We start from the raw sequence: 60,727 nt of genomic DNA, 5'->3' as shown, positions 1-60,727 counted from the left end.
TGACTATTGAGGCATATGCAAGGTAATATCCTTTCAATTTACTCAAACCCTAAACATTTTTAGCTTTTAACAATATATAGTTATTTTTTATTTAACAAATTTGATATATCCATTTTGGACTCTAGTCTTCTAGTACGAGTTGACAAATATCATTTTATTCTTTAAATATTTTTTTTTAAAAAAAAGGAATTATATTGGGATGAAATTTTAATTGCAAAGAAGATAAATATTGCTCTAAATAATGTTTTTGCTTAATTAAAAAAAAAAAAAACAAGGAGATTATTGTAAGAAAATATTGAGTATTTGAGAGGACCGGGGTCAATATCCGACTATATAGTAGTGGGACCAATGTATGCTTGTTATTTTTCTTAATGATAAGATGTAGAATACCAATACTCTAGCTGACCACGTTAACCTATTTATTGAGCTGAAGCAATCAAAGCCCACTGTAAAGCTTATTAGTTATTACCCATGTTTGGCATTTCAAAGCATCAAAGATCTTAATTGTTTCAGCTCGGCATAACTAACGAGTTAAGAGGGTTACGCCTTCAAATCAACTCTTTGAGAAATAATCGATGATGGGATTATTGCATTATTCATGCTCTTAAATAACATGAACAATACATGTCTCGATATGTGCTTTAATTATATATCATATCATATTGGACGTAACCCTTTATGATCTAAACCAGAATGCAGTTCAATCAAGAAATTAAATTGGGATAATTACACTTACTTCCTTTGTAGATTATCTAAATAATACACCATTCTTTCGAATTTTAAATATAACATTGACCTCCCATCTAGTCCTAATATGATACGAGTAACATTAATTTTCATGTCATAAAATTTGACCTCTTATCTACTAATGTCATACTCAATATTTTACTTAAAAAAATTCGAAAATACCCTTTTAAAAGACTGTTTTACGTATAAAGGAACATACATTTTATATTTTAAAAAGGCATATAACAGTTATTAAACACATTCGATACAAGTCAACATTTACAAGTAATATTTTACGAAGGTAAAAGTAATTATTCTAATTAATTACACGAATGGATAATTTTTTTGTTGTTTGACTTGTGTGAAGCTTAAGCACACTCTTATCATGGACAAAGTTATGTTAAAATCAGTAGTAGATTTTAAATTTAAAGGAATCAAATGTGACTAAATTTTATTCCAAATTGGCATCAATTTTGTTGGGACCAAAATTTATTCTTAATTGGAATCAATTTGGTCCGATGGAAGCAAGTAAAAGATTTATCTGGACAAAGTTTGGCAACTTATTAATTGAACCAAGACAACACAAAAATCCAAATGCAGGGTCGACTATGACAGACCAATTATTTTTGTCCTCTGTGTAAGTTATAGGCATGTGATCTTCATTTGTAGCACTGGTGAGTCACCTATACAAAGTCGGTGGTATAGACTAATAGGTCACTGTATCAAATCTATCGTAACAATAGTAAGATGACAATGAAAATTTTTAGGAGAAAGGGGTCATTTTCTTTTTTTAAATATATAACAAAATATGTTCCTAGTGACAAAAGGCTATGATATATAAATTATATAATATTATGTTAAGAAAATTGCTACTAAACATGTTGGTATTTCTCTAATATTATTATTATTATTATTATTATTTTATATATATATATATATATATATATATATAAATAACACAGAGATTCACATAAGTACATAAAAATAAGGACGGAGCCAACATGTGCCCAAAACCATGGCCCCATTAATATATTTAAAAAAAAAAAAAAAACTTAGCAATATAATTTATAAAGTTTTTAAATTATTCTTTTCTAGAAACTTCTCTAATCCTCTTGTTCTTTTCAATCTTACTCTTCGTCTTATTGTATTTCAATTTTTTTTCTTATTTGTTTCAAAACATTTGCATTCTCTTTATTCAATTTAACTTTTTTTTTTTTTTTTTACAAAGTTCTCTCATATATTTTTTTCTTCACTTGTTTTTATTATTGAAACTGAACAATTATAATGAGAAATTTTTTCAAAAAAAAATCAAAATAATGTAAATCCCCTTTTTTTAAAAAATCATTTTTTTTTTCTTATGAAACATTGTGCAACAAATTTTAGTAACCAACAAGAATATTTCGAAGAATAATGTTTTTTGAAAATACTTTAAAATTTGTTAAAATAATAAGGGTAAAATTGAGATCTCACATTTTGTGCTTCCTCTACTTTCTTATGAACTAAAATGCTATTTGAATTATTTTCTACTTACCTTGAAAGAACCGAAAAGACAAGGAAGGGGAGGAGAGAGAAAGAGAAAGAGATGGAGATGGTGTGTTTGGTAAGGTTGATTTGGAGGGACAGGAAAAAAAAAAAAAAAAAAAGAAAAGAAAAAGAAAAAGAATAACGTAAATTTGTGTTTGGGTAAGTTAAGTGGAGGAATAGGGAGTGATAGATATCCCTCTTTATCTCTTATTTGCTTTTTCTTCAATTTTGAGAAGATAGGGAGAGAAAGCATAGTGATTTTAACTGGTATTTTGATAATATCAAAATTAGTCTTCACAAATCAATATACAGATTTATTATTCCAGTTCTATGGTTATGAAAAGGTAAAAAAGTAATTTGTCTATTATCCTTTCTTTTCTTTTCTCCCCTATCTATCCAAACACAAATAGAAATTATTACTACCCTTTCTTTTCTTTTCTTTTCTTTTATAACTAATACTATCATTTCTTTTCTTTTCTCCCCAATCTATCCAAACACACACTTAGTGACGCTATTGACGATGAAGCACGCACGCTATTAAATTGACAAATAAAATTCACATGTTCAACTTGTGGACTTCATAAATCAGCATTGAATTTGCACAATAATGGACCTAGATAGCATAGTTATACTAAAACAAATAAATCATTGTGGACAAGGTTGACCATATAATAATTTAATTATTTTCTTCATTAGTGCTATGTCAACTTAATTATTTCTAAATTCAATTATACCACTATTCTGAAACATTTTTAAATTTGACGACATAGATTGATCTTTAACTCCCAAAATAGGGTCCACAAAAATCAAACATGTTTAACCTACATAAATTTTTTTATTTTTAACCCAATATAGTTACAATAACACGTACCAACATAAAACATTTTTGGATAACAACTTTTGATTATTTTGATAAATATGATTCAAATTTCACACAACTTATTAAATTTGGAGTTAACTCAAACCCCCTTCCTTTTCTTGATGAGTTTGAACAGTCCAAAATCCATTTGGATTGAATTTGAATTGTGGTACCGGACTCGATCTAAACCAAAAGATAGTGGAAGATGACAGTATATTTATTTTGAAGTTTTTTAAATCTTATGTGTATATATACTGTAAAGCTTTCATACGGTCCAAAACAACGGCTTGCATTTATTTAATTTCTTTTATGTGATTTTTATTTTGTCTTTCATAAAAATGCTATGGTATGTCATTTTATGTTTTATGAATTAAATTTGCTTTCATTTATATAACTGCTTTGTTTTTCTTAATTTATGTTGGGTGCCTCTTAATATTAGGTAGACTTGGGGTCGTCATACATGGAGTTTTTGTGTGTTTAGAGTTGTTAGTGGAGAAAAATGAAATTACATCAAAGTTTCTTATTATTAGTGGTGAAGATGGTGGCTTCGATGGATGTAGATATGGTAATGGTTGAGATTGCAAAAAAGATGGAAGAGATTAAGGAAGAAAGAGATTGAATAAATGCATTGATTAATTATGATAAATTAACTATTATTAACTATGATTAAGTTCGATAAAGATTAATTGAATTTTGGTTCGTTGAAAAATTTATTATTTTGGATGGCATAAAAACCTTATTGTGTAATGTGTGTGTGTGTGTATATATATATATTTTTTGAAGCAAATTTTAAATCTTTACAGATTGACTGAATGTTGCAAGGTTGGACTGTGCGGGGCCCATGCCCTCTAACAGTGCATTTGGACATTCAGCAAACAATTTCACTTCTTTGAATAAAGGGTATATTTATAACTTCAAAGTATGAGAAAGAAAAACAATTAGTAATAAATTTGACATTTCAAAAATAAAATTATATTTCATTAAACAAAAATGATATTCAACAATTCGTTACTCTTAAACCCCACTTGCTCCTTTTAGGAGTGAAAAAGCTCAAAAAATAAAATAAAAAAATAAAAAAATACAGTCATATTCAACCTTTGATTCATGTCATATTTTGTCAAGACAAAAATTAGTTGAATCATATTCAAAATTACGATTTGATGGATGGAAAATTGTTCGAATGCCGAATGTATACAATTTTAAAATATAAAGACAGATTGAAACTCTATTTTCAAATTAATCTTCACCTTTGACTTCCATCTCTGTTTTATTCAGTTAAGCAAATTTTTTTATTTGCTTCCTCCATATTTTTAAATCTATATATCCCATCATCCTTCCTGGTGAACGGTTAAAATGCATTATAACAAATTATTAAGATTTACTTTATAACTGAATGTATGTAAATTTTAGAGAGGGTTGACTTTCTTTCTCTATATTCTTAAATCCCATCTATGTATAGGCATCCTCCAGATGAGACGGTTAGCATGCATTACAATCAAAGGTTAAAATTTATTTTTTGGGAATTTTCCACCTAAATGTATACATGTTTACAAACTCTTTACTCTTCTCCAATCTATCCATTTCAACTGATTTCTTTAATATTCTAGAATCCTCGTCTTTCTACACTTCCTTCATACTACCTATTTTATATATCATATTATATAAAAATAAATAGTACTAGTAATATATATATATATATATATAGGAAGGCTCTCGTGCTCATGCCGTCCAAAATAACGGACTTTTCAACTGACCAAAAGTCAATTTGGAAAATTACACCTTATTACTTTATCAGACCTAATCATAATTAATTTACCATAATTAGTCAATACCTGGAGTTCCAGAAAATCCAAATTTAGACACCTTTTATTGTTTATATGGCAGGATTAATCAATATATGTTTTCTGTTTGAGACTCTATTATTGGAGGTTGTGCTTATTCACGAACCCTAAAAAATTGGTATTTTTTGGAGGTTATTTTGGACGGCATGAGAGCCTTCATGTATATATATATATATATATATATATATATATATATATATTATTGAAATGAAAATATGAGTCATAAGATTAGGTCAAATTTTTGAAAAAAAAAAGGTATTATATCGGAACATATATATTTTTCTTTTTCATTTTTTATGCCAGATTTATTTAACATTTTTTAACATATCCAACCTATTTCCTCTTCTGAAAGCGGAACAGTGGGACTTCTTACTGGGAGCCATGAAGGTCCCAGTAATTTAATCACACATACAGAATTAAAAAAAATATCATTTTCATTTGTCATTTGACTCAAAAATTTGAGTTAGATGATATTTCTCATTCATTTTTAAAATTCATAATCTATCCCATCTCAATTGATGTGGAATAAGAATCCATGACAATAGCCTTATTTTCATTTTATTGTGATGTTGCTTAATCCACTAATATTATGATTATTAATTTTAAATTGATTCACTTAAACTAAATAATTTAGTGAATGAAACAAAATATATGAATGAACATGGAATTAAATAATAAGAATGTGAGAACTAAAAGACAGCATTATTTTGAAGCATCTTAATTACATTTATAAGAACAACCTAGTGAGAAATTCCAATTTTTTTAAATTGGAAAAAATAATGTATCTTTCCTTAATTTTTTTTTTTTAGAAAAAAATTATTGTATTTAATGACCAGTTTTTCCACAATATTAAAAGAGAAATTGTTATTCCTTATATAAATGAAGGTTCTATCATTATAGGGCAATTCAGTTTAGGAGGTCACGTGATATCTTAAAATGATCAAATGTACATAGTCTTTTCTCTTACTAATATACTTTATCTATAAAATGAATGAAGTATGAATAAAAATCAAGATAGGTGTCTAAAAAAAATCATATGAGAGCTCATATGAGATATTGGTCATTCTGATTAAGGAGTCAAAACCAATTCTTTCACACACCTATTTCTATCCTTAACCATTTTTTTTTTTTTTCTTCTTCGAGCACGTATATTGATCTCACAATACACGCATCATTTAAGTTAGAAGTACGGTTCGAAAGTGAGATATCAAGAACTTATCTTCCGAATCTCTATCAACGCCGCTATGTCCTGGAAGACCATTTAATTAAACAATGACTATAAATATGTGATTATATTCCTATGTTATTTTTATTATTAATTGATAATGATCATAGTTTTTGTTACACTACTTAGCATTCCGTACAACATCAATTTGATAATTTATTTTATACTAAAATAAAGTCATTCTTTAAACCATGACTACAAATTCTAAATTTCACAGTTTTCAAAGAATACATTTAATTTGGGGCAGGGAGAATAAAAAATAAAAATGAAACAAAATTTTTAAGAAAACATCATGCATGATGTCAATTGCCATCCAAGGGTATTATTGTCAGAAAAAAGTCAAATCACCAATTTAGTGGGAAGGAAAGCCAAAAAAAAAAAAAAAGAACCATGAAGAGAGAGAAACCTTAATGGAGACATGAATTGGTGTCAATGTGATTGGGGCACTATTCCAACAGAACCCATCACTGTCATACCAAAAGAAGTAATGATAAGAAAATTAAATCTGGACCGTCCAATCCTCGTCCCTTTACATAAAAGGTCACATGTGATTGGAAACAACATGCTTGGCCAGATATGTGCTCAGAAATCAGCCATATGTAATTTACAATTTCAAATAATTATTAATTTGTTTTGGTAAGACATCTTGTCAAGTTGTGATGCAATTTGTGGATGTAGACCTATAATATATTTTTTAAATTGTGGATGTGAAATATATATATATATATATATATATATTTTAAAATAGTAGTCCAAAAAATCTACAAATGTCAGTGTGACCAATGCGCAAGAATCTGCATGCCCTCCCAGGTAGAACATTTCCGCTTATGGTGAACCTTAAAAATCAGTTACCAGACAAAAACTAATCCATGTCCAATTAATTAGTAAATCTTGTCTCAAAATACTTCTATTATTTGAAAAAATAAAATAAATGTATATATATATATTTTTTTCCAAATAACTATATTATCTCCTACGACACAGGATCGATTACACAAAATTTTACATTAGTTATAAAACAATTTCAAATCGCTTATATAATAATTATCTTGAATATTTTATACAATAATTTCGAAATATGAATATTAGGATTTTAGATTAAATTGTTACATAATTACATTTGATAAATCAAGTTTTGACGTTGATTAAATTAGACATTTTCTTTGTATTTCTCGAGTTTTTTTCTTTTTTCTTTTCTTGAACTCAACCTCTTATTGGGAGTGTTAGTACATTTTTTAAGTAATGCTTTTATTAATCTAGGTCAAACAAAAACTTTCTTTTTATAAACTAATAAAAATTAGAAAATAATTTAAAATTGGTGCCCGAAAACCATTCTTCTAAAACAAAGTTAGAAAAGACCCCATTCACTTCTTTAAAACTATTTTCTTTAAATTGATTTCTAAGAAATAATAAGTACGCAGACCCTTATTTATGCTTAAGAATGAGTAATTTATAAATTGTTTATACTATTTTCTTGGAATAAATAAAATTATAACTATTCATCAAAAAATTTATTAGTGTTTATATATATATATATATTTTAGACGAGTAACCTGACAAGAAATGAGTGAGTTGGCTAAAATGGAACCGGCTCAATTCGAACAGTGACTGGGTTTGCCAAATCAAAACTGGGGAATTGATATCGAATACTGACTCGTTACCATCACAGTTGAGTTATGTGGGACCCAAGTGCTAGTGTAACACAATATCTCAACTCCATCCTTATCTTGCCAATCATCAAATGCCACGTGGTTCCTCGGCAAAGAGCAATAAGAGAAAGCTTAGATGTATATATATTTTTAATTGCATAAGGAATGATTTTCAAATTATAAAACTCTTTTATCTATTTATTTAATTTTTTATTAATGGAAACCATCTAGAGAAGACGGACAAAACACCTTAACTTTTTTTATCCCATTTCAGTTAGGAATTCTAATACTATATTTGGGAGCATTGAATTGCCGACCTTAGATTTGAAATTGTAAGAATTTTTATTTATTTATTTTATCTAATTACAGATAAAAAGTGCCCATGCGATGTTTTTAAAATTGAAAAATATAATTTTTCTTTAAACATCTAACTCAAAATAAATAATTCAATTTTTTTTTTTCTTTTTAAAGCTTACATCCCGAAACTCAATTGAAGCTATACCTCATGCCCTAAGTCACACCGAGAGGATACAAGAGTGTAAAAATGACGAAATATAGGTTATGCATAGTAAATTCGAGAGCAAGAACATTTACAAAATGAAAAATAAAAAAACAACGAACAAAAAATAAAGACACCACTTATTTAAAATAATAATGTGACTTAATTTCCGAGAAAGAATATAAAATGAAACGACCAAAAGTTGTTAGTCGTGAAGGATTTTATGTCATAAAATAAAGCAATGAGCTACGTGGTTGAATCTAGACTGTCCAAAAAAGTAATAATACTCTATTGCATCGGATTCTGACTTCACCAAACAAACATAATTTATGTTATATACTAACATTATTTAAAGAACTCCTATCTCCCAAAAGTGACTTGGACATTATTTATATTATTATTTTAATATACTCCTATGAGATATGAAAAGCATATGACCATGAAGATATGCGGTTTCTAATAAAAGTTGGGTTCTGCCCTCTCTGCAAGTGGGCTAATGATTAAGGAGTTATATATTATTATACTACTATTATTTATATTAATATTAGATACTACTATTACATTATATTTATATATTAATGAGCTTAAAAGGTTAACGATTTGAAGTTTAAAAATCGAATAATTTTGACTAACTTATGTAAATAAAGATTGACAATATTATAACATTCTTTGGTTCGAAAATCGAACAATTCTAACTGATTTATTTGAGTTAGGACCATTGGCGAATCTAGACTCTAGTAGGCTTGAGTAGTTGAGAAAAAGACTGAAGTAATTTTACCACAGTTTAAAAAAAAAAAAAAAAAAAAATAGTAATATTAGCTGATTTCAAAATAGACTAGCCCACCTTGTCATGCATTTTTAGATCTGTCTGGTAAAAACTTACATTATCATGATATCATTAATATCCATAATCTATTGATGACATTATGATGTGCCCTATTGTCAGTCATATCAATAATATGAGTCCTTACTCTAATAAAATGAATCGATGCGCCTGATTCCCTATCATTGTTCTATGCAAAATTAAAATATTATGTTGACTTGTCGGTAGGGGTACGAGGTTTTGATGCCTCTAATTGTACTGAGACAGGTGGTTAATTCATCTCACTTCGCGCCAAAAACCATTTCTTTACTTTCCTTTTGTTTTAGTCCCACTTTTTGATTAATTGACCAAAATATCCCTTCTTCATTTCATCAGCGCCTCAATACACCAAATATGATATATGGACCTTATATTCTTCTACCCTGCAGAGACTATTGTAGCACTTTCTTGTTGGGCCTTAATTTATTTAGTCACTTATGGTTTGATCCAGTTCTATAGACCGGTAAATCCAACTATATGGTTTGATCCAGTTCTATAAAGAAATGGTTCTGTTAAAGAATTGTTGATTAGGTTCGATTCCAATTTGAAATTCAAAAAGAGCGAATTTACGATTCCACTACTTCAAATGGAATTGAGTTCAACCTTATGCTTCGTTTGGTTGGAAGGATGGAAAAATAGATGGAAGAGATAGGAGGAAGGATGGATGAGATATCCCTAGGAAAGAGAGGGTGTCTTTCCCATTTTATGTTTGGTTGAATGTAATGGATAATAGAAAGGATGAATGGAGTGATACTTTTTTCTTATTTGGTTGGAAGGAAGGGAAGGAGAGTTCTTATATTATTTTTACCAATATACCCTTTTATATAAAATTATAAAAGGTAGATATTTATTTCAAAATTTTTGAAAAGGTTAAAATTGTAAATTACCAATTCATAGGTAGTTATGCCTTCTTTCTCTCATTCCTTCCCCCCAAAAGTGGGCGGATAGAAAAACATAAAGGAAGGAGGGATGAATGTTTCCTCCTTCTCTTCCCTTCCCTCCAACCAAACACGAAAATATTTATCCATCCCTCCTCTCATCCATCCCCCCTCAATCCTTCCCTCCAACCAAACATAGCAGTATTTTTAGGACTGTTATGAAGGTTTTAATTCTGATCTCAGAACCAACCAAACCGAATTCTGTGGACTCCTATTAGTTTTTATTATTGTTATTTATTTGTTACAATATATAGTCAAGAAAATACTTTTAAAGATAAATAAATAAAATGTCACAACTATTAGTTTTGTTCTATCAGTAATTTGTCCATGTTTGTAATATTACTAATATATATATATATATATATATATATATATATATATATATATAATGAGTGAGCATGAATCATGTGGAGTAAAGTGAAGATGTTCCAAAATGCTTGGATGACACACTTAGTATAGAATAAAGCGATGTTAATCATTTACATCCGAGATAAAAAAAATTGGGTCCTACATATGTACCTCTTGTGGCACACACTATATTCCTATCTGCATACAAATTCATATATTTGTTTTGCTTACACTCGCACCTTTGGAGAACCAAATTCTTACTCAAATTATTCTCTCAACTTCATCCACATTATTTTCACAACATAGTTATTTTCATACTCCAACCAGTAGGCACCCAACAGAATCGGCACCTTAAAATTGAAATTGTCCGGTGACAGTCCGCCATCTTCAGTGTCGGGAGCAGTCCCCCGTCTCACATGCACTCAGTCCCCCATCTTCAGCGTCAGGTGCAGTCCTGGACAATTACCCGAATATTCCCTTGGGGTCACACCATCTCACATGCACAGGACAAGTACCGGAATATTCCCTAGGGGTGGCCCCAAGGGATTCATGCTACTGAAGATGGCGGTTAGACTCATTAATTTCAAATAATAGCTTGTGAGAATCAGATTCTCTATTCCTTTATTCATTAACCTGGTAGGCTGGGCCTATAATTTTCTGTCGTATCAAACCCTGTAACTTCTATTTCCAAGCAAAACAGTTTCACAACTCACAAGCACGCACTTCACATAAAATTCGCATACTTTCTTCATATATTGACAAAATATACATTGGTGTAGATTGATTCACGGAGTTCAAGACCTGAAAAAATTTAGGACCCCATACATCTCTGAAATTCCCCACTACATAGCTCAATATATGTATATATATATATATATATAACAACCCTTCTCTGTCTTCATTTTCCAAATTCCTACACCGCCATAGCAACAGATCAACTTGAATTCTAAGCTTACTAATATATCATGAAAGAGAAGGAAAAAAAAAGGTCAGTATTCGGCTCCTTTTCTCCACACCATCAGAGGTTCATAACATTTTGCGACCAACTTTGTGTATATAGCATGGATCTTGATCAATCTTGTATTGGGTTGAAGAGTGAGGGCGAGCTTAGGGGCAGATGGCATCTCTCTAGCTTTGGCAAGTTAATGATATTACTTTTATCTTCTCCTGCTATTATAAAGTCCACCACTCGAATAATACTGATGACGGTGACGTGATCCAGCAGTTCTCCCACCATGTCCGTCCCATGTGTGGCCCCGATTGGCGACTCTGCTGCTACCACTTTGTGTCCAGCCTGTTGGCTGGGTACCCAACCCATTAAGCTCCTCCTCTTCTCTATCGTTATACTCCAACACCAGTCTTTTGATGTCTTGCTTCTCTTCAAGCTCAGCTGCTTCCTTCAGTTTTGTGCTCTGCACAAGTGAGCAATCCCTAGGAATGTACATCTGCTTTGTTTGTTGCTTGTTCCCACGCTTCACAAGAACTTTCACCTGAACCTCCTTGCTTCCTCCAGCCTCTTCATCCAGTGTCTCGTCGCCACTCTCCCCATCAATCCCCCTTCCATGATGATCCTTGGTAGGACCCTCAAACACATTCATTGGTATCATCATGTTTAATGTTGGGCGGGAACGCAATTCCAGCTTTCTTGAATCCAAGCTCTCCTGCACTCATAGTTTAAACAATAGGGCATTAATCCAGTTGTAACCCTCAAACATCATTGCATATAGAAAGAATTACAATTTTAACAATGTTTATGTGGGGAAAAAAGAAATACAACTTTAACAACGATTGTTAACAGAGTTACTGTAGAGACCAAATCCTGTTGTACACTAAGCATGGAAAGGGAAGTTAAAAAATATGAGATCCGGCCAACAAATCTAAACTCTTCTTTTTCCTTGCTCATTAGAAACATCTAAGTGACTGCATTCAGCATGTAATAAGAATAAATTTTTGATAGATACACCAGAAGTTTAAAACTTGCCTGCATTAGAGCCCTAAGTTCTCGGTCAAAGTCAGCTTCCTCCTGTGGATCCACCTGTGTCACCTTCTGCCTGACGTGGACTTCATCATCATCATCAGAAGCAGGTCCACCCCCATCATCGTAATCATCCTCACTGTCGGACCCATCATCACGATTATCTTCATCTAACTCTTCTTCATCATCGTGACCATCTGGGTCAATGGTGCCACTACCAGAGTCACTGTCACTGTCCCTGTCCACTATGACCTCATGCACACCACCATTTTCCTCAATACCATTTGCAAGGTTTTGTCCATTGATAGAGATGCTGCCAGAAGTACTCCTGCTTGGAGGTTTTTCTGTGTCTGAGTGCTTCTCACTGTTGGCCTTATCAGTTGAAACTGTCCGTTCATGCTCCTCAAGTTCAATTAGAGCCATATTAACTTCTTCAATGGACGAATACCGTGCCATGTTGGGTCGTAAATCTGCAAATAAGTCCTGCACATGTTTCAATTTATAAGAATACTATATTACACAAAGATGGATGACAAACAAAAATAAAAAAATGGAGATGATCCTTCAATTTCTAAATGTGAAGAATAAAGACTGGTTCTTGAAAAAAATAAATAAAGAAACAAAGAAACAAAGCCAGCAAAAGGAAAAGGAAAAAGAAAGTAAATCATCTCTTTTAACAACTCAAGCTCAACTTCTCTAGCAATCCAATAAGATTTGGAAAACCAACAATTTGAACTAGTTAGAACAATTCCAAGTTTCCTAGAAAATCATGGAAGTTCAATTTGATTACTGAATAATTTCAGTGTCATCTTCCTTCCAGAATTTTTTTATTTATTTATTTTCTTTCAAAGCTAAGACACACTCCTATACCCACTTTATCACATTGGGACTTGAACCCTTGACCCCTTCGGGAGCCGGAGAAGAGTCCATACAAAGCTTGATGGTCATCCTAAGCAACATCACCGTCACCCTTGCCTTAATCCCATATTAATGAAGTCGGTGACATGAATCCTCTTTTTCCATTTTTTTCTATTACAAGCTTGACGGTCATCCTTGAAGATAATTCACAACAAATAATAACAATAATCATAATAAATAAATAAAATCCAAAGCAAATTCATGGGAAAATGTAGCTGAGGCAAGCAGAAGAATTATTTGACTGCATATTCGCATTTGGTGAACAAATTGCCTCACGAGGATTTGATGGAAATCATAATAGAATGGGAACTCAAACTCTACAACTAAGTTATAAAATGATAGCATCAAGTTTGACCCATATTTCTACTTGTGCTTGGATTCAATCTGGCAATGACTGATATAGGAGAGGCCATGCTATAATTTATGTATATAGTGGTTTCCTAATATACTTTATAAGTCTAGACTTTACAAGGTCTGTAATGCATCTTCATCATCATTCTTGTGTTATTCCAAATGAAGGCTGTAATGCATCACATTTTTCAATCTGTTTTTCTTCTCTCTTTTTTCTTTTTGTTCAAAGAGTTCTCTACTCAATTGAGTCCAACTTTTACATTCGTTTTCCAACTTTTACTTTAATAAATATGAAGGCCCAATTTCCTTGTCAATCTCTTGTGTATATATCTTACCGATATGCACACACGCAGGAAGCAGCTTCGTGTGTTTACATGCACCTATAAGCAGGTTCATGTGCATCCCTGTGGATCACATGTGTGCACATGGCATTTGTGAATAAATTTCAGCTGAAGGCCCACAAACATAGGTCTGTAGGAAATCGGCTGCAAAGGCTGCCAAAAATAGAGCAAGGGGAGAATCTATTACAACCATATTTATATGTTTATAATATAGATACGGTTATATTATAAATGCAGCCCATTTTTTAAAAAAGTTGCAGAACACCCACACCATTCTGAAATATGCAGCTAATCTTTTGCATGGCTAGCACGCTCTAAACACACAATCCTTTCCCAAACTTGGTTCCACATAATTTTTGAATTTTCTTTTTATTTTTGTAGTCTATATAATATACATATATATACACATACATATATGCATGCATGTACATAGAGCGCATACGAGAGAGGCTAGAGACCTATAAAGATTTCCAAAAAACACATCCCTGTTATCCGCCTCAAAGGAAAGATTCAGCTTCCATGATGTCTAAGCAAGAGACTCAAGAATAGCTCTAGAATCTATGAGTAGGCTCTCCTCCAAAAGACAGTATTCCACTCCCTCCAAATGTAGCCCATTAAAAAACAAAATGGGGTAGAGAGATGGTAATCTCTTACCAGTAACCTCCACTCCAGAAAGGAACTGGACCACCAAGTTGCAGAACACCCATACCACCCAAACAAATGCAACAGCATCAAAAGCCATCTAATCACTCCAAAGAAGATGAGAAGGTAATTTACTGACTCCACTGCCCGTTCGCATATGCAACACCAACTAGGAATAAAATTATTCCCTTCTGACTAGGTTATCAATTATAAAGATCTTCCCCAGAGCTGCGGACCATGTAAAAAAGCCTCGCCGGAAACTCTTAATTCAGAAGTATCCTCCCTAAAGCTTGTAGCAACCCTGTAACAAGATTTGAAATCAAACTTTCCAAATGTTGATGTAGCCACCCCACCTTTTCTAACTCTACCCTCAAGCCGACGACTCCATATAGAACACCTTCATTATCATAATCCGCCTCCTAAAAGAGATGTCCCTCCAACCTCCACCCTCAATCCCACTATAGCCTTGATGTCCTCCTCACCAACCTGTCTCCTAAAATCAATGTCCCAAGACACAACACCTTGAATCCCTAAGGGACCTTGTCATGCCAAAGGTCCTGCAAGAACCTCCATCTGTCACCATGTCCCACCATAAGTTGGATGTATCCTACTATTCCTCTCATCCTGAATGGCCAGTTCCCCAAGTACCAACATCGTGTAGGCTATTCACCTCCACTGTACGCAGTCCCATCTTAGACATTTCCTATTCCAGGAAATGTCACCCTAAGGAAGATCTCTATAACCACATCCCTGATAGAATGTGATTTAATTCCTTAAATATCCTAGACTCTGCTGGCAAGAGTAAAATCTGTCTTTCACTCAACTAGATTATATTTGGACTCATCTCCCAAACCTCCCCAGAAGAAATCCTTCTGCAACTTCTCCAACTGTCTTGAAATGGACACAAGAATAGTGAATACAGAAATGAAGCATGTAGTCTACAAAAATCATTTCTGGTAAAAATGACCCCCTACCTTTAAAAAAATACCTTGACAGCCTCCTTTCAGAACTCTCCATTACCAACTGATTCAGCTCCAATGGATGATCGCAATAAAGCCCAAGAAAGAAGGGCGGGGGGAAACTACTCCATTTTTTGCACTAGAATACACAATTTACATTATTGTATAGCTAATTTTTCTTATATTTTCAGTAGTTTTCCCATCGATTAATGTCAAATCTGTTACGTAAAAATCTCAAAGAACATTAGAATGACGTCATCAATCTATCAACTTGATTTTCAATTATGAACAAATTAGCAAAAGATGTAGTAGTAGTTCTTAATTGACCTCCAACATCCTGACCAAAATTTCAAGCACAATTATCAATAGGGAAGTAAGTTTTACCCATCAACATCTTTTATTACATTATACAAGATCTAAGTTGCAAAGCGTGGCCTCTTACATTTATTCAAGATCTTCAATATTTAAAATAAATATAAAAAGAAAGAGACAAAGATCTGGGAGAACTCACCTGCAAGTCAAATTCAATATCCAGAGGTAATGGACTTTTGCTGAGTATGTACCTCTGGAAATGAATCAGAAATCGGTTGAGCTTCCTCTTTGAAGAACCTCGATCAAAATAGTGCCCACAGGTTTCAAGAAGTGTGGTAACCATCCTGATGCGGAAACAATCTTCTGGTGGATCCAACGTATCTTGCTAACAACATGAAAGCCAAAAATGCATCACAAGGGGAATCAGCAAGCCCACAAAAGTTGGTAAACAGTCATGCACAACCCATACTAAAAAAATGAAATGTCGCTAAAAATCTATGTTACATGTACTCGAGTATGAGTCAGGTTCAGGTATGTGTCCATGCATTGGACTTTTCATTTTCTGAAAAACAAGGACTTAGATACATGGCTCGATATAAATATGTTTAATCTTCTCCTTTCAATTTCAAGGGTAATATCATATCTTCCATTGCAAAGAAGTGTTCAACATAGTCCCTTCACTCAATTTGATGCCAAACTGCAACCGAATAAACATACAAATATGGTTCTTAATATTAGGTGCATTACCGAACAAATGTATTGGGCACATATCCCGTATCCATGTCCATATGTCATATCTAAAACATGGGTAATTATGCATTTCTGAGAGTTCATCCAACATGGCTAGAAATCCAGTTACATGGTACAAAATAAAAGATTTTTTCTCATGGGCAATAAAGTCTGAACCCGAGTTTTTGCTCAATAGTAGCTCTTAAATTACTAGTTACCACTAGGTCAAGACACCAGTTAAAATACATAAATATAATTAAATAAATGCACCTTAAAACTAATTGTGTGATTTTATATTCATATGATTTTCCAATTGCCCCATAACAAAGTGAAATTTAGTTTTCAAGCAAAAATGTACCATTGAAGCTCATTATTTAATGACCAAGAACACTGAAGTAGATATTAAATATCACTTGGTTTTCATTTCAAAGGTTCCTAATAAGCAACTTCTTGCATGCATGATGTAGTAACAAAACATCAGAACAGTGGCAGAGCTCAAAAAAATTTCAAGTGAGGGCAGATGATTTTTGAAAAATGATAAGATAATAAAAAATTCAATTGAGGGCCGAACATTAATGTACTCAAAGGACCCACAAAACTTCATTAAAACCAATAAAGGTGCATTTTCTACCATTCCTATGGTGGTTTCAAGCATAAAAAACTTCATGATATGCTGCAATAGACTTAAGGGGCAGTTCAATAATAGCCACCATAGTCTGCATACCTCGCCAAACCATTTTCTGCACTAGACCTACCACTGCTATTTTCAGATCACAGAAATACAGCTCGTTGCTCAGATTCCAGTTAGGCAAACCTGCCTAACTGATCCAATTTCACTTTTAGCAACTATTGTACAATTATTGCTTGAATACAAGGTTGTATCAAAAGGAAGAAGTTCTGAAGTACCACCAGGAGCAGTATCTGGTGAGGAATTCAAGGCGTTTGAAGAAGTTCAAAGGAAATATGATTTTCAATGGGTTTCTTTTATTTGACAAGAGTAAAAACCAGTGGTAACCAAAATGTTATCAACTGGATCACTGTTGACAGGATCCTGATTAGGGCATTTCTGTATTAAAAAAACTGGGACTCGCTAATGATGGCTATAAAGTGCAGAATTAGCAATCCATCTACAACAACATTTTTGAAATGTCATATTTGCAAAAGTTAAGCTCTAGACAAAGTTTTAATAATTTAACACAGCAGATAAGTAGTCCAAATTACTTATTCCCAAGACTCCACCAAATATTGATCCCAGTTCCTTACCGAATATATATATATATATAACGATCCAAGTTCTCTTTGAGTTCAAAATTGATAGTTGCATTTCTTTGACATAAATGCATGATGACTTATTTTCTGCAGAACTTGAAATTCAAAATGTGATGTCCATAGTTCAGTCTGTCATGAGCTTAATTTTAGATTTTCACAACTAGGTATGAAAGAATTCCACAAGTCAAAACTCAAGGTACATTAATCTCCCTTCTTGAATTCTTGTATGTATCAATAATTGGATAGATATATGTGATCGAACGAAATTGACAAAGAAATTGTAGCACGTGGTGAAATGTTCAACATGGCAGATAAAAGGGAATGATAGTTTAGGTTCAATTCTTATCATTGTAAATCAGAAAACGTGATCAAACCATATTTAAAAATACATTTGAAACCCGGATACCATCTAAGAGACCAGGACATGCTTGCATAATGAGTTTTGATCTATCTAGGAAACACGTGCTGACTATACGTTCAAGATCATATAAAAGATACAAATCCATACCTCCGCTGTCCCATGGCCAAAAAGGAGTACTAAATAGAGTGTATCAAAAATAACAGATGAATCCACATGTTCATAGTTGTATAGCTCCCCTAAGAACCGCATGTGGGCAATGCGTCGTTGCTGCATCCCATAGTCATTCAATTCTAATCCCAGCCTAATTTCCTCCAAAACCTGAAAGTAAACAACATATCTTGTTGTAGTTTCACCAAACTCATCTAGAGACCATCAAAATGAATGCCAGTTGCAAACTTCTGAAATGTGAAATAAGGCGCAAGCATTATAACTGAGGAACAAAAAGCATAACATTTTGAACACCTTTACAAACAAAATCAATAAAAATTGATTTAAGTCTGAAACTCAGATAGGGTTTACATTTATTTAAATGAGTTCACTACCATATTTCCATGAATTAAGGCACAATCACAAGATCCAACGGCTAAAGTTCAAAGGATATACAAGACAATTACAGCACTAGGTTATTACAGCCAGATTGCCCCATGCCATGATCATGCTAGCCCAATTTGGGTAAAAGGTAAAGCTTCCAAACACGTCCATGAATAACTGACTGGAATGGTGGTGCCAGCTTGCCTCGTGGTAGGCATTCATATTACTAACTATTCATGAAACTAAAATTTGCAGAGCCTAAGAAATGGCAATCACACCACTTAGCAGAATGCTTTAGAAAGAACGATATCATTCTCATTTTCTACTATCAAAATCATGTTTATCAGGAATCAACTAATATGATTGATACTGAAGAAGGGGGGAGGGAGAAGGAAAGAAAGAAACCAACCTCGTCAACAACAGCTACTGCAAATTCATCATGATAGCGACTCAGACCAGTTGTAAGTGAAGCAAGCAGATGAATCTGACCATATTTTCCTCTGTGAACTTTCAGAAAGCATTTTAAAAGGTAGGGCTCACATTCACTCCATGGCAGTTTACGAAGTTGTCTCAGCACATGCTCAATGGAAGACTTATCAAGATCTGAGAAAAGTAGTTTTCTAATATACTGCAGGATTCATCAAAGAGAAAGCTGATTATTCACATAAATCAAATGAGACAGTAAATTTATTCAACCAGAACAAGATCAACACCTGATCAACCAGAACAAGATCAATACCTGATGCAATGGAGGACGGACTTTCGAGACTCGTGCAGATTTTTCTGGTGGTTTACACAGGTAATAAGCATTTTCTACAAGGGTACTATGACGAGGATCCAAATTTTTTACATTTTTTAAGCGCATCAATATCTCCAGCATGTTGGCCATGCGCACAGTAGTTTCAGGAGACCGGTAAAGGAAACGGCCGCAAGTCTCAAGAAGATTGCAAGCTACGTCAATGTTATGATGAGTAAAATCATCTAAACAAGCCTGATAAAAGGAGAATACAGTACTATAAGTAAAGAGAGTACACTAAAGGTAAATTTCTCTATCAAATTTCAATGAACCGCATGAACATTCATATTGATTTTAAAATGAACTTCAGTCAATCAGATAGCAAGCTTAAGTGAAATAAATACGTAAAATAAGTAGATCTTATAGTTGAAAACAAACAAAAATATCACAAAATTTGCTCTTTTACTAGCACAAATGTGCAGTGTGGGTCAAATAAATGTTGCTCTGGTCCGGGAAAACAAAAAGAGATAGAGAGATAAATAGGCAATGCATCCATAAATTTGTTTAACAGTCGTTCAAAATTCAAAGATAAAATACCACCCAATTAAGCAACAGTACCAGAAAATCATTTATTGATAGACTACTCTCCATCATACCTTCAGACAACTGAAAACAAGGCCAGCAGGTGCAACTTTAAACTTGCAGAGTTCTCCAATAAATCGAATATTTCTGATCTTTGTTTCAATGTTCATTTGATCCTGCAACAAAAGGTACAGTTGTCTGTGAATGTCACATCAATTTAGCCGCATAACAATTTAAAATATAATACAAAGTTGAAAAGCAGTCAATTCATATTTTCACAGCAACAGAAATTGAGATGTTATTTAGACCTTCTTATTTATTAAAAAGTTGAACTCCTCCTCCAGCAGCTGTAAGAGCATGGAAGAAACATCCTTCATACAAGTTGACAGTGTAGCAACCATGCGTGAGTAGTATGCCAAAAGTTCTAGAGATGTCCTGGGAACATTAAACAATGCCCTCACAAGCTTTTTCCGGCTGGACTTTGAATTTAAATAACAAAATTCTACCTGGAATAAAGATAATATATTAATAAAAGATGATAAGATCTTCACTGGAGAAGCACAATACATTAATTAAAAGAAATATAGTATAGAAAATTAAAGCTTAGGCAAGAAAAAGTGTGATTACAGTCAACTGATCAATCAGGTCACGGCTCACAGAACCCGGAAGCCTTTGCAGTAAAGCATCTAGATTAGTTCCCTCAAGACCTTTAAGTTTCTCCTTCTCACTTTCAGCTTTTCTATCAGCATCCTTTTCTTTTCCTTTCTCTTTGTCTGGATCTTTGAGCTTCTCTTTATCTTTTTCATCTTTATCCTTCCCTTTCTCATTTTTTCCATCCTTCAAAGCTCCAGAATCTGCAGAAACTTCTGCAGTATCTTGAGTACCCACCTGAACTTGGTCTGATTCAGGTGACAAATCCTTTGTACAGAAGATGCCCACAATAAGTAAATAGAAAGAAAAAGTTCAGTAAGAACTTAATGAATTCAAGATCATATACTTAAATATACAACTTTCATGATATATGTTCTATAGTTATACGGATACTGAGCACCTCATATCATCCTGTGCCATAATTGTAAGGATGGCCCTAGGAGGTTGGTAAATAGGAGAAACATAGATAACATCCTAGAAGTATTCAGAAGTGATTTGTAACGATTCGTAACAAATAAGCAAATAGTTTTCAAAATAAAAAAATAAATAAATAAAACCAGCAATTTATTGTAGAAAGTCACAAGTGCCTAAACAAAAGTTTTAACCCTATAATGAAAACAGTAAACTAATCCCTTACAGTTGATTGCTCTTGTGTCTTTGGAGATTGATCGTTCACCTTGGGTTCTGCTTCTCCCAGTAATACTGCAGGAACAAATGCTCTGGAAAAAAGAGAGCATATAAACATGGGAGAACTGCATGTTAAGTGACCACGACCTAGAAGACTATTTGATCAACAAACATGCTCTCATGTTGAACATATGCAATTATCCCTTATCTAAATAGTTCCAATCAAACGAACCTGAGATCTGGTAAGCATTCATAAAAAGCCCTCGTATCTTCATCATCCCACATGGCTTCAAGAACAGAAGAATCTTTTCCTGCACCAGTAGACGTTGCATCCTCCCCAGTTGTGATCCTCGTTGTGTGACCATCCTCTGGCATCACAGGAGGTTGCATATCAAGTGCTTCTGCTAAACTGCCATATAAAGAATTCAAAAGAATTAGAGTAATAAAAAAAAACAAGTTATAAAAAAAGAATCATAAGGTAAATACACAAGATAAGATAGCAGCAGATAGAAAAGAAGAAACAGAAGATATTCAAGAAACATGATCACAAATGCGAGTAACACTGAAGAAGTAAAAACGATATATGACACGGGAAATGCACCACTTTTGTATAAGGGATGCGTTCCCCTTTTGAAAGCCTTTTATTAAATTATTACTTATCAAAAAAATGCAACCTAGAAAAAAAATGGGGAAACCGAGAAAGGAAAATCTCCATGCAAACTAATCAGAAACCTAATGTCAAACAGAGTGGGTCAGGACACAACAACATTAAACAACCCAAAAGGAGAAAAGGTTAAATGAAAATTCAAATGCAGAACATGCAGATTATTCCTATAAACAATATGTTGAATAGTCTCTAAAGATTATTGGACACCATCACTGAAAACCTCTCCATACATAAAAGAACTCCTGTAAATCAAGAACTTCCTAAATAATAAGACTCAAGCCATTCCAGACAAGATAATAGAAAACATGATCAAACAATATAATCCCTATACAGATGGAACATTCCATATTTGTCCATATCCAGGGAAGCCAGAGCTAAGTTATGTAGAGTTCTCCAAATACATGAAGTATCCGTGTCAGCACATGGTAAGGATATGGGCATTGGATATGTGTCTAACATGTCTAGTAACTCAAGATTATTACTTAATTGTACCCCAAAAAAAAAAAAAAGATGAATTTATTTTATTACATTATTGCTACAAACAAGTGAAGTTCCATATTAAACATTCTATACCATTATTGATTTTTATGTTAATTTATAAAAATTTGACAACTACCAAAGGTATCTCCTCTACCACCCAAAGTGGAAGGTGAGGGTTCAGGTACCCATAGGGACAAATGGCGTCAAAGTTTCTTGCCAAGGAAATAATAATGATAATAATAGCAACATGAGAACCTGAAAAAATTCTGTGAAGACAATTTTAAATTAACTTACGTTGATACACCACGGTACAGTTGGTCGTAGGATTTTCGCAGCTTTTCATACGAAGAAGCATTTTCTTCGCTGAGCTCACCTTTAGCATTTAGAATCTTTGCATTTTCATGCTCCATTTGACGAAGTGACTTTGGTTCAGGAAAAACCAGTTTCGTCAGTTAAAACAATTCAGAAATACAATAACATAAACGGAAAGAGAACAGATTCTTCATCCAAAAAAGGATGGGTTCATGACGTAAGATTGATCAACAAAGCTTTAAAATCTGCACCTGACATGAAAGCAAACTTTTGTAAAGGTAGCTTAATCTTACATTATATTCTGACTGAAGTAGTTCTGCAGCTGCATCATGATATGTATGAAATGCCTTTTTGAAGAATTTCTTCTGATCTGCTGTGATATTAAGGCCCTTAAAAAGCTGTAACATATGGCAGCTCAATCAGTTACTTTAGAAAAGGAGGGAAAAAATGGCAAGACATTTGTTCCCACTTTGTTAGTAAGTTTTAAAGAGATAAGAAAACAAAAGAGACAACAGTTCTTATCCTTTAAGTGGAGAAAAGAAATGAAGAGAAGGTGACAATTTGTCCCTTCATTTGGGAGTTTTAGGAAAGGAAGGGAAGGGAATAGAGAACGAGCCACCATAGGTTCAGGGGGGGCAGCTGGCCCTATCAATTCATTTTGTTTTTATATTTATAATCTTTTGTATTTAATTTTGTTATATTTTACAAAATGCCCCCTAAAATTTTCCAATTCTAAAAATTTCTCTAAGTCTGTCTTGTTTTTTTTTTCTCTTTTACTCTTCTTCTACAAATTTCTTTGATTCCCTTAAAAAATGCACTGATGTATATGTGCAGTAACTTTTTTTTTTCTCCTTCTTATTATTATTTTTGTCTCTTCTTATTCTTAAAATTTATAATTACAATTTTATGAACTTAATGGCAGTATTTTATGTTTCTGAATTTTTCTTTAATGTAAATTTTTGTGAATATGGACAAATTGTTTGAACCTTGATTATTGCATCGTTGCTAACTTGTTGCACTGTTGGAAAAATATATATTTTATGATGTTCAATGTGCCTTCTCCCCGAAATAAATTCCTAGCTCCATCACTGGAAGGGAAGGGTCTTCTTTGGGAGTTTATAACAACAAAAAAGAAAAAGAATCAGTGTTTTCTTATGTTAGAAGGGTAAAATATGAAATCTAAGATAAAATGAAGCATAAATAACTCAATTTCCATTTCTTTCCCTTTTTGGAGAATAAAAAAGGAGTGAAGTTATCCCCTTTCTCTTTTTTGGTTTTTGTACAGCTCTTGGGAAGCGTTCCCCTTTTGAACTCTTTCTAATACATTTTTACTTATCAAAAAAAAAAAAAAAAGGAGTGAAGTTAGAGGTGTTCATTTTCTCCTACTTCCCTTATTCATATAAAACTCCCAAACAAGGGATAATTGGTTTCCTCCCTACTTATCTTATTTCCCTTCCCACCACTTCTTCCTCACAACAGTGTCAAAGACCAAACAGCCACAAGTTACAATAGAAAATTGGAATATATATTTGCAGTTAAACAATGCGTTGCTTAATGCTCTCACAAGCCTTCGATTTCCAAAGTGTATTTGTAACCAATTACGAGAACCTTCAAAAATCACAAACATTTGTACAAAGGCTGATATCAGTTTTAAGAAAAGGGAATTGTAAGATACCCATGAACTCAGATTTAATTTGAAAAGCATTGCTATGAATTTTGTGTAATCCCCATAGTTGAATTATACAACTGCTAACCACACTTCAACAGTACAGGAAAAACAACTACTGAACTGACACAACAACTATTACGTAAGCCAAATATTTCCTAATAAGATGATCAGAAGAATTGATTAGAAATCTCAATAGAGAGGCAAGAAAGACGTGCATAGCAAATATGTAAGATTAGTGTAGTAATTAGTCATTGAAAAGATCACAAGGAAGTTGCACCTCTTCAAGAACTTCTTGTCCAGACTGAGGGAGTCCAAGGAAATATCTCGCTTGTCGCGCAAAACTAGCAAGAAGTGACAGATTAGTTTGAGTTGCATCTCGGTCCTTCAAGTGCTCTACAGCTGTAAGATCCTTGACGATATTAATGAAAATGCCACAATCTTCTATAACTCCAACAAAGTAAAGTTCCATAAGAAGTTTTAACGTGCTTCGCTTCTTCATGGCTCTGGAATTTCTGTCGGTGTCCAAGTCATCCCCAGATTTTCCAGGAAAGAATATTTTCAAGAGGCCTTGAATCAAACTAGGTGCGAAGTCTTTGTACCTTTGATGAAGCAAAGAACAAATCTGTTTTGGGAGTAAAAATGAAAATTGAAAAAAAAAAAAAAAAAAAGAACAAGAAGAAGAAGAAAAAGGAATGCATGTTAGATACAGCAATGTAGGCCATTAAAACACAGGGATAAGTTATAAATGTATCCTTAAGTGTTCTGTAAATATCTGCAATTAACCTGACACATGAAAAGCATTCACAATGGTATACGAATGGGATATACCTGACCAAATCAGCGCACACAATTTGCGTGAACTATGTTCTATGTGTAACAGATTAAAGAATGAAACAAATATCAACTACAATCCATTAAAACTAAAAGTTTAAAAAGTCACGCTAGCAAAAATATCAAGGCTCCGTCTCCTAAATAATCTCTTATAACTGATTCACTTCTGGCCAGAACTAAAAATCCTGTCTTGTCAGTGCTATTCCAGCACAAAAACATCAGTGGTCACATTTGATGAGGCCAACATAGTAGATCATATGTACTAAAAGATCAGAATAATCAGTTCAGTCAATCTGATACCTATCAGATTCTCTGGATGATGGAATTTTTTTTTTGAGAATGCTTGCTGGTAAAACAAATTAAAACCTATCGAATCAAATGAAATCGTGTACTTTGATTAGTTGGTACCTACCAAAATAGAAAAATCTGGAGTTCATCTCTCTCTCTCTCTCTCTCTATCTATCTATCTATCTATCTATTGTTCCCAGATCTCTTTCAATCTCTTCTTTCTCTCTCCCATCCCTAGATCCCTCTCAATCTCATCTTTCCACAACTCCGTTGCCTCCTCTTCAACCCTCCATGGCCACCAGTTGATCTGCCACGTCTCTACCTAATTGCTCCCCACCCCCAAAAAAAAAGGCACCTCCTTTCCTCTTTTACTCTGTCCTAAACAAGGAGAGAAAGTTGAAAATTGAACTTTTGGTTTGTAAGAAATCAGAGCTTTGTTCTCGACTTCTTATTCTTGCTCAGAAGGTTCAGTGTTTGATTGATCTAAGCACAAATTGTAGTTAAACCTTGAAATCCATTTCATCCAAAGATTAAAAAAAACTTAGAGTTGAAGCTTTTAGTCCATAGGAAATTGTTGTATGACACCATCTGTTAAAAGAAGAAATAGGAAATCCAAATCAAACCGATTTGTAGTTGACTATGGTGCAAACCATACATCTGAGCATGGTGCATACAACTCCTATGTATTCGACTGGCCAACAGCTCAAGATATCAAGTAGAAAACAACATGAATTCTTTGATTGACACGTAAATATCTAAATATCACCATCATCCTTGCCTTATTCCATATGAATGGGGTTGGCCACATGAATTCTCAGTCCCCAATCCTTTCTATTATCCGCCATATCACCTACCATGTTTAACTTTTTAAAGTCATTTTTAATAACTTCATCCCACATTATTTTTGGTCACCCTCTCCGTCTCTTTACCTTCTATGAAAATTAAACTTCCTCTTCTCACTGGCACATCTATAAAGCTCTAGCGTATGTGCCCAAACTATCTAAGTCTACTCTCTCTCTTATTTCCTAATTGATGGATGCCACACCTAAATATGTTAATATATACCAGATATATATATATACACACACTGACATCTTACCTTTTCTATCCTTCTGGTATTATCTTCTGTTATATAATTTATATTTGGATTCAGTGTTAGTCCAAGATCACTCACCCACCAAAGCCTCAAGATCTCACCTTAAACTCAAGCTAATCCTTTCCTCGTATTGCTTGTCTGAACCCAAAATCCTAGATTTGTCTCCATGGGTCTCGCATTACCCCCTTCAAAATCTTCACCATTTCCCTCCTCACCCTCGGCATCACTGTCCTCTTCTTCCTTCCCCAACACCTATGACCATGCTGCCCCCTTTCGCTTCTTCCTTCACAATAACACCAATGCGCGACAACAAGTATTATGGCTACTCAACGACTTTACAGAGAGTTTAGGGAGAGAGACTATAGAAGTTTAGAGAGAAATTACAGTGTTTTAGAACGAAAAAGTTCAAAAGGGTATGCACCAGAGGTAAAGAGAGAAGAGAGAGAGAGAAGAAGAAGAAGAAGAATACATACGGCTTGAAGGGAGAGGGGAGAGAACACAGAGAAAGGGAGAGAGTATTCAATATTATACTGCAGGTTATATGTCCTGTGTACACTGGATATGTTAGGTGTACTTTGGTCCTAAGGCAAATGTGTAGTTTCATCTGATTTAGTATGGGTGTTTCAGGGAACTGAAGGACATACCTGGAATTAAAGTAAAATTGCATTAACGTAAAATGACAACCTAGTAATGACGGAGGAATCTGAAATTCAATGAAACTATAATGAAGGCTGACAATAATAAAAATTTTACGGCATGTAGTTAGGGCATACCTTAGGAGAGGCTAGTGTAATTTGCCCTAATATAAAGCAAGGATATAAGCTCAACCAGAGTTTAATTACAATTTCATTAGACCTTTGGAAATGCAAAAAATCTAATTTTCAAGTGGTGTTGAACCCCACAAGAAAAACAACCACCTTAAATTTATACAACATGCTTTGGTTAAAAGATATATACGTTAAATCAACTGAAGAAAAATGGTAACTAAAAATAAAAACTGAAAGAGATTGCTGTACTGTCCACAGTAAATCAGCACAAATGAACAGCTACCTGAACTGCGGCTTGTATGTCTGAAGTTCTAAGCTTGGCATCACAAATAGCTGTGACCGCTTCGCTAACGAATTTGCTTAAGTTGACACCTCGTAAATCATCCATCAAACCTTCCCGTTGTTCTTCATTGATCTGTTTAAGTTTTTTAATAACTGCTGTGTTGCGCCTAATGCTGGAGTCTAATGTCCTGAGAAATCCTGAGTCTGGAACCAACAATACATGATATCAATATCTAAGGACTAAGGTAAATATGAATTCGCTATATAAAAATCAAAATATCATCAAACTAAGCCAAGAAATTACAAGCTTTTGGTTTAGAATCACATTTTGTATCTTGCTAAAACTGGGATAGCTTATCCAACTCTACAAAGGGAACACTAAAATCAACCAAATACACGAGTGCATTTGTGTGTTCCACAAAAGCTGGATGTAAATGAAAAGGAAGTACCAAAGTTTTACAAGCACAGCACAGAGCTTCCTTTCAACTCACTAAATAAACAAATAAAATTCTCCTTGTTGATTTGTATGGTGGGGTGTTCCCACCCTTTTTTGAAGTGAACAATCACCCAGACAGACAAGCGAACTACAAATTAATGATGTATAAAGAATAACTTTTAAAAGGCAGGATATTCAATTTTTTTAACAAGCATAGCTTTCCAATAGTGATATCTATTACATTATTTTTTAGTTTTGCCCTTGACTATTTCACTTTCACCTCCAACTCAAATCAGTCTTAACAGATTTAATCATCAACATGCACTGCACAGGATCAAACAAACCAAGTGGACTTTTGCTTATGCAATCACTGTACTGTACTGCACATGATAAAACAACATGACTCTTATTCCCCTCACCATACCCGTGCTGATACAACAAAAAGTGGTTGTGAATATGGGATAAATGTCCAACCTACAAACCCAAATTGAATAATCCAATCCTCTACATGTGATCATAGAAGAAGAAGAAAAAAACTCAAATAGTTTGATACCAGAGAAAAGTTTCCTACATTTATCTTGTTCAATTATGCATTATTACTGGTAAAAAAGTATAAATAAATAAATAAAACTATAGGACAATAAATTATTTGATGATAAATAAAACTATCTTGTTCAAACAACATTCAGTTCAATAAAAAGATCTCCAACCTGGCCTTTCAGGGTTCAAATTACTCTGTCGGAGAGCCATTTTTGCCTCCACTGATTTCTTAAATTCCTCAAGACGAGCAACAGCCTCCTGTAGCCCCCCAAAAAAACAAAAATCGTCTTCACAAAGTTAATTCTTGAAAGTGAGAACTCTCTACATTTAAGCATAAAAAAGTAAAAATAAACAATACTTACATTAACTGTAAACTTTTTCTACAACAATATCATGTGTGTTGAGTGATATATATATATATATAGAGAGAGAGAGAGAGAAATAATACTTGTTCAAAATTAATATTGGTTTAATTGAATATATGATTTAATAAACAAACAAACCATTGTTGCTTAGCATAAAAAATCAAGCGAAATTCCCTAACAACTTGGTTAATTAACTTGCAACATCTACTTCTCTCAGGACGTCCTTTATTTTTTATAAAAATGACAATTATTCTCCCTTATACTGAACTACATTGTGCACAAGTAAGATATTGAGTGTTCAAGTCACAACTCATAAACTACCAGAGTCAATACAACAATCTCACCTCACCATCTTGTTTCCCATGATGTCCATCTCCAACACGACTGTCATCCTCAGGATGTTCCATTTATCCACCAACGATAGCAAACAGTGACCTATTAACAATAAAAATGTTACATATGGGGGGAGAGAGAGAGAGAGAGAGAGAGAGGGGGGGGATTGATAAGAAATGCAAAAAACCAAAGGCTATCATGTTCAACTAACTTTATATCCTTGAAAAGATAATGAAATCATGAAACAATTACAACTTCGTGAAGCATTCTAAGGTACAGGTCACAAGAATAACCAGACATTGTAAGCAATCAGAAATGAAGAAAATTAGTTCAAGAAATAGCCTTCAAACTCTATGGAACATAATCACCCTTTCAATCATGAACTTTAAAATATTGACTTCCATTGCTTTCAAAATGCACTGGCAAGCATTGAGTTCCCTAGCTATGAAGTGCCATTTATGATATGTCAGTGTATTACATTTTCCTTCACCATGCCCATTGTGCCACTGTTAACATTTCCCACAAAGTTTATATCTGGTAGTCATCTAGGGAAGACAAAGTTCCTCAAGCATTCTCAGAGATACGGCCATTTCATTAGACAAAATAACAAATTTCCTTGATTTTGGTGCACAACATTGGCAGAAGGTAGGGTAATTAAAGGATAGAGGGAGGGACAAGCAAGGATTCTTGAGTTTCTGAAGAGTGGACCCAAAAAAATAAGGGTCTCAGAGAAAGAGAAGATACAAAGAACACCACACCTGAATCGGAGCAGAAATAATCCTACTTCAGTGTTGCTATATGGGGTTGCAGATTGGTTGTTTTCAGGTAAAATTCCCAATAAAATTAAAAGAGAAATGGCCTTGGAAGGGTCAAAATATCATTTCAATTTAAAAAATAAAATAAAAGGAAATCGTGAACTAACAAAATTAGGGTAGAATTATCAACATCTATAGACACATAAAAGTAATACGAACCCAGACAGCCATCTTAGTTGTGATCGTAGAGGGTTCGGGACAAAGACCAAAACTATTGAGATAGCAATCAAAACACCCATTATAAAACCAAAAATATCATCTGTTTTAGGCAATTGCACAAACACATTTTCAGACTAAAACAATGTAAAATCAGTTCCATACTAAAATCAACATGAATAGAAGCGGTAATCAACTATTTTAGCATATCGCGACAATTACAAATGGAAACGAGTTAAATTCGACTTGAAAAACATGAATTTAGTTTACGGATTAAGAAAGAACGATTCAATTTGTCAGAGAGATCTCTATAACAGAGAATTGGATGATTTGAAGTTGAAAATGAAATTAGGGTTTACCTGGACAGATATTTTGGCGGTAAGTCGCCGGAGAAACGAAAGTTTCACTCTGCCAGAGCACCGGCGAGTGGTCTATTTAAGAGAGAATTTTTAGAAAGAGAGAGACTTTTGAGAGAGATAGATTGTAACCCCGGTGAAATAACCCCAATCGAAAACCCGACTCGAATCCCAACCGAGAGTATTCGCAGGTCCGGAGCACCGAGTTTCTCCTGTTATTCAAGTTTTATAGATGATCATACGGGACCCACTGCATACAATTTGATGAGTTCTGATCCGTCGGATCTGTGTACTTTTTCTCTGCTAAGTTGACAATTACTATCGCCTAGTGTCAATTAGGACGTCATCGAGACAGCTTCGGAATGGAGCACTCATTTCTCAAACTCGTCCGATCAATAAAAATATTTTTTCAAACCTAAATTATTAGGAACGGGAAGGGGCGCCCCTTATACATATTTTTTAAAAATAATAATTCAAACTTCAATAAACTTACTATAAATTTTTTCATAGGATTGTCGAATATTTAACAATAATAACAAAAAAAAAGGTTGTTAAAATATAAAATTATCATAAAAAATAAAGAACAAAGAAAAATATAGCTAATAAAATAATATTTATTTATATAATAATTATTAATCAAGACAATTTTGAAACTTTGCGAGTTTTAAACTCTTTTATCAAATTTGCCCTTGACCCGATTAAGATAATTTGTAATATGTCCGAGGTTAGATTAACATCCATAGTGTCAACCCACAATGGTTCTCTCTCTCTATATAATATATATATATATAAAGGTATACCTTCACAAGATTGTCTTTTCTACACGCTCACATTATTGTCTCTGGGCTAGTTTGACATTCACAGTGTCAACCCACAATGATTCTCTCTCTAAAGGTATACTTTCACAATATTATCTGCCTCTACACGCTCACAATATTATCCCTGGCAAATTTGAATAAAAAAAGATTATGATGGATTACTTGATTCAGTTTTCTAAAAAGAATATTTTTATTTTTTGAAAATTGAAAGATTAAAAAATTATACAAATATCTGGTAAGTTGACAATTTTTAATAACTGTTCTATGAAAACTCAGTTAACTTGCTTGTTAAAGAGAGCTTGAAGTTGATTTTATAACAATTATTAAGAATATATCTTAATGGTAATATATTTAAAATAAATCCTTGTCTTAAAAAATTCAGTTAAAGATAACAATGGCATATACCATAGGAAATTAAGATAACCCATTGATTAGAGGATCTGCATAAAGTTCAAACAAGGTGATTATACATAGTGTGGTAGAGCAATAGAGCTCCATTGGACCTTGAACTGGTTGCTAAACATTGGTAAACCAGAATGAATTAAGTGAGAAAACACACAGACGCATACATGAAGCCAATTTGCCAGGTCTCAGTATAGAATGTCAAAAAAATCAATCTATATATGATACATTGTCTTCAAAAAGCAACCATTGGCAGGGAGAAAGAAGATGCTTACAACCAATTAGGTTACAAGTGAAACGTATGTCCGGCCCCTGACCTCACCGACCACTTTTAGAATATTACGAATCCAAAAACAGCAGTCTCGCGGTTTATTTTAACAGAATGGACCAAATGCCGAAAGTTGTGAGAGCTAACTATCAATTCTGTCTGTGGTGCATCAAAAAAGCTGCGTCTAATAAACTCTCTTCCGTGGTCACCGCATAAAAGGAACCAACCACCTCATCTCTGATCCATTCCCGTTGGACAGGTAGTATATCTTCTTCCAACCTTCCTCCGAGAATGCTTCACGACGTACTAGTCTTTGCCTGTCATAGATAACACAAGTATTGTGAGGAATAGTTGCATGACTGATTCAGAAAGGGGTGGGACTGTGGGAGTTGCAGCTCAGAAACCTTCTCCTTTTCATAGGTCGGTGCAGCTCCCAAGTTCAGTTGTTGATTTTCAATGAAGCAGTTATTATGTTCAAAGAATATTTGTTGTTGAGTGTTTGGAATTTCTGAGTTCTCTCTTGCATACTTTCTGTGCACCTCCAAATTTTTGTTACTCTTTAAATAAATTTAACTTGTTAAAAAATATGTGCAATGTCCTTGTACAAGTAGCCAACCATTCAGGAAGTTCTAAAAGTAGCCTGTGTCACCATGTCAGCAATGTCCTTGTACAAGTAGCCAACTATTCAGGAAGTTCTAAAAGTAGCCTGTGTCACCATGTCAGCACTCAATCCTCTTATGAGTTCCCGTCCCCGTCCCGTCTCTTACATGGAGTGAAAAGAATATTAAACAAGGCAAATGAGGCATGGTGGATCAGAGAGAGGTATACAAGGACTAAAAACGATTAAGATAATGTGTTCATCAGTGTTGTACAGACCTTGTTAAGGAATCAGGGATGGCAACGAGGCGGGGGTGTCCTTCCCCATCCCCATCCCCATCCCCACCCCCACCCCCACCCTCACCCCCACCCCCGTTTAAGTTCCTGTCCCCATCCATACCCGTTTAGCAAACAACTCCCCTTTCCCATTTAAGTTCCGCCCCACCCCATTTAAATTCCCACTCAAATTTTTTTCCTAAATCTTCCACTCAAATTTTAAAAACTCATATTTAACAATATAAATCAAATAAAAGTAGTTCTAAAATTTCACAATTGCACCAAATAAACACTAACATTCTTCCAACAATAAGGGTAATTTTGTATATAACATAAGGTATAAGGGTAAAATAGTATTTTCGCATTAAAAAATGGGACGTGGTAGGGTGACCTTCCCCCGCCACACACTCATGCGGGTTTTCACTATAAAAACCAGTCCTCGTCCAAAACCACTAAATGTGACTCCAAAGGCGTTTTAAACAGGACGGGGAGGCTATTTTGCCATCCCTATTAAGTATGGGAAAAGGGCACCTCAGAACTGGGCATCTTATAAGCTCCCCAAAGTTTATTGAGACCAACATGCCTTGGCCTAAATTTCCGGCAAGCAATTGATTTTTGAAATTCGTATTTACAAACAAACAAACAAACAAAAAAAGAAGGAATTTTCACATTAAATTAAAGACTCAGGCATCAAAATAACCAGGTGAATCAACTGAGGGTTGGGCTACTGAACTCCAACCCCCAAAGTCATCTCAACTGAATCCAGTTGGGTTTACCAGAACAGTCCACCCCATTGTCATCCTTAGTTGACAATTATCTGTACTTCAGACACCCTAAATCTAAATTAGGAGTAAAGTGTCAAAAAATTTATAAATAAGGGAGGTTACTGCAATCTGTTTTTCTCTATGATAAATATGATACATCTATCCTCGTTAATTTTTGAGTCATAAGATATTACATCACAAAATCCATGAGGTATTATTTAATATGGATAGACCTTCTTGAGAAATCCATAGGCTTCTATATGAATATTGGTCTATAAAAGATAAACTGCCAAGGGTGGTTACCCTGCTGGCCAAAGTATATGCCTTAATTCAGAGTATAAACCTTGATTCGTATTGTTTGAGAACAGCTTAAACCTAATTTTTTTCAGTGAATCCTATGATTTGTCTATGAAGTGAGTATGGTAGCATACAATTGATTATTATTAAGAAAATTATATTAAAGAAAAAACACCTAACTTTTAAGTTAGAGAGACTTCATGTACATGTATCACTGAATGCCAAATGTGCTAGGTTAAAGGTGGTTTAAAAATATAATCAGATTTAGAAGTTTATTCCTAAATTTTCACTACCACAATTTCAATCTCTTAAAAGTTTCCAAGACTAATAATTCAACAGAAAATTTCAACAATTATTTTCAATTGTACCAAACAACATCTTATAAAGTTCTGATCCGTAACAGTGGACAAGCAACCAAAAACCCAAAACAGCAAAAGATACTAGCGTGTTCAAGTAAACCTTAGCAATAAATTTCTATCCACTTATCAGAAAGAAAAAAAATAATAATTCTATCCACGACACAACATTAGGATGTTGAGGAAACATCCCAGGCATGGCAATAATAGATTAATAATGCATACCTGAGGTAGTAGTGGCAAACAGTGGCAGCTTCGTCCAAACTGTAGCGGGGAAAATTAATCCGAGCATCATGAGGAACACCTGGCAGGTCCATGCGTAGCTTCCCTACCGCTGTTGAATGAGAGAAAGCTCCCACCATCATATCATTGTGCTTCATTGACCTAAATGCATTCACCTACAAATAATACACAACAATTCACTATCACACAATGCATCTAATCACAATCGAACAAGTAAAATTAAGACATAACCACACACACACACAACCAAAAAAAAAAAAATGGAAAAAGAAAAAATCATAATGAAAATAAAACACGAATAATAACACCCAAGCAGCTACAGTATCCACGTAGTAGAGCACTGACCAATATAAAATGAAACCCAACAGGAAACTAGAAGTTACATATCATTAAGAACAATTAAATAACATGCAAGGTAGGTCAAGATAAAAGGGAATTTAGATTATGAGGAACAAATAAAAAGTATTTATTTTTAAGGACTGACATAAAAATTCTACTCATGTATGTTAAATTCCTACCATTCCATGAAGATATATGACTGAAATTTAAGCAGGTGAACCCACACCAAATACACGGTATACAATATCTAAAATGACTAGAAGAACCCAATAACCACAAAAAAGAATTACAGGGGACTTCCTAGATTTGCGGGAATGGCCAAGTGATCGGCTGAAAAGGAAATAGTCAAATCTTAACCTTAACAGTATGGGATCACTTCTATCCACCATGACTTGCTTGTTTTGTTTGATTGTGTTGCTTGCGGTTTCTTACTCAAACAAGAACAATCTCTCATCATCTCAATTGTGCTCCTTTAGTTATATATATTAATTGATACCCAGTTTCATATAAATATTTTTTTTTAAAATGGGGTAGTTGCCTCATCCATCCTAAGAAAACAACATCAAAATCTTGAAAGAGAACAGAAAACCTCATTCATTTTTCTCACATGCATCTCCAAGTCTAAATAGATAAAAAAAAGACTTAATTTTTCATTTCAGTAGTTTTTCCAACAATAATTCTTCATTCCTTATATGAATGATGGACAAAGAGTGGAAGGCGTGCCACTTGAATATGTGCATGGCCTTTCCCAGGACATCACCCTAATCCGCATCTGAAGGAGCATGCCTCAGCACTTTTTAAGATGCTACTCCTTACATACGAAGAAAAGTTTACACGAGTCGAGTTATGTTAAGCACATAAAATGCATCCTTGCAAGAACTTCTAGTCCTCCCTGATTCCCAATGGTATAATGACTGGTTTTGTTTTTATAAAAATAAGTAACTGTGATGAGAATAATTGATTTGATCAAGTTTTAAAAATGCATTTCAGTGAACTGCTAATAGAACTATTATATGAAGAAAAAGAAAAAAAAAAAAAAAACATATTGTTGGTTTTTTTTTTTTTTTCTTTTTCTTTCTTTTTATAGGGCGGAAGGTGGGGAAGACTAATAGAAGTTCTTGAGCTCATAAACAATTGCCTGCAAATAATTCACTCTTCATGATTCCAAAACCATAATCAATAAACACACACACACACACATATAATCTTAAAAGCATCTTGCATAAAGAATTAGTTGAACAAAATAAAACTTCCAACTACAGAGAACAAATAAAATCTTTTAACTAACCGTTGCAAGCTCTTTAGCATGAATGGATCGGCAAGAGCGAACAGTTACAGGCTCCCCATACTCACTGAATGTGAACCAATTATTATACTGGAGACAAGCAACAAACGATAAATAAAAAACCAATCACCAGCAAATTAAATACAATTTGTGATAAAGCCCTTTAAAACATAATATTCTAAGAACTGAATGAATTAGTGGATCAAAACAAAATTCTTCAACTTACTTGATCAATTGCAATAAGGACAGGTATGTCTTTTATAAGTGATAACTCCTTTCTCAAACGAACTACCACTCCAACAGCAGCATGTGTGTACGTGAGTCCTGTTTGAATGAGATCATACAATGTTGAACCTTCGGGCATTGTCATAGAATCAACCCCTTTCATCCATCCAACACCAGTACCCTCTCCCAAAGGAATAGGATCAAACATTTGGCATGGTAATTGTTTTAAGCGAGATTCATTATATTTTAAAAAATCCTGAAGAAAAATAACCCATAGAGAAGGTAAGAACCCAAAAGATGTACTTCCAGACACATGCAAAAAACAAACAAATGATATATATTAAATACCTATCTATCTTTAAGGAACCACTGCTAATTCTGTATAAAAGACGGAACAGTTCATACAGTCATGTTATAAATCAAACAAACAAAAGAACTGCAATACCGAAACAATAACCAGATGAACAATGAGCTTATATAGCAGTAGAATTAAACTTCATTGGAGCTTTTGGTATAAATTATTGCCAGGTTGATCGCCGGCATATAGTACCGCTTTTGGTATGAATTATTGCCAGGTTGGTCGCCGGCATATGGTACCATTTACTGGACACTTATTCACCTCCTGTAACCTCGACGATTTTCAAGGAAACATGAGAAACACTCCAGGCTCAGATATTGATTTTTGTTTTACTACGTATTTTTTTTTCCCTTATCCAACTCAGATATTGCTGATACAAGTATTTAATTTGTATATGCCTCTTATGTTCTTTCAAGCAACATCTAGATGGGTGTGATGAAAGCCAGTACTGATTTATTGGTAATAATAAAGAGGATACACAGACAACCCACAAGCTTATGGACTTGGGAGTTTCAAAGATTTCCTAGTTATTTATGCATATTGCAAGGGATCAACTACCTGGTTTCAGCAACGAATCATCTGAACAGTTGAAAAAATAAATGGAAAACCAGAAACAAATAAGTTCATCTTGTTTACTTAATTTTTACTTGATGACTAAAAAGAAAGCCACAGGGACAAACAGGGTATGCAAGCTCTGTATCAAATCTTATTATAAGCTAAATCACATCTAGCTGACAAAAGATTCAAATTCTTGCCTGGAGAATATTTGCTGCCTGAACAGGAGTATCCCAAAGACCAGTTTGTGGGTTTTTATAGAAAAATCCTCCATGAGTCCACTCTCGACCACTGGGGACATAAAAAACCAGCCAACCTTCATCACGGGCCCAGTGAACAAGCATTGCAAGTGCAATACTCTTCCCACAGCTAACAGGACCATCCAAAACAATCTGCTTTCGAACTTTTGGACCTGGAAAGTTGAATACCACCATAAATCGCTTATTCTGAATTATCTATCATTTTTCTACGAGATTCTGCCTCCATCTGATTATATGTTCGGAAGCGATATTTTTGTGTGTTAAGTATCTACACTTCAACTGAAGAGACTAATGTTCAAGTATGATTTGGAGACAACACAACAAAAAGGAAATGTGAAATCTTGAAATAGGCACTAAATACCAATTTCGCATGTATAAAAATTCTTTAGCCAAATAAATTACCATGAATTAACATTGGACTTAGAAAGCTTATTCATGTGCCAATGCTGCACACCAAGGATGCTCTGAGATCTTCAAGAGCTTTCCTTCATGGATTCAAAAAACACCTATCAGGTATCTTTGAGAATAATAAAATCAACAAAAAGGCACTGATTTTTTCAATTTGATGGATAATTGTGCTGATCCAGTGAAAGATCTCTTCTTTCTTGCCAAAATCACAACTTGCCATCTCAAAGCACACTAACATAATATTTTCTTTTGTTTGATGGCAAGACCCCACATATGCTGGGCTTGAAATCTTCTCAGAATCTACTTCAAAGAAAAATAATACTTATGGTGCCATCAATAAAAATGAATAATAAATACGTACATTAACTTTAAGTCTTTAACAGAGTTTCTGATGTGTTATGCATCAAATCTAATGCTTTTTCGGTTGTGGGGTCCCTACAAAGTACACACTCTCTCAATGTCAAAGAAGAAGAAGAAGAACAAGATATATACTGGAATGTCTCGTGGAATTTTATTTATTTTTCCCTCCCTGTAAATGTGTGATGGATATTGTGAGAACTACTACATAATATGTTCACTTCCACATAAAATAAATGAGGTTAATCATGTTCTATTTTGAGCATTCAGAAATGCTAATTTATTTTGCTGAGTTCAGATATATTGATTGAATAATATTACTATTGTGGCCAAATATTCAATTACTTATTGGTTCATATAAAATAAATTCTTTCACTTCTTTGCTTGTTTGTTGCATTTGTTAAATAGTTTTCTTTTTGTATATTAACTCATTTCCTATCTTAAGATTATCTCCTATATTACCATATTACAAATCAAACTAGATGTTAGCCCATGCGATACAGGGAAAATCCAACAAACAAAAGGCCGCGATCCAATCAAGAGAGCTATAACACAATGGGTCTGCATTGTTTTTATGTTAATGTATTTGCTACATGGACACTTCATGTATTACGTACCCATGTCAAACATGCATTTGACATGCCTACTGTAAGAAACAGAAAAATATATTCATCACTTTTGAGAAGTCTTATAGAACACTACTTAAAGTGTTCCTTCTGCATGGAAATTTCAATTAAATTAAATACTTATTGTTGAAAACCTTATGTTATGATACATACAGGTAACATAAATACCTTTTACAGTAAGAGAAGAAGGGAAGTCTAAAGAACTAGTTGAAATTCCAATCTTCAAAGATAGGGCATTAAATAAAGCACACCTAAGACGCATGTCCACTGCCAACTCGCATAGCCAGGCCCATTCAGCATAATAGATTATGTTACTTGGACTCGGGTACATGTATCGTGCCTAAAGCCCAAATATTAAAAAACCAATGTCCAATAGGAGCGTCCATGGAACCTTGAGCATAGGTTAACAAGGAATGATGTAGTTGCCTTAACAGACATTGGCATGGTTATATATCAATAGTACATAACAATCTCTCACATTACCACTGGACCATTAGCCTAGCTGGTATAATCTCCCCTCTCTCAAAGGGTAGAGAGGGGTTTGAACCCTATAGTGGAGCATTTGTGGGTGTATGTGTGAGTATTTTATCTGACCAAATGATAATAATCTCTCACTTTGAATGACAATTCTTTTTTCATGATATCTATTTACAAAGATAAATTCACAAATTTGCATTCCTAGAAGTAGGAGACTGACATACATTTTAAAAACTAAAAAAAAAAACTGAATAAGGATTAACACATGATTTCGTAGTCAACATTACCTTTACCATCTGCAAAATGCAATGGTGGATCAACAATGCGCCTGAAATTATCACGAAGATCCAAAAAACTCTGCCGGACAAGCAGTGCATCCCGCTTGGACTCCTCAAACTCCTTCACCATTCCAATCGGCAACCCCTCTGGTAAAACGGCATTCAGATCCACCATTCTGCATCAAAAACCAATCAGTCCAACCAAACTCCACATAATCAGTACCAGCAGAGAAATAAATTGATAGACACGCGTATGAATATGCACCTGAATTTCATATAACTGCAGGTGTCTTTTCTATTGAGTCGAGCAAGCGAACTGGTGGAGGTAAACAGAGGACGCCCATTAGGGCCAACGTCGAGAGCCTTATTCTTCTCGTCCTCCGCGAGCCGGCGGAGACGAAGCTCGTCGTCGACCGCGATGTCCGGGACGGAATCGTCGGCGGTGACCTCGGCGGTATGTTTGGCTTTGGCTTCGGGCTTGGATTTCGCATTGAATTTGGGATCGGACTTGGATTGGCCTTTCTTGCCCTTAGACTTTGAGGATTTCTTGGAATCGGACTTGTTCTTCGAAGCATAGGTTCTCGAATTCAAGAGCTGAGTAGTAGAACCAGAGATTAGAGAGTTCGAGAGGCTCTGTTGGGCTCTTGTTGCTGAATTGACAGCTCTGACAAGAGACCTCAACATTTTCTAGGTTTTGGGGGAAATGGGAAGAGGGTTTGGAACGGTGTGGTATGGAAGTATAGTGAGAACAACAGCAATCAATCACAAATGGTATGAATAATGTCTTCGTTGTATAGCAAGTCCGATAATTTCAATTCGTTTTCTGTACATTTCTCTTTCTTCCTGCAATCATATGCGCTCTTCGCCATACATGAGCATCATTACCCTAACAAAACCCTACTTGGGAAAAACCCTAGAGTAGAGGAAAGATGAATAGAGGAGTGCTAGCTGAAATTCTAAAAATAAAAACAAAACATACCCACAAACACGTGGGCTGTTTTTGTTTAATCGTTCTCGTGAACTAAAAATATAGATATATATATATATATAACTCTTATTAAAATTCAGTTTAAAAATAATTCACTTTTGGAGTTTTACAATTGTTTTTCAAAAACTGAACCAATGTTTTCTACAAATATTTTATTTTCCTAACCTTATTTTTCAATAAATTATTTTGAGAAGAAATTGTTAATCAAATTTTTTTTTTTAATAGTATTATGGTACTTACGCCATTTAATTGTGTTTCTCGTTGAAAAAACATGAATTAAAAAATTTAAAATTTAATAAAAGGCAAGACTAGCCTACTCAACCATGAATAGACCACTGATGTGGTCTATATGTATGGCATTGGTTCTTCTCAAAATTGTAATATTAAAGGGCATTGGCATTGGCTGATCCTTAATATTACAATTAAACCAGAAAAATAAAAGAAAATAATGAAACAGTTCTCTCATTTTACTAAAATGAGTTAAATAGATTCCCTAATCCTTTTTTATTTATTTATTTTAATGTATGGTCACAACCAGCCATTCCCTAAAAATTGTGGGCAAACAACTAATTCAAGAATCCAAAAAAGAAAATACTGTATGACTGATGATAATGGTAAAGTTGAATCTAGATTGCCATAAGTGACTTCTATCAATATTATAGTTGGGTGTTAGTTGGATAACAAGTTTTGTATATAATTTTAAACATATTAAACCTTTATTCAATGAAGTACATAATTTAAATATCACTGAAAATAATAAACACTACTCAAAATAAAATAAGATTTTAAGTAACAAAGATATCACTAATTATCGAAGGCTAAACATTCAAATTTTAAAAAATATATATAAAAAATTATTATCTGTAGTTTATATACAGGCATTTTAATTAAATAGTTTTATTTGAATTAATTGTGTAATTATGTTTGTTTATTTGATTTAAATTGTTAATTGTTTATCATTTTTCTGATTTTGTTTATTTGTGATTGGATCATGATCTACTCATGGGAAAAATATATATATATAGTTATATATATATATATATATATATATATATATATATATATATAGTTATGCAATATAATAGAATTAATTATTTAGGAAGGAGTTAGAAAAATTCAAGATAGGGTAATTAATAAAAGGGTAGAAACAAATTTAGCATGTAATAGGGGTCACATAATCCTGCTCCCAAACAGATTGCAATGTGTCATCGTGTATATATAATGGCCCAAATTCTCCAATTGACGAGCGAAACCCTAAAAATAGAGGGCAGGTGGAAGACTGATGGCGACCAGGGCCGCCCCTGGCCCAAGGCGACCAAGGGTGTCGCCTTGGGCCTCAAATTTTAGGGGGCCTCAAAATTTTGAGGCCCATAGAGGATGGGAAAAAAAAATTTAAGTTAGGACAAGTCTTGGTCGCCTTGGGCCTCAAATTTTGAGGCCCATAGGGGATGGAAAAAAAACCAAAACATACGGAGTATTATGCTGACCTTTTAACTAAAAAAAAAAATTAAAAATTAGGGCAAGTTTCAGACGACACAACCTGCTTCGACACTCCGCAGGACGCTGCCTCCGCTATCGCCTCGGCCCTCAGGTGACAAGGTATGTTCATCCTCTTTCTCTCTTCTCTCTCCTTTTGCATGAATCGGTCTTTTATATATGTTTCTTTCTTTCGTTCATCTCATCATTTGATTTGTTCCAACTTTGGTTCGTTTGATTCGGGCCTTTACCTTCGTTCCAATAGTGAAAAGTAGCTTCCAAACTAGGGTTTTTTGTGTGTGTGTGTCACTGTGTGTGATGACTATCAAAAGCTGAATGAATATATTATGGTTCTCTTGTATTTTAATAAATGTGTGCCTTTCTACATGTGTCTTTCATGGCGATCGAGTCCATAATCTATGGCAGACCCTTTTTTTTTTTCCCTCTCCCTAATTCCACTCCAATCTCACAACAGCAGCAATCATACCCCTTTTCCTCATAAGTTTTTGCATTTTCACATTCAATCGTACGAAAATTAAGGATTCCTTCTAGTGGGTTGAGCCGTTGAGGTAATAATTAACTTTTTCGATCTCTAAATTATGCTCATACTTAAAAGTGCCAAATTAAGGGTTTTTTTATATATTTTATTTTTATATGAAGATACATACCACCATTATTGATGTTATTTGAAGTTGGCTCAGCTAGAATTTCAGTTAATACTGTCAAAGCACTTGCCATCAGAATGTACAAGCACATGGAAATCAAGAGCAGGCTTTAACAAAACAAAAGTTAATGGTTTTTTCTATCAATTTGCACAGGTCTTCTGTAGCAATGATCAATCAATCATTGCTACTAAAGTTGATTCCTCATCCTGAAATCAAGAAAGGGGTAATTGGCTCCCAAAAAAAAACACACACAAAGTGTAGTTAATATAAAGAGTGAAAGACAAAACTATATATGATAGTGGATGCCACATATAACCTAAAAGTCCCACTACTTCTTCAGCACTACAAGTTCAGCCTCCTATATATATAGTCACCTCATCTCCACATATTTTTGTCATCTGTAGTCTTCAAATTTTAGCAGCTATATAAACAATGAATGTAAAAAAGAAGCTGCAGTTTTCTGTTCCCCATTTCCACTTTTGGACTGTATTTTGGATACTCTGTTTTGTCTTCTCTCCTCTCCTCCAGATTCCAGTGAAAACTCCAGCCAGGAGATCATTCGACCAAACTGCTGGATTTTAGATTTTTTTTTTTATTATATTTATTTTATGATCGGCAATGCTTAGTTATTATTGTTTCTGTTTGATTCTCCATCCGTTTTATGTTAACTGTGATCTTCTTTCACATGCTAGCAGGACACTCTTCTTAGGATCTCGTGAGGTTATTTGCCTTGAACTTGAATCAAATCATTGCATATTGAGGTAATATATATTTTCTTTAAACAAAGCAAATTATTATTATTATTTTTTTGAAGTCTAGTTTTATGTTGATTATGGTTCCTGTAATTTAGATTTCAAGAGATTTCATTATGTCTACAAAAAAATTTGAATCTGGGCATGAAAAAAGGAAAAAAAAAAAAAAAAAGAAGAGAGAAGAAGAATTGATTCAATCTGAAAAAGGAGATAATCTTAAGTTTTTTAGGAGTAATACACAAATAGAGAGTTTAGTTGAAGATTCGGTGAATGAAGAACATATGAATGCGAAAACAAATGAAGAAAATCTCAATAAACATGAATGAAGATCATAGGAAGTTAGTCAATGAACATGAAAATTTAATGAATGAAAATTATAGTTATTAGTTAGTTGTCTTATGCACAATGCACATGCGCACAATTAAATTAGCTATAGAATTTGAAAACATCGTGTGAAAATTCCACACTCTTATAATTTTTTTTGCGCGTGTGAAACTTAAGGGCCTCACATTTGAAAGTTTGCCTGGGGCCTCTCAAAATATTTGGAATCTCAGGGCCGGCCCTGATGGCGACGTCCATGGGACTATTGCTAATGAAAAAATCAGGGAACAAGGCAATCTCTGGATCCAGGTCTCAGCCGGAGGAGGAGGAGGAGTTGTTAGAGAGAACTGTGTATATTCGGGCGAATGGGGTGTTTAACAAACAGACAGCTTCGGATTGGTACGTTATTAAATTATCAAGCAAGGATTGCACGAAGACGATGACGACTCAGAAGAAGAGGACGAGGACGAAGACGAAGACAGGAAGAGTAGTTCTATGCAAAACAATAAGAAGAAGAAGATGGGGGTCAAAAAATCAGAAGCTTCATATCAAACCGATCCTGAGGAACATTATCACTGAAAATTCGTGGAACAGCTGCTTTGTGGCTGTGGGCTCCACTATATACTGCACTAGTGCCTCCAACGTCGTCTCTGGGACACCACTAACCCTAACCCTAGCTTGCAGTGGCAACCAGTCCCTTCCATGAACCTGGAAAGGTACGGCGATTATTCACAGGCAGTGACGGCTGATGATGGCAAGATCTACATCTTTGGTGGTTACGAGGATTCCGGTAACAACTATTTTAAATTACCCCCTGAACGTTTTATGTGCGAGGTTTTCAACCCCAGCAAGAATGAGTGGGAGTCTATTAATCCACCACCACCAGAAATTCCGTGTAATGATATTATATTTTCAGTGTATGATTATAGTTCAAGGAGGATTCTTTTGGGTTCTACTTGCTCCCTCCTTGTCTATGACCTGAGAGATGCTTCATGGGGAGTGTTGCCCCAAACGTTCGTCGAGTCACTAATTATTAATGGCGGCAGCCGCCCTATGTTATTTGATAACACTTTTTACTGGATTCGGATGGTGGAAAACGACATTTATAAGTGCGGGATGTTTGCATATAATATGGATCTCCAGGTGCTAATCCACGGCCTTATCGTGGATATACATCCTTACTTTTGGGGTTGCAACAGGTATGCAATGCAATTGCTTCATTTCCGTGGTGAAGAGTTCTACTTGATTTGGCTTGACTGCCATCATTTGCTTCGGTGCGAGAGAATGCAGGTTTCGAAACGGGTTGACGTGGAGAAACAAGAATCGAGTCTTGAATGTTATATCCTTTCCACCAAAACCTATACAATTGACACCCAAGCAGACAACATCAATGCTGTGGTGCTGTAATTAGTTTTTATCTGACTTTTCAGCTCTCATCAATGCTGTGGTGCTGTAAACCATTCTACTGTGTTGTTGATAATTTCTTTTTGGGTTTGTTGATGAACTAATTGGTATTTAAATGTTTGATAGTAATTTTGATTGGCTAAAATGTTTTTAGTATTTTTTCACTATTTTTTCTTTTTGGGTTCTGTTCTTAAACACTGCAAGAGCAGTGCATAATGTTGTTATGGTACTCCCACTGTTAATAAATAGAGTATACCATTTTGATATGATATAATTATAATTATTGGCATTGTAATGGATTCAAGGGAATTCATGACCTGTGTAATGATATTGACCTTTAGAAAAGAGTTACGAATGTTTCGGCAGATACGGCGAACCATAATTTATACATCATTGACATTTGACAACTAACATATTAAATATATATACATGTATATGTATTATGAAATTCAATTAAATTCAAGTAATAGTGAAATTGTATGAGATAAGAGGGGCTTTTGTAGCATCCCTTGTAGCTAAATATGTAATTGAAAAGAAAAAAGAAAGCATAAAACATGTTTTTCTAGTCAATTTGCATATTGACAAATGACATTCTCATGGTTACATTCAATTCCCTTGCTCCATTCAGCCTACCACATATGGTGAATTAATTAATATTATATAAAAAAAGAGAGAGAAAATGATAGGTGCTTAACTTCATATATATAATACTAATGGTAAAAGCATGGAAAGATTATTATAAAAGTTTTGGAATTTTGGTTGTTTGATCATATAGGAATTTATTCAAGTAAAATCAATATTTTGAGTATCGTTTAGACATACACACACAACAAATTAATGGTACTTGCTGATGATTTTCTTATAACTCAATTGAGACACGTACAAAAGTTAAAGATGAGACTCAAAAAATCCAATCTTCGAAGCACAGGTTCTCGAATTCAAGAGATGAGTAGTAGAACCAGGGATTAGAAAGTTCGAGATGCTCTGTTGTGTTCTTGTTGCTGAATTGACAACTCTGAGAAGAGACGTCAACATTTTGTAGGTTTTGGGGGGAAATGGGAAGAGGCTTTGGAATGGTATGGTATAATGAGAACATAACTTCGCTAATTTCACTTTACTGCAAATTCCCTGCTTCACCAAACTCTGGAGACTGTTGTTAGACAGAAACTTCTTTCATCTTCCATCAGAACTACTCAAAATAATAGAAGGGTAATTGAAGAGTGGGACCTCCCTCCGTCGACCATCCGACCACCTGCCAAATCTCCTGACCGCTCTCGCTGAGGAGATTGTCTCCATGCTCCGATTTGAATTGTGCTGTTGATCGACCATCAACGGTCTTCTGGTTGCTTATTCGGCTAATGTTGTTGTATTCTTGGGCTTGGCCTTGAAGCCTGGGTCTCTTCATGGTTCTCTTCATGGTTCTCTTTGGGCCAACTTTGGTGCTGTAAGTAATTCTCTGACTTTTTAGCTCTCCAAGGCTATGTTTGATAATTTTGAATGGCTTAGTATTATTTTTACTACTTTTTTCCTCTTTTTTATTTTTTATTTTTTGAGTTATGTTCTTAGAAACGGCTTTTTGCCGTACACTTTGCTTAATGTTGTTCTGATAGTCCCATTGTTGATCTGATACCACCATTAGAAGCCTTCTGATCGATTCCCCGTGTGGTTCATACTTTATATACATCCTTCATAACTATATATTGCCCTGTAACATATTATAATATACATGTGTATTATGAAATTCAATTAAATTCAGGCAATAGTAATATTTGTATTATTCGGAGACAAACCTCCTCGTCTCTGGCGAGGTCCAGTATGGCATCCTCGGTGTCGTTATATTCGGTGTGCTTTGGGTTTGGCATCGGACTTGGATTTCTTATCGGACTTGTTCTTTGAACCATAGGTTGTTGAATTCAATAGCTGAATATCTTCGGTGTGTTTGGTTTAGGCATCGGACTTGGATTTCTTACCAGACTTGTTCTTCGAACCATAGGTTATTGAATTCAAGACGACGATACGGCAAATTTCAAAAAAACAGGATACGGACACGACAAGGATACGGCAATAAAATTATATATATATATATATATATATATATTATTTACTCAATTTTTAATTTATATTTAATAAACACAACTTTTAGGCTTATTATTTAATAAACACAACTTATATATATACTCAATTTTTAATTTATATTTAATAAACACAACTTTTAGACTCATTATTTAAGAAACACAACTTTTAGCCCCAAAATACAGCCCAAGCATCATTCAGCCCAAGCCCATTCACTAAGAAGCTTGCATGCAATTAGCAACTTAACCCTAGTGCATTAACACACTTGTGTACGCCACCACAGTTTGGTGTATGAGAGAGAAAGCCACAAAGCAGATCGACAGTCTGGTGTGTGAGAGAGAGAGTCACAGAGCAGATCCGAAGCATCATCATGCCGATCATTTCCTAGAGAGAGATCCAAGAACAAAGTGTTCAAGTTGATTAAACTCTGAGAGTAGAATAGACACCATCAAAGTTCAGTGTGTGAAAGGGAACAAAGTAGATCTGATCCGAAACCTTCTCGCTGATCAATCAGTTTGGTGGCTGCGGCTGCGGCCGGATAAATTCAGGAAGATCCCAATCGAGCTACACTCTTCTAGCCTATGTATATCTCTTTATTTTATTTTTATTTTTTTGAGAAAAAATCTAAATCCCATGTCCTATGTGTGTCGCCGGCATGTCCTTCGCCATGTCCGGCATGAAAAATATGATAAAAAAACAGGACACCTTTACAGAGATATCAGACACGTGTTGGAGCCTTAGACACGCGTGTCCGTGTCGGACATGTGTCCGACACTGGTACGACTACCCATTCCCATGTGTCGGTGCTTCATAGGGGTTCAGTGATGGATGGAGCCAGAGAATTGCATGAGAGGGGCAATAATATATGGTATGATGTTAATAGAAATTGAGTGGAGGCTTTATTTAAATTTTCATAAAATTTATTGGTAATTTTGTAAATAAAATAAAATTCAGTGGGGCAACCCCTACTAAGCCCTTAATGGGTCCGTGTCTGATCGTTCTTGTTGATGAATCAACAATTCTGAAAAGAGACCTCAACGGTGTTGCGAGAACCAAAAAAAATCAATCAGTGTGAATGATGTCTTTGTATGATTTCACTTCGTTTTCTGTACATTTTTTCTCTCTTTCTTTGTGCAACGATATGGATTCTTCGCCGTACATGAGCATCATTATCACCCTAGCATCATTATTATCATGAGCATCATTATCACCCTAACATCATTATTATCAGCTGATTCTTTGTGCAATCATACGCATTCTACAACATTGTTTCAAGTACACTCTGAAAATATGGAACATTTTTAGAAATTTACAAAATATTTTTTTAGATCGTATTCTGTTCGGGTAAAATTAACTCCCTTCAATCAATTTAATAGTCGGTTGTTGTTGAAAATTAAATTCCTTATTCATTATACATAACGGACGTATCATTATATCACATTAACACAGGCATAGATGAAGATAACAATCATATACATTTATGCACAGCACAATATTTTACACAATTCACCCAATTCCGGAGTTACGTCCATGGGAAAGAGAGATTTCACTATTATGAATCAAGGAAAAGAATATACAACCACATGTCAAAACCCCACTAACTCACTCATCATCTTTTTTGAGACTACATATATACACTGGGAATTACATATACTCTCCCCTCTTTCACAACACTCACCCTTATATATATATATATATATATTTTTTTTTTTTTCTCTCTAAACCTCTCATACCTATCTCTAATTATAGAATCTTCAAACCCAATTGCTTGTTAGACAAGGATTAACTTGCCTACAATGAGTTACCATATTCGTCTTCAACTCTAAAATAACAAGTACAACTTATTTCCTAAATCTTCAGCCTTTTCCTTAAGTCTTCTGGCTTCTAAAACTGATTAGGAAACTATTTCCCGCAACTTACAAAGGGAGTTGAACCGGTTCAACGACACTTGAACTAGTTCAACTTTGTTGCAACTCACTGCCTCATTTGAATTGGTTCAAGTGCATGCCCTTGAACTAGTTCAACTAAGATAGTAGTCAAAGTTCAACTCAATGAACTCATCACTCCAGTTAAGTTGAATTAGTTCAAACATACCAGTAGCTTAGACTCTACCTTAAGCTCTTTATAGCTCCACCTCAACTGAAGATTTCTCTACACGATGATTTTGTAAGTACTGACCATTTGTGTATTTGTGATTGGACCAGACCAGCGGTGAGTAGGGATGACCTATAAAATGATATATAAAGAAATTAGAGAGGTGATTAAATTTTATTCCAAACAAAGTTATTTTGCTCATGTGATCCAATTACAAATGCACAATTTGGAAAGTGATAAATAAAAAAATCAGAGAGGGTGATTGAATTTTGGAAAAACTACACTTACATATAGTTAGGAGTCTTAAATAACAAAATGATCTATTTTAAAAGTTCATTTTTCATTTTGGTTGAATTAAGTAAAATAATTACATATGCATTAATAACTATTGTTTAGGTCCAAAATGCCCTCCGAACACTTATTTGCAAAATACTAAAAATTATTGCCCATAAATCAAGTACTTTCTTAAAATAATTTCTTTACTTAAAAATTAAAAAAAAAAAAATTATTTCCTTTAACTTTGAATTATATTGCTGCAACTTTAATATATATACACACGATAACTTATACAAATAATAAAAAATATTCAATATAGTAAAAGATGGTGCAATCAAAGTTAGTCTCCAAAAAGAAAAATATAATTAAACTCAAGAATATATAAATCGTCTTTATTGTAGTGCATGCTTTGAGATGATCATTAATATTTTGGTTCAATTAATTACCCTTGTTTTATAAATAAAAAAAATAATTGTTGAAGTACCATTCACTGAAGCAACCATTTAGTTTTTTCATGACCTCCCTCTTTTGTGCGTGTGCACTATTCGTGTATATATGTATATATATATTTTTTCATATGAAAGTTTTCACATTTGCAAGTTTATATTGGTATGAATTAGGAGATATGGTTAAAGTTATGTACACATAAAATTAAATATATGTATATATATATAAATTTTCGCTTACCAAAAAAAATCTATATATAATGAATTTTTATTAAATTATTAAATATTTTAAAATTGACATTTGCATGTTTGAAAGAATATAGATTAGGAGATACTGTTAAAGTTTTTTGCACAAAATTTATATCATATATATATATATATATATATATATATATATATATATGTTGTTTTTTATTTAGTTTGTCAATATATATATACACCATATGCAAAAATGCCAAGTTGAAAGTCAACTAAAAAATCTTGGCCTTGCTTGAATTGCATTTATAAAAACAGTTCTCAAGAACAGTTTTCAGAGAAACAAAACAGAAAACAATTTTTAGTTTTTCAACCTGCTTGGTTGGGAAAATTACGAAACAGTTTTCGAAGAATAAAAACTCATAAAACTGATTGGTATAATAGTTTTATGAAAATAAAGAATATTACTCATTTATTTTTTATTTATTTCTTAGATTCATTATAAAAATTAGATGTGGATTACTCTTAAATATTTTCAAATTAATAAAAAATGCACTAAAAATTAAAAAAAGACTTGTATTATGGGGCTTCTTTCATTCATAAGATTACATGAATTCAATGTCTACATACATAAACCATCTTATCATAGGAATTGTGTAGCAAAGAACTGCTCTTGTATTCTGGGTTTCTTTCATTCATAACATTACATGAATCCAATGTCTACGTACATAAACCATCTCACTTCTCATCTAAACTTAAAAGACATGGAAAAAAATGAAATATGTGATTCTATTTGGATGAACATCATCTAGCTCAAATTTGGATGAACATCACTTGTAAAGGTATGTGATTCTATCCCACTAGACTTTGCTTCATAGAAGTTAACTGCATTCGGTCCTTGACTTGTGCTAGCATTCCCTTCACCAATAACATAATCTTCTTCTTCATACTCCATAAAAAAGCAACCAACTAGTGCATTTTGACGAATAAAATTATGAATCGTGTTACCTACAATTATAAAAATAAATGAATCAGTTAATTTCATTAGACAAAATAAATCAAAGACAATAATGTATAAATACTTTCTATACTTTGTACAAGCTAGACTTAGAAGAGTTTATGTAGAAGTAGAGAATTAAGGTTAACATAGGAAAAATAAAGAGAGGGCATCTAGAATTATCTAAACAAATTAATTTAATTCAAACCCCATTACAATTATTGGTAAGAATGTCAAGAAAAAAAGAATGCTACAATTAGCTATTTAATATATAGTCTAAATTAAAGTAAATATATTTAATATTCAATCTAAATAAGCTATTTGAAAACAAAATAGGGCAGCAATGCTCATATATCATAAATTAGCTCTAAATTAGCTATTATACAAGAACAGAATCAACTCTCCATAGTTTGATTCTCTCACTGCCCTCCTCACAATTCAATCTTCAAACTCAACTTCGCAAATACTAGGATCCTCAGGAGACAATTAAATACGCAACCCACTCATCAATGGTCTTACTTTTTTTTTTCCACATCAATGGTCTTACAGTCCAAATCCGCAGAAAGGTTGTGAAGGGGATGGTGTATATAGCCCAATGTAGCATGAACCTCTTGCAAGCAAATATCACATATACATTTAACACGTGTGTGTGTGTCTATATATATATATATATATATATATATATAGTCATAGCATTCTCCAAGAGTGGTATCTGTTCCCAAGAAGAAAAAAAATTCATAGTTATCTGTTTATGGGTTTTCCAAACAGGGAACAAAAAAACAAAAAAAAATTAAAGACAGGTCCCTAATTCGTTTTTTGAATGGACTGCATCAATTTTACTAGACAAAGGTCAAGCACATACAATATATATATATATATATAAAGAGAAACCCCCATCAATAACAAAATGGAAAACAAGAAAACCAAAATCCAGCCACAACCAAAGCAAATTCAGCCAACAAAATCGACAATAAAACTAGAGGAAAAAAAAGAAGCAAATCGAAGTTATTTTACCAGATCGATAACAAGAGCAGAGTGAATCTTAGAGATGGTGTATTTTTTAGGGCTTTGTTTGAGAAACAGCGATTGAAGATTACCTGAAGGGATTCTTGATCTACTGATGGGGCGAGAGAGTGGATGCTGAAGAATGATGATGAGTCTGTGAGTCGGTTGAGAAAGAGCGAGTCGTGAGTTCTATCAGAGAGGAGAGAGAGGGTTGATGAAGGATGAATGTTTTAAACGAGCGTGAAAGTACCATCATTTTTTTTCAAGTCGGGGGCGTTCTTCGTGTTTTCTAAAAAATGAGAACTGAGTTTCCAAAACTCTCAGAACACCTAAAAGTTGTTCTCCAAAAACTGATACTATGAGTTCTGAGTTTTTAAAAAACTATTCTATGAAAACAGGTCCAAGTAGAACAAAAATTGGTTTTCTGAATTTTGGAAACTCCCAGAACAGAAAACTATTCTGCGAGTTCCAATCAAGCAGAGCCCTTGTTTTTATAAATTTCATAAATGAAAGAATTATTTGATTTAGGAATTAAGGATATTTTGATATTTTGAAATAAGAATATAGAAGGTGTGTTAGACATAAGTAATAGTTTTAATGCATATATAATTATTTTACTTAACTCAATTAAATTAAAAAATTAACTTTAAATAGACTGGTTTTGTTCTTTAAGCTGGGCTTCTAAATGTACTTTTAAGTGTACCCAATCCCTTCAATATCATGATTGGATCGGCCAGATCATGAGTGAAATATCATGATTGGGTCAACCAGGTCAGATCACGAGTGAATAGAAAATCTCAAATGTATTTTGAATTTTATTTCAAACAGAATTATTATCTTTATTTATAATTTTTTTTATTCTTAATAAATTAGACAAGTCTTGTCCTTAATAAATAATCATGTCATACAATATAATAAGAAATAAGATTAAAAAAAAATAATAATAATTGATTGTAAGAATAGAATTATTTAGGAAGGAGTTAGAAAAATTAGAAGGTGGAAAATAAATACAAGTATTTTATAATACGTACAAGATATTTTATATCAAAATGGTAATTAATAAAGGGTAGAAACAAATTTAGCATCTAATAGGGGTCACAGAATCCTAAAAATACAATGTCATCGTATGTGTGTATATATTAATTTAATGGCCCAAATCGTCCAATTGACGAGCGAAACCCTAAAAGTAGAGGGCAGGTGGAAGACTGATGGCGACGGCCATGGGACTATTGCTAATGAAAAAATACGGGAACAAGGCAATCTCTGGATCCACAGGTCTCAGCCGGAGGAGGTAGACAGAACTGTGTATATTCGGGCGAATGGGCGACTTAACAAACAGTCAGAACTGTGTATATTCGTGGTGATGAGTTCTACTTGATTTGGATTGACCGCCAACATTTGCTTCGATGCGAGAGCATGCGAGTTTCGAAACGGCTTGACAAGGAGAAACAAGAATTGAGTGTCGAATGTTATATCCTTTCCACCAAAACCTATATAATTGACACCCAAGCAGAAAGCATCAATGTTGTGGTGCTGTAAGTAATTCTGTGACTCTTTAAGCTCTCATCGGCTTTTTAAACCATGCTACTGTGTTGTTGATAATTTCTTTTTGGGTTTGTTGATGTACTTGGTTTTTAAATGTTTGATAATTTTGGTTGGCTCAAATGTTTTTTAGCATGTTTTTCACTATTTTTTCTTTTTGGTTCTGTTCTTAAACCGTACCCTTCCTTTGCATAATGTTGTTATTGTAGTCCCATTGTTAATAAATAGAGTATACCATTTTGATCTGATACAATTTGAAGGCTTCTGAGTCGTTTATACCACGATTTGCATTCGCCTCTGTGGCATAACATAGCGTGTAATCTTTGAAAACGGATTACAAATAGACATCGGCAAACCATGGTTTATACATCCTTTATATTTGACAATTATTCTTTGTAACATATTAAATATATATATTTGTAATTAAATTCAGATAACAGTAATATTGTACATATATTAACATATTTTAAATACATCAACCATTTAACTCCACTCTACCATCATCACACCACTCTACCTTGGACTCACCTAGTCTGGACAAAACCCTCCATCCCAAAACATTCCTTGTTGCAATACAAAACAAACTGCCCACCCTTGACAGAAGGTGTACATCCCATATTAACTCCACCATGTGCACCTTTTGCAACTCTGAATTGGAAAGCCATGACCACCTCTTCTTCTTCAAATGTCCCTGTGTCAAACCCTTGTGGTCATTTATACAAGCCCCTTGCGGGTTCAACATTCAACCCTCTTCATGGACATTAGTCCTCATAGGATGGACTTCACACCATTGGCGGGGATTCTCAGACTTCCATACTTATTCCATATCCAAGATGTGTCTTGCAGCCTCGGTCTACCATGTTTGGAATGAGCGCAACCGCAGGATTTTCCAAAAGAAAGCAATATCAGCAAATTCTCTTCTCCATCAAACCTTGCAAACAATTAGATCGAAGCTGCTTACCTCCACAATCTCGGATACTTTCAACGGAAAACGAATCGGAGAGGAATGGGAATTACCTGAATCAGTGATACAACCTCCAGCGAAACCACCTGACCTCACCATCTGAAATCATCGTGATTTGGTTGGAGTTCTCTCCCTCAGTGCCGGAATTGCTGCTTGGCCAGTAACGGTTATGGCATTTGAATTGTGCAGGGTTGGGCTGTACACCATGTTGGGCTCATCCCTCTGGGTCATTTTGCCTTATGTTGTATTTTGGGCCTCTCTCACACTGCTTGCCTTCGGGCTTTTTGTACAGGGTTAGCTATTGCTAGCCTGCTTTTCTCTCGATATAATTTACTTTAACTTTCAAAAAAAAAAAAAAAAACTTCGCTAATTTCACTTCGTTTTCTGTACATTTCTCTTACAAAACCTTACTTTGGGGGAAAAAAAATATATATATTAAAACAATATAAAGCAAGTGTTATTTTCTCATTCTTTTCTAATATGTTCTCGATTAACAAGACTATATTATGATAATCAACATGGACAACGATTGGATTGAGGAAGTGTCCAAAATACCACTTTTTGTGGAAATTTCTAAAAATTTGGCATTTTAGTCAAATCCTCGTCATTGTCATTTAGCATTGTAATGACCGGCATTGTAACACACACTGCTGTGTGTTTTCAACCACAACCCTTCAATGGGAATCTAGTGGGACAGTAGGACTCAACTGCAAATCTTTCTTTAATTTTTTCCAATCTTTTTCAACCAACGAATGAATGTTGGGGATGGAAAATAAAGTGGGTGAGCTTTTGCATGAAAAGAGACAATCTTGAAAACGAATGAACCAAGTCATTATAAGGATCCTATTTTAAGAGAATTATAAAAGATATTTTTCTGAAAAGAGATTTTTTCAATTTAATTTTCATAAAATAATTTAAAAAATTATCAACCAAACAAATTTTTGTATAATTTTTGTATAATTTTAAATTCTAAAAAAACAAGAACTTACTAGGCTTATAACATAAACCAATTGTGTCCAAATGGGACCATTTCACTTTGACTCAAAAGGCTTAGCGATAGCAACAGTTGGATTGAGAAGCTGCCAAAATGCTACTTTTGTGAAAATTTCTCTGAGTTTGACATTTGTGTCAAAGGTTCATCAATTCAATACAACGGTTGAGGCTGTATTCTTGTCATCACATCTTTGAAATTTCAAATCAATTTTTATTTTTATTATTATTTTTTTTAAATTTTTTTATGCTTCTTAAACCAATTTTTGGGATGGAAAATAAAGTAATCACAAGGAAGCTAGTGAGTTTGACTAATTTATTTTGTCTCTTCTCCTTCACCCAACTTCTAGAGTTTATCTGAATGACTAAATTCTCTTCTATATCTTATTACTTACAAAAAATAATAGAATGTAGTACACATTTTTAGAATGAAAAATCTTGAGAAAATATCTAGAAGGCTTGCAAAATCTATTCTAAATTCTTCTAGATATTATGAGATATTTAAAAATGAATTGTAGAATTTTCTTTTAAAAAAATTAGAAGGTGAAAGGGAGCTATAAATATGTTGCCCACACATCTAGCAAACTGAGCTATAAAACATAACATGAAAAAAAGAAAGTAAGGATTAGAATTAGAAATTTCGTTTTCAAAAATATAAAGATGTTTATATTTCATTCCAGTCTATACAAAAGTGATTTAAGCAATCGATTCAGCATATTCTTCAAAAATATTACGCAATATAAGATAAGATAACTATCAGATAGAAAATCTAAGTTGGCAATGAATAGTGTTTTACTTTTGGAGAGATAAAAAAAAAGAAAAAAAAAGAAGAAGAAGTTTGTAAGAGAACATGTAAGATTAATTGAATTGGTGTTTACATATTATATCTTTGTAGACCGAGAAGCATCTTGTTTTTTCATTCATTTAAAAACTTCCATGATTCATTTCCCAACCAAACTTAAATCTTTCAATTCATTTGATTCTTATGGCTAGTTTGGTGTGGTGGAATGAATTGGAATGGAATGAGAATAGAGGTGGGAATAGAATGAGAATTGAATAGAATGATTATTCCTTTTGTTTGAAGATGTAATGATTTTAATTGAATGACCATTCTTCAAGAATAGTGGGGAATAATAATTTCAATTTTAAAATTGGCGCCAAACACGAGAATGGAAAAAAAAAAAAAAAAACCATTTCATTCCACCGCACCAAACTAACCTTTACTTCAGTTACTTATGACAAATTGCAATATATATATATATGGAGTTAGGATTGCAAAGTGAGAGGGGCTAAAGATACGAAAATTTAAAGATGAACACAATATTACTTATGACAAAGATATGTCATATATATTAAAAACAAAAAAACAAACAAACAAACAATGTTAGCTTTGATTACACCAAAAGAGCTATTTGAATGGAATGAATATTCTCTTATAAGATAAGTGAGATTTCATTAGCCTGTTGTTTCTTTCTTTTGTTCAAAGAGTTGCTCATTGCTGGGCTGGGCCATTTGTTATTTTTGTTTTATTATGGATTGAGCATAGGCTGAGTTATGACTGATTGGGCTGGACTATGCCTGATAGGAGGTAGTAGTACTAAATTTTTTTTTTTTTTTTTTTTTTTTTTTTTTTTTTTTTTTTTAACCTGGGCTATAGCCCAGGTTAGCCCACAATAAGTTACGCCCCTGTATGTATATAGATACATATATTAATGTAATGAGTCTATCTTCTCTAGAAGCATGTGTACAAGCTCGAGGGGGCGTGATCTTGTTAATGTGGGTAATCAAATTGTCCGTGAGTTAGTAAATGGAGTCTTAAATTCGAATTCGAAGCAATCAATTAAGGGCGGATCCAGATGTGAGCTTTGGTGGGCTTAAGTTTACCAAAAAAAAAAAAAAAAAACTTTTTTGCTAGAGGTAATTTTAGTCCGGTAAAAAAAAAATTAGTAGTACTAACACACCTCAGAATAGATTAGCCTACCCCATTATGCATTTTTGGATCCGCCCTTGTATATATTTAATAATAATTTTAATGAAAGGTGTGATTCACCTAATTATTTCAAGGTTTGGGGTTGGACTTGTTCTACGAAGCATAGGTTCTTTAATTCAAGAGCTCAGTAGATAAGAGAGTTCGAGAGGCTCTATTGGGGTTCAGTGATGGATCAGAGAATTCTATGAGAAGGGATGACATTGAACAACAATAATAATATATAGTGGAGTGTCATTAAAAATTGAGAGATGGCATTTTTAGTATTTTCATAAAATTCATAAGTAATTATATATATAAAATAAAAGTCAGTGGGGGCAGCCCCTACTAAGCCCTTAATGGGTCCACCTAGTGAGAAAAAAATATAAAAAATAAAAAAATCAATCACATATGGCGTGAATAATGTCTTAGCTTGTATAGCAATTATGATGATTTCACTTCGTTTTTCTGTACAAAGAGTTTTCGTGGGCTGTTTGGTTTAGCTTTTTAAAAATTATTTTTAAAAATTTATTAAAAATGAATTTATTTTCAAAATTGTTAACAATTGTTTTCCAAAACTGAACCAAATCTAAAAAATTGTTATCTAAATATATATATAATATATGTTACTTTATGAAAATGTTTAAGGACTCCTTGCATAAGGCCTGTTTGGCAACTAAAAACGTTTTGCATTTTTGTTTCCATTAAAAAAACAGAAATAAAAAGAAATAACATTTTTTGGGCTCCATTCTGGTCCCCATGGATGATCTTTGGGCCTCTATTCCAAAAAGTGAGTCCCACCACGTTGCTGAGTCGATGGAGTGTTTTAGAGTCTTCCGTAATGAGCAACTGTATAAAGCAAGTTAAAGCAAGTCTTAGGCTGAGTTTGGTAGAGTGGAAATGGGAGGAAAGGAAAAGGAAGGTGATGAAGGGTGAGTAAAAAATTATGTTTTGGTAAAATGGGTAGAAGGAAAGAAAAGGAGAGGGAAGGGTTTGGAGGGTTATGCATAGTTTTGTACAGTAATTTGCTTATCCTTCCAAAAATAGGAGGAAAGGGAAGGCAATGGCTGAAGCAACATTTGTGATGCCAATTTTACCCTCAAGATTATATATACATACGAGTTAGCAGCTGCAGAGAGAGTGAGAGACGGCGGGCCAGCGACTGAAGCTTGCGAACGGCGAACCCGAACTAGAACAACGGCGATGGAAATTAAAAGAATTGAGTTTTGATTTTCTGAACAATTTGAAATGATATACCGATACAGGTTTTAAACTTTTGATTTTTGCAGACAGATAGATAAACTAAAATATATGGGTTTTGAACTTTTGATTCTTGTAGTGCAGAGAGAGAGAGAGAGAGAGAGAGAGAGAGAGAGAGGGGGGGGGGGGGGGGGGGAAGTTCAGACTTGAGAACGAGAATGGAGATGGAGGCGAGATTGGGGAGGCTGAAATGAGTTACCCTAAAATTGTTTTTTCTTTTCTTGTGGGCCTGCTAGAAGACAATATATATATATATATATATATATATATATATCAGAGTTGAGAACGAGAATATGGAGGTGAGACTGGAGAGAGGTTGAAATTATGTGCCCTAATTTTTTTTTTTTTTTTTTTTCTTTTCTTGTGGGCCTGGAGACAATATATATTGACTATTATACATATTGTCTTTTAAATTATAGAAGGGTATAATAGTCAATTTATTAAAATAAATTTTTTTTTTTTTTTTTTTTTCCCATTCTTTTCCCAAACATGACTATTGTCATTTCCTTTCTTTTCCTTCGTTAATCAACCAAACACAATACCAAATTAAAATTATCCTTCCCTTCTATTTTTTTCATAATTAATGTTATCTCTTCTCTTCAAACTCACCTTACCAAATATAACCTTAATATTCTATCATACTTTTCTAAAATGTTCTAATCCAATTACGTTGAATTGGGCCATATCACTTGACTTTTAAAAGGCTTAGCTATCACCTCAACTTTTTTGAAAAATTCTCAAAGTTTGTCATTTTAGTCTACGTTCAAACTTCAGACTGGATTCTTTTCATCACATTTTTTAGTTGCCATTTAGCATTGTAACACACACACTGCTGTCTATTTCAACCGCAATTCTAGTGGGATCATTCTTTAATTTTTTTCATTGTCTTCCAACCAATTAATGTTGGGGATGGAAAATAAATTGGGTGAACTTCTGCATTGAAAATTATATAAAAACAAGTCATCACAAGAAAGCTGTATAGCTGCTGCACTTATATTCTGTTTGCTTTCCTTAAGTCATCCTAAAGGCCTAATTAGTCCAGTTTTCTATTACATTTTTCAGTTTTTATATAATTGAGAATCAGAAAATTATATAAAAACTTATTAGGTTATATTTTTTAGAAAAATCAAATTTGTTTAGTTTGTAATTCAAAATATATATATATGAATTATTCAAAAAAATTTAAAAACTGTCAGATAACTATAAAAGACAATTATATCTGATAAAGATTTTTTAAAATTAATTTTCATAAAACAGTTCTCACTATATTTTAATT

The 60,727-nt window shown here is 33.7% G+C and overlaps 2 protein-coding genes and 1 long non-coding RNA gene across 3 annotated transcripts; all 3 read right to left on the bottom strand.

Annotated features, from left to right (window-relative positions):
• Window positions 1–11,194: 11,194 nt before the first annotated feature.
• Window positions 11,195–31,058, bottom strand: LOC132271028 (regulator of nonsense transcripts UPF2). Its single transcript, XM_059772260.1, has 18 exons — window positions 30,852–31,058; window positions 29,533–29,623; window positions 28,994–29,081; window positions 27,849–28,051; window positions 24,861–25,205; window positions 23,208–23,312; window positions 22,897–23,024; window positions 21,688–21,864; window positions 21,466–21,547; window positions 20,805–21,095; window positions 20,486–20,683; window positions 20,252–20,353; window positions 19,599–19,850; window positions 19,269–19,487; window positions 18,476–18,646; window positions 16,169–16,354; window positions 12,453–12,929; window positions 11,195–12,132 (listed from the first exon to the last, which is right to left on the bottom strand). Exons 2-18 carry the CDS (start codon window positions 29,593–29,595, stop codon window positions 11,629–11,631), a joined length of 3,591 nt encoding a protein of 1,196 aa, XP_059628243.1. The 5' UTR covers window positions 29,596–29,623; window positions 30,852–31,058; the 3' UTR covers window positions 11,195–11,628.
• A 1,010-nt stretch (window positions 31,059–32,068) lies between these two features.
• On the bottom strand, window positions 32,069–41,023 carry LOC132271026 (uncharacterized). Its single transcript, XM_059772259.1, has 7 exons — window positions 40,303–41,023; window positions 40,047–40,213; window positions 37,832–38,043; window positions 36,720–36,974; window positions 36,497–36,583; window positions 34,852–35,024; window positions 32,069–32,653 (listed from the first exon to the last, which is right to left on the bottom strand). Exons 1-7 carry the CDS (start codon window positions 40,719–40,721, stop codon window positions 32,542–32,544), a joined length of 1,425 nt encoding a protein of 474 aa, XP_059628242.1. The 5' UTR covers window positions 40,722–41,023; the 3' UTR covers window positions 32,069–32,541.
• Window positions 41,024–51,283: 10,260 nt separating this feature from the next.
• LOC132268552 (uncharacterized) lies at window positions 51,284–53,197 on the bottom strand. The gene is made up of 2 exons (XR_009469307.1): window positions 52,822–53,197; window positions 51,284–51,735 (listed from the first exon to the last, which is right to left on the bottom strand). It is a non-coding gene; the product is annotated as an uncharacterized LOC132268552 (long non-coding RNA).
• Between the last annotated feature and the right edge of the window lie 7,530 nt (window positions 53,198–60,727).

Source organism: Cornus florida, unplaced genomic scaffold (assembly GCF_030987335.1).
Source record: "Cornus florida cultivar Cherokee Brave unplaced genomic scaffold, ASM3098733v1 CherokeeBrave_3.0.0_Hap2_Chr08, whole genome shotgun sequence".
NCBI lineage: Eukaryota > Viridiplantae > Streptophyta > Magnoliopsida > Cornales > Cornaceae > Cornus > Cornus florida.
Note: the sequence above shows the minus strand (reverse complement) of the source record. Positions and strands in the feature narration are given on the sequence as shown.

Bases quoted from the DNA above. Each gene is read 5' to 3' on its own strand.
- LOC132271026 (XM_059772259.1), bottom strand. From the start codon at position 40,721: ATGTTGAGGTCTCTTGTCAGAGCTGTCAATTCAGCAACAAGAGCCCAA. The intron at 40,214-40,302 runs GTGCATATTCAT...TTTTTGATGCAG, and splicing joins TGCAGTTATATGAAATTCAG to AATGGTGGATCTGAATGCCG. The intron at 35,025-36,496 runs GTTAGTTAAAAG...TATTATTTGTAG, and splicing joins ATGCTAAAGAGCTTGCAACG to GTGAATGCATTTAGGTCAAT.
- LOC132271028 (XM_059772260.1), bottom strand. From the start codon at position 29,595: ATGGAACATCCTGAGGATGACAGTCGTGTTGGAGATGGACATCATGGG. The intron at 21,096-21,465 runs GTAAGGGATTAG...TTCTGTACAAAG, and splicing joins AGACACAAGAGCAATCAACT to GATTTGTCACCTGAATCAGA. The intron at 20,354-20,485 runs GTCTAAATAACA...CTTTTGTTGCAG, and splicing joins ACTTTTTAATAAATAAGAAG to GATCAAATGAACATTGAAAC.